This window comes from Schistocerca piceifrons, chromosome 2 (genome assembly GCF_021461385.2).
Source record: "Schistocerca piceifrons isolate TAMUIC-IGC-003096 chromosome 2, iqSchPice1.1, whole genome shotgun sequence".
NCBI lineage: Eukaryota > Metazoa > Arthropoda > Insecta > Orthoptera > Acrididae > Schistocerca > Schistocerca piceifrons.
In genome coordinates this window covers 363,599,852-363,671,940 of record NC_060139.1, presented here as the reverse complement: position 1 = coordinate 363,671,940, position 72,089 = coordinate 363,599,852, and the positions used below count along the sequence as shown (strand labels likewise).

The window sequence follows — 72,089 nt, the reverse complement described above, 5'->3', positions numbered from 1 at the left end:
GATTTTACGCGTAGCACGTGGGTTGCAGTGTGCATATTCAGTTCTGCAGACTGCTGTTTGTGTCTGATACGTTCATTTCCGCGGGGCAGAATCAAGTGGGCGAGAAGTAAACACTGAAACTTGTCCTGTGATGGAAAGCTGTATTACATAAATGAATGCAGTTATGCCCTTATTGTGACGCAAGTATTCCGATTTCACGTCACTATGGGGAATTGTGTGTTGATTTGATGAATTTCAGTCACGCGTTTGACTAATGGCATCGTAAGGCAGAATAGACCCAGATATGGACATACATACAGGGTATAACGGGCGGAAGTGCAGGTGTTTTCATATGTTGTACCTTAACACGCGGAGGTACATATTTCAGTGTGTTGGTTGGCTTTTTCTCTGCTCGAACAGTCTTCCCACAAACACGTCACATAATATGCTACCAGAACCTTAATGCATGGCCACAACTGTACCACTAAGTGGACTACGGCTGTCGGTATAGACTTACCGTTTTGTATCCACATGTCCATTCTTTAACACCTAACCTGCTGCCCGGGAAAATGAGCATTAATGGCTTGCTCTTGCCATACGTACTTGCAGGTACTAACTAACCTAAGACATACAACTCATAATAGCTACAGTTATTAGTCTACGAATTACATAAATACTAACGTAATGTCGTTCAGTACTCCGTTCTCAGTCTCCAATAGAAATATCTGCACTTACGCCCGTTACACCCTGTATTGTCTAATTACTACGCCGACCGTTATAATTCGCTTTAGTGTCTTTTGCGGTCCTTTGACGGTGTTTCTATTTCGCGTTCTGAGAAGGCTCAAAACACTGCTACTTTGCTCTTTGTTGTGACCTATCAGCTGGTATGCAAGGAAAGACAGAACAAGCTTACATGTCAGAGGCCAAAAAACTGGAATAGTTTAATGCACAGTAATCTTCGTGCTCTATTTAGTGCAGTGAGGTATTCGGTATTAACGACTGCATTAAATTTTTGCTCATAGTCAGGGAACACAGGACTACATTTTTAATAAAAGCATTTAATTAAATTGGTACCTTCTCGTCAGTGACCAGCGATGTCAACCACTCGACCAAGGAGGCGACTGCCAAAGCAGCGCCATTCTTTCGCCTCCCTCTTCGTCTGTACTAGTTTCGTCTTGTGTAATCCTTTCTCTGCAGCTCTCTGAATTTATGTTGCTACAATTCAACTGCGCGATTAGCAATATTTCTGTGCAAGTAGTAAGCTGGCCCAGACGGAAGATGCAATCAAACAAACCATCACCAAAACAGCAGCTTGCCTACGAACTTAGCATTGTCAAAAGGTATAGCATGCTTTATGAAATTCTTTTCTACGTATCTGCTATTGTGTGGCAACGTTGCTTTGGTAGCGTGAAGCAGGGCTTAACATTTGCGAATATCCTGTATGGTCTGCAGACGACTGCTCATCCATCAGAACGATGCAGGTACCCTTTGTATCAACAAGTAATGTTGCTAGTTGACAGAGTGCAGCATTTCCGAATTATGGAAACTTCCTTTTCAACTGTGGGGATAGTCTGTCGTACACATTAGACGACCGGTACGACTGTTGTCGGCACGTGGACCTAGTGTAGAGCTGACACCTGACTAAATGCAGGGGTGTGCGCTTTGGTAAATCGGAAAGTAGCACTAAATGAATCGGCGAAGGGAGTCACTAATTAGTCTTTGTCATGAAAGTGACAGCTTAGGGAATGGGTTCGACGGCTCCTCTTGGAAATAGTCTGTTACCCTAGTGCCATGGAGCCGGAATGGGGCCCTAAGACCGGTGGGCCACACACATGACCGTCAGTTGGTTGTCGGTCCTAGGGCACGACTGGTCAGGGGAGAAAATCACTGCACATGGGAGCACTGAGTCGCGGAGTGAATCAGCGAACGTAAAAGAGCTATTATTTAACAGAATACTCATCGCCACAGCGTGTCACGAGCGGACCATCTCTTGGAGACACCAGCCGCTATTGAACTATCTGTATCGGTATACATATAGCTATTATACCCTATAGAATCACTTAAACAACAATCCTCGATTCACTATCGCTATGGTAACTCTGGCAATAATCAGACAGTGTCGTCACCGATCATCGCCACTGTGGAGTCAGTGAGGACAACTCTGAACCTCTTCCATTACAGGAAGACCATCAAGTCTAACTTTCCAAGCTCGTAAGGCCTAGAAATCTACCTCATCCAAGTGTCGACTTGACCATACTGAAACTCGGGGAGATACTTTCCGATATTCGTGATATGAGTAAGTATCGATACTTACGGTGGTATCGTTTTCGATAACTAATGTTCGGTAGTTACATATTATCATAAGAAATATGATTCCTTAATTTTTCCCGACTCTAAGAGTATTTAATCATGCTTCGTGACTGCAGCGGGATGACGTTGATTTCTTGCCATGATATTTCGGCTGACAACCATTGAGCCATCTTCAGCTGACTGTTTTGCACTGGAGATTGCTACTTCACGTCACTAACTTCATACCAAGAATTAGTGCGGAGGCGCATGTGCAAAGGCAGCCCCTACATGAGCTACCTCTGTGTCGTTAGATGCCCGCTTCAGGTGGATAAGGCGCCGGACCCGGTGACATCTTTAATATCAACAGATAGAAACATTTTATTGATAGTGATACAGCTAGCGACAGTTACTCTTATTAAACTGACATTTGCATTCTATCGTCTCAGGCCCGCAATCGGCCAGCAAGCGACTATGTAGTATCATCATTACGCTTGCTCCTGAGCACTAGAGATGGAGGAATATTCGAAGAGGGCGCGGAATTTGACAAAGGCCGCTCATGTAGCGGCGGCCTTTGCTTATGCTTCTGCCAGCCAACTTTTGATATAAAGGCGGCGATATGAACTAGCGATCTCCAATGCAAAACACTCACCTGAAGATAGTTGATTGGCTGTCAGCCGAAATATCATGGCATGAAGTCAACGTCATTCGACTGCAATCCCGAAACTTCATGAAATATTGTAAGAAATATTATAGTGTAGGTATAGCTAGTATCGGATGGTGCTGTGGAAAATAATAACTTTTATGACTAGTTTAATGAGATCGAAAATGTATGCAACATGTATCAAGTGCACAGGGTGTAGTATTGCAGTAGTATAAAGTACATACGATGAGCAGTCTACAATAAATGTATCAGTTTTCATCAATATATACCACTAATAAGAAGTACCATACCACTGCCTCGGAAAACTGGTGATACTATTGATTTTGTATTCGAGTCAGTTCGTGCTAACGTGTAATAATTCCCATATTTTTCGTGTACTAAGAATAAGTGCTTTTGCCTGAAAAAGTTTATTGTAAATGAGACAAGAGTAGCTTATAGTGATGCACAGTAATAATGGCCCGTTTGGGTAGCGTAGACTTTATGTCAAGGTCGGCATTTTGTTTGCCACTGGAATATTTGTCCTTTCTCACTCACATTTGTATTTGTTGTTAATCAACACATAGGCAATTAAAGACTGAAAAAGAAAAAAAAATGGTTCAAATGGAGCCGGCCGAAGTGGCCGTGCGGTTAAAGGCGCTGCAGTCTGGAACCGCAAGACCGCTACGGTCGCAGGTTCGAATCCTGCCTCGGGCATGGATGTTTGTGATGTCCTTAGGTTAGTTGGGTTTAACTAGTTCTAAGTTCTAGGGGACTAATGACCTCAGCAGTTGAGTCCCATAGTGCTCAGAGCCATTTGAACCATTTTTGGTTCAAATGGCTCTGAGCACTATGGGACTTAACTTCGGTGGTCATCAGTCCCCTAGAACTTAGAACTACTTAAACCTGACTAACCTAGGGACATCACACACATCCATGCCCGAGGCAGGATTCGAACCTGCGACCGCAGCGGTCACGCGGTTCCAGACTGCAGCGCCTAGAACCGCTCGGCCACTCCGGCCGGCAAAGAAATAAAATTCGTTTTTATTTTGCTAATATAAACAGAAAAACGCAATTTGTTTGTTGTTAAATATTAGACTGTTCTAGCAAGAAGTGAGGAAAAGAGTCAATAAATATGAAAATATAACTTTATTTCCATATTTTACGTTTTATTTTAAATAATTCAATGTTTGTAAAGTGAAAACCTAAAAATACATGACCAATTAATACCTTGCTGCCGACCGGAGTGGCCGAGCGGTTCTAGGCGCTACAGTCTGGATCCGCGAGACCGCTACGGTCGTAGGTTCGAATCCTGCCTCGGGCATGGATGTGTGTAATGTCCTTAGGTTGGTTAGGTTTAAGTCGTTCTAAGTTCTAGGGGACTGATGACCTCAGATGTTAAGTCCCTTAGTGCTCAGAGCCATTTGAACCAATACCTTGCTATACTATCGGTATTGATACTTTTGCTCAATGCTCAATTTTACCGAGGTACCGACTCAATTTTAGGCATTACCAGCAATACCTAATATGGTATCGAACGTGATACTGGAACGTTCCTAACTCCGTGACGTCCACGTAATGGTGAATAGTGACTTTCATGTTGCCACATTACCGCTACGGACAGTATTCGTATACCGTATGAGTTAGTAACTCAACGTTTCGACAAAACAGATTTTCAGTGGAGTGCAAGGGTAGTTTACAACACTCGTCGGTGTTTGTTGCAGACCACAAGAACCATTTTAATGTAATGCACTAAGTCGACGGAACGTCCGTCTGCTTAGCTGAGTAGTAACGTGTTTGCCTACTATGCAGCTGTCCCGGGTTCGATTCTCGGTCAGTTCGGAGATTTTCTCTGTTCGTGAACTGACTGTTCGTTTCATCATCACCGACGCGCAAGTCGCCCAATGTGGTATCACCTGAAATAAGACTTGCAATGCGGCGGCCGAACTTCCCCTGATGAGGCCTCCCGACTATCTATGCCACACGATCATTTCATTTTTTTGGACAGCAGTGTCCCATGTCCGCACGCCACGAGAAACTGCAAAGAGGTTTAACCTAGAGTATTCGCACAGAAGCTGGTTATCGATGACTGTCCGCCATCGAATGTTTCCTCTGCTCCACTCTTCCCAATGACCAACATCTCTTCCGTAATCAGGATTGGAAACAGCTACCATCAGCCGACGCGCCACAGCGGAGCCGTCCGCTCGTGACCTCGCTTTCAGAGATAAGTGAGCTACATATGAGTGACAAACTGATAGCTCCTCTAAAAGAGCACTTCCCTTTATTGTGAACAGTGTACGACCTCCCTAAACAAACAGCGATCGTCGTCAGCAGGACGTGCTAGCACGAGTGCTGAACATACAAGAGAGAGAATGTATCTGGAAGGCCTGGTAAAGAGCCTTCGAGTGTTCTAAATTTGTCACTGGCAGGAGCCATCGGAAGCAGTCGCGCCACTGCCCTTTTATAGCGACTCTCCCAATTGGAGAAGAGGTGGCTCTTGAGGGACAGCGCTACTTGTGCCGCGGGCAGTGACAGAGGACGGCTGACTGCCGACCGGCGCTTAAGTGGGCCGCGGTGACACGTAGCAGATCCTGAGGGCGGCAGGCGCCCGCGTGTCCGGCGCCGGCCACGCCACGTGACGAGACGTCACGGGCGCACGCGACTCTGGTCGACGCAGCGCTTATTTGGCTCTCTTCCAGTATGAGAGGAACTCAAAATCACTGCCAGATGAATTAGTCTTACTGGGGAGCAGTAGGACAAGGTGTCAGTGAAAGGTTGAGACGTGTCCATTGCCTCGCCCATTATCTCTTCCCAAAATGTTACATACAATGTTGGTCTGATAGAACTGGTAAAAATTCCATAAAAATGTTTGTTTCGTTAGCAAGTTATCATACTTCTCGACATGGTCTCCTTAGAGTACATTTGGTCCAACGATCCTCCAGTTTTTTCATCCCATCGGAAAAATAGATTTTGTCAGACTTTGAAAAATACGCGTGGACTGAAGATATCACCTCCTCATTTGATGAAAATTTCCCAAGAAACCTAAAATTTGAAGTTAGGGAACAGGAAGAACCCTCTTGGGGCTAAATTTGGTGAACAGGGTGGATGAGGGACAAATTCAAAGCCCATTTCATGAACTTTCACTAAGTAATGTAGGAGGGTTGTATCTTGGGAATAATAATAATAATAATAATAAAATGGAGAGTAACACAGAACTAAAAGCACTCAATACACTTACACGATCACAATGCCACAAATATAGAATACATCACATACATTCTGCAACAGAAAGATTCACATTAAGCAGAAATGAAGGAGGAAGGGGATTTATCGACATAAAAAAACCTACATTATAGACAGGTAGACAATTTAAGAAAATTCTTTATAGAACGAACAGAAAATAGCAAAATACACAAAGCAATCACTCATATGAATACATAGGCTACACCATTGCAATTTCATAACCACTTCTACAACCCTTTAGATCACATAACGTGAACAGATACGAAGAAAGTAAATTGGAAAAAGAAAACACTACATGGCAAGCACCCGTATCATCTAACACAGCCACACATCGATCAAGACGCATCCAACACATGGCTAAGAAAAGGCAATATATACAGTGAGACGGAAGGATTCATGATTGAAATACAGGCTCAAACAATAAACACCAGATATTACAGCAAGACTGTTATTAGAGACCCCAATACCACAACAGATAAATGCAGACTTTGCAAACAACAAATAGAAACAGTAGATCACATCACAAGCGGATGTACAATACTAACAAATACAGAATACCCCAGAAGACATGACAATGTAGCAAAAATAATACATCAACAACTTGCCATACAACATAAACTAATAAAACAACACGTTCCCACATACAAGTATGCACCACAAAATGTACTGGAGAATGATGAATACAAATTATACTGGAACAGAACCATTATAACAGATAAAACAACAACACATAACAAACCTGACATCGTACTCACCAATAAAAAGAAGAAATTAACACAACTAATCAAAATATTCATACCCAATACAACAAATATACAGAAGAAAAAAGTAGAGAAAATTGAGAAATACATCGATCCGGCTAAGGAAGTCAAGGACATGTGGCTGAGGAAGTCAAGCACATGTGGCATCAGGATAAAGTTGACATTATACCAATTATACTATCAACTACAGGAGTCATACCACAAAATATCCATCAGTACATCAACGCAATACAGCTACATCCAAATGTATATATACAACTACAGAAATCTGTAATTATTGATACATGTTCAATTAGCAGAAAGTTCCTAAATGCAATGTAACATATACCGTACAGTTAAAAGGAAGTCACGCTTGATCAAGGTCCGCGTCACTTTCCATTTTTAACCAGACATAATGTCTGAGAAGGAAAGAAATAATAATAATAAAAAGACCAGTGGCAATCACGTTACCAGCTGACCAAATGGCCTTTGCCTTTTTCAATGCACTTTCACCAGAATCTGTCCTTTGTTTTGATTACCGTTTTGAATCTGGTGTGTAATGATGAATCCAGGTTTCATCAACAGTCACAAATCGGCGCAAAAAATCTTGCAGATTGCGAGTAAACATAGTCAGAGATTGTGTTGAAATGTTGTGCCGATGAATAAAAACAGTCGAAAGACTCTCTTACCGTCCAGCCCAAATTCTCAGCTTATCGCACACCATACGCGTAGCGCCCACTGCCCATTATCGACACTGCTCGTAGCTTCACCTCAAGTGTTCTAATGTAGTGGGCATCCGTCCTGAAGGTATCATTATTCGCGGTCAGACGTAGGTATGTAAATATTTGTGTGTGTGTGCCTTCTTTCAGACATGTCCAAAAAAGCAGACACCCCACATACGTCAGAAGAGATTTACGGTGGGACGAAAATACCGTAGACACCAGCTAATTTGTTTACACCTCACACACAATTCCCGATCAACGAAACATTCCCACAACATATCGCGCAATTTTCCATTCATTACCTGTTAATCTATAGTATCTTACTATTATTTATTTTGTGTGTGTCCATTTTGGAAATACCATTATATTAATTTACTGACCTACTTTGCATCCTCACATATTATTACAGCAACACTTGTATTTATGAAGGCCACTGATGTCATGAAAACATAGTTTCTCGACTCACCTGAAACAAAAAGGAAACGACTGTTAATTAAATGAGTGAGTAGTCCAAGATAATTTTTTTTGTTGGACTGAAAATGTAGTTTTCTTATTGCACTTACGGTAAACAACTGGAGAGATATATAAACAACAGCAAGTACGAGGCGACTTCAAGACGTAAGTATGTCACCCCAAGTAACTTTTATTGAATGTTACGCTACGCTTCAAGGTGACAAAGATACATAACCTATTTTTCAACAATTACCAAGTCACTGTAAACAACGGTCGGAACGTTCTATCAATCGACGATACAAGTCCCGTCCTTGGTCAGGGAGCCATTCGAAAACCGCAGTGTGAATGTCCCCATCGTTGTAAAATCTCTTTCCCTCCAGATGTTTTATAGTCTTATCGAAAAGATGAAAATTGCATGGTGCAAGATGTGGAATTCCCCACCAGAATCCCTCACGTCTGGAAGGCCTTGGTCAAACTGTTGGCACTATTTCATTATGGCTAGACGCGAAATTGCATTTGGTCCATATGTCGCCAGAATTACACGATGAATCGATGATAAATTTAGACATTTCTGTAGAAGAATCGTACTGTTGCGCGTACTTCAATTTAGAGTACGTTCCCAGTATCCGCGTCATTTCACTCCCACACTATGATGCACGTGTTATGCTCGCTGCAGCAGAACTGCGTCTGTAGGACACCTGGAACATGTACTCTCTTCTGATATTGCGCCGTTCTTGTTGCACGTTGGTCTTATCGTGGTACGACATGTGTGAGCAACTTTCTGGAGTCCCTACATGTTTGTGTTTTTATTACTGTGGACTGCTTCACATATAAAGCTCTTGTGAACAAGTGCCTGTCTTACAACATATATATTTGGCTGAGGGAAGGAATATCTTACCTAAAGCTACCAAAAACAACAGGAAAGTCACATAGCAGAGGACGAAGTTCAGATGAAATTTTATAAGCAGCTTAAATCATTAAATAAAGGCAAGGCCTCCGGTTTATACTGTATAGCAGTCAGGTTCCTTTCAGAGAAAGCAGATGCTCCATGCTTAGCAGTCATATACAACCTGTTATGTCCTAGCCAGTAATGCCACCCGAGCCCGCTGCCAAAAGGTTGGCAGCATCAAAGTCGGGACGCCGTCCGCATAAGCAGCGCCAGCGAGACAGCAAATCGCCGCAAGTCTGCGCGCGCCACCGCTGGCTTCTTGCTTCTTAAGCGCTGGAGTCGCGAGCGCTAGGACAGTTCTGTACTCGCCGCTCAGTTGTATACTCGCCTCCGAATTGTGTACTTGGTAGTCAGTTGTGTGTTCATCGCAGCAGAGTTGTTGTTTGTCGTCAGCCGACGCTAACCTAGCCGCTCCGACTCGAACTAGACAGATCTCTGTAGACACCGAGTTCACTACTGTGTTACTGTATCTTCATTAATAAAAGATAAGTACCGACTTTTATTTAAAATGAGTGTTTGGGCATTCACCTTTCTGTTCACTGTTCCAGCGGACCGGTCGGCCGCTGTTAAAAGTGTGGCGGTGACTTCGTAAGCCATTTCTACAGCCAAGTGTTTGTCGCTACGAACACCGCCACAAAACAACCGATCGTTAGTCGGAAGATCCGTACCTAAAGACTAGAAATTTACACAAATCACACCAATACCCAAGAAAGGAAATAGGAGTAATCCGCTGAATTACAGACCCACATCATTAGCGTCGATCTGCAACAGGATTTTGGAACATATGTTGTGTTCGAACGTAATGAATTACCTCAAAGAAAACTATTTATTGACAAATAGCACGAATTCAGAAACTATCGCTCTTTTGGAACACAATTCGCTCGTTAGTCTCGTGAAGTAATGAGTGCTATCGACAGGGGATGTTAGCTGATCACATACTTTTCGATTTACAGAACACTTTTCATACCGTTCCTTGAAAGACACTTCGTATCGCCTCATTGGTGCGACTGGATTCTTGAGTTTCTGTCAGAAAGGTCATTAAGTAAAAGTAAAATCTGCATTACCAGGGAAGTGTTGTAGGCCCTCTGCTGTTCCTGTTCTACATAAACGACATCTGAGACAATCTCAGCAATCTTCTTAGACTGCATGAGATGATTCTGTCATCTGCCGTCTTGCAAAGTCATTAGACGATCAAAACCAATTGTAAAATTATTTATACAAGATATCTGTATGGTGCGAAACGTGACATATGAGTGTAAATAGTGATAAGTGTGAAGTCATCCACTTAAGTACTAAAAGGAACCTGTAAAATATCGTTCACAGGATAAAACATACAAATTTGAAGGCTGTAAACTGAACAAGATACTTACGGATTACAATGACGAAAAACCTAAATCGGAACGATCACATATATAATGTTGTGGGGAAAGCAAACCAAAGACTGCAGTTTATTGGCGGAACACATCGAAACTGCAGCATATCTACGAAAGAGACGGCCTACACTACACCTGCCCGTTCTCTTCTGAAGTACTGCTGTGCGGTTTGGAATCTGCATCAGATGGGACTGACGGAGGACATGGTTCAAAGGCGGACAGCTAGTTTTGTAGTATTGCGAAATAGGGAAGAGTGTGCCACGGACATGATACGTGAACTTGGGTCACAATCATTAAAATATAGGTGTTTCTCTTTAGTTTTCAATGCGATAGGGTCTGCAGCTGCGATGAATTTTTTGAATGATTTCGTGACGCCTTCAGCTGCCATTCTTTTTATGTCAAGCACGACTGTACAACTGAAGAGCTTTGTAGTAACAGCTTGAGAGTAACGTGCTCCTAAAACAACAAATAACCTTAATTTATTTTATTACCATTACAAGTAAACATAGGAGCAAAAACGTACATGGCGTAATGTACTACTAAAGAATCATTTGAAAATGACCTAAGGCCGAAACTGTGTAATTGTGCAAGAAGCAGACAGAAGGGCAGCTGAAGACATCACGAAATCATTCAAAAAAAGGCGTTTTCCGTCACGGCAGGGTCTTCTCGGAAAATTTCAGTCACCAACTTTCTCATCCGATTGCGAAAGTATTCTTTTGACTTCCACCTTCATAGGGAGAAATGATCGTGATGATAAAATAAGAGAAATCAGAGCTGGTACAGGAAGATATAAGTACTCTTTTCTCTCGCGCACCGTTCGAGAGTGGGAAGGTAGAGAAATAGCTTGAAGATGGTTCGATGATCCCTCTACCAGGCACTTAATTGCGAATTGCAGAGTAATCATGTAGACGGACAGAGGATATGCAAAATAATGTTAACACCTGTACTTACTTGGGAATGATTTATTAATAAGGGGTTGGACCCCCTTTTTCCATTTACATAGCTGCGATTCTTCTTGGAATACTGGAATGTAATGATTGTATAGTCTCCAGTGGAATGCTATGCCACTCTTTGATCAGAACCTCTTCTAACTCCTGTAGTGACGAGGGAGGCGGAAATCTGCTCCGGAGTCTGCGCTCCAATACCGCTCACAAGGGTTCGATAATGTTCAAGTCTGGAGACTGTGCCGACCAGGCAAGACGCTACAGTTCAGTTGCATGCTCCTCATACCACGATTGTACTGCCTGGGTGTGTGAATGTGTGCATTATTGTCCTGAAATATGACTTCATTGTTGGGGAACAACATTTGAATCATGTGATGCACCTGATCATCTAATATGTTCACGTAATCGTTGTCTTTAACACGGCCTTTGACAGTAATGATGGGACCAGCAGAATACCATGACATGGTTGCCCACTGACGTGTTTCCACTGATCAGTCGTCCAGGATTTCTGCTCCTGACACCATATTTTATGCTTCTTTTTGCTGGTTGTCGTCACTAATGGTTTCGGTATAGCAGCTCGTCCAAGAACATTCGCTATATAGAGTTCTCCACGGATATGGGATCTCGAAGATGGCTATTGAGCGCTGCAGAGACTTTAGCCGCCGTAGTTTTGTTTATTTATTTATTTATTTATTGTTCCATGGGACCAAATTAAGGAGAAATCTCCATGGTCATGGAACGAGTCAATACATGAAATTATAACACGATAGTAGAAACAGATAAAATGAAATATAAAAAACATATCCAGGCGACAAGTCGTAAATTTAAATAAAGAAAATCAACAATGTAACACTGGAATTTGCTTAATTTTTTAGCTCTTCCAGGAGCTCCTCGACAGAATAGAAGGAGTGAGCCATGAGTAAACTCTTCAGTTTAGACTTAAAAGACTTTGGGCTACTGCTAAGATTTTTGAGTTCTTGTGGTAGCTTATTGAAAATGGATGCAGCAGAATACTGCACTCCTTTCTGCACAAGAGTCAAGGAAGTGCATTCCACATGCAGATTTGATTTCTGCCTAGTATTAACTGAGTGAAAGCTGCTAACTCTTGGGAATAAGCTAATATTGCTAACAACAAACGACATTAAAGAAAATACATACTGTGAGGGCAATGTCAAAATTCCCAGACTATTGAAAAGGGGTCGACAAGAGGTTTTCGAACTTACACCATACATAGCTCGAACAGCCCGTTTTTGAGCCAAAAATACCCTTTTTGAATCAGAAGAATTACCCCAAAAAATAATACCATATGACATAAGTGTATGAAAATTTGCGAAGTAGACTACTTTTCGTGTTGAAGTGTCACTTATTTCAGATACTGTTCTAATGGTAAATAAAGCGGCATTTAGTTTCTGAACAAGATCCTGAACATGGGCTTTCCACAACAGCTTACTATCTATCCGTACGCCTAGGAACTTGAACTGTTCCGTCTCGCTTATAACATGCCCATCCTGTCTGATTAAAATGTCAGTTCTTGTTGAATTGTGCGTTAGAAACTGTAAAAACTGAGTCTTACTGTGATTTAGCATCAAATTATTTTCCAAAAGCCACGAACTTATATCATGAACTACATTATTTGATAATGTTTCCATATTACACACAAGATCCTTCACTACCAAGGTGGTGTCATCAGCAAACAGAAATATTTTTGAATCACCTGTAATACTAGAAGGCACATCATTTACATAAATAAGGAACAGCAGTGGCCCCAGCACCGACCCTTGGGGAACGCCCCATTTAACAGTGCCCCATTGGGACTGAACATCATTACCACTCTCAATATTGCGGAGGATTACCTTCTGCTTTCTGTTCTTAAAGTAGGAGGCGAACCAATTGTAAGCTACTCCCCTTACTCCATAATGTTCCAACTTCTGCAGTAATATTTTGTGGTCAACACAGTCAAAAGCCTTCGTTAAATCAAAGAAAACACCTAACGTTCGCAACCTTTTATTTAATCCGTCCAAAACCTCACAGAGAAAAGAGACTATAGCATTTTCAGTTGTTAAGCCATTTCTAAAACCAAACTGTACATTTGACAGCAAATTATGCGAATTTAAATGCTCCAGTAACCTTGTATATACAACCTTCTCGATAACTTTAGCAAACACCGACGGCATGGAAATAGGTCTAAAGTTGCCAACATTATCCCTGTCTCCCTTTTTATAGAGTGGCTTCACTACAGAGTACTTTAATAGGTCAGGAAACCGACCACTCCTAAAGGAAAAGTTACAGATATGGCTACGTACTGGGCTAACATACACAGAACAATACTTCAGTATTCTGCTAGATACCCCGTCATATCCATGAGAGTTCTTGGTCTTTAGTGATTTAATAATTAAGTCAATCTCCCTCTTGTCAGTATCATGGAGGAACATTTCAGGTAACAGTCTCGGAACACTTTTTTCTAAGAGCGCTATATGACTCCCTGTTGGGACTAAGTTTCTATTTAGTTCACCTGCTATATTCAGAAAGTGATTATTAAATACTGTGCATATATGCGACTTATCGGTAACACGAACATTCCCACTACGCACTGATTCTATATCCTCGACCTGTCTCTGCAGACCATCCACTTCCTTTACGACTGACCATATGGTTTTAATTTTATCCTGAGACTTAGCTATTCTATCTGAATACCACATACTTTTTACCTTCCTAATAACTTTTTTAAGCACCTTACAATACTGTTTGTAATGGGCTGCTGCATTTAGATTTTGACTGTTTCTAACGTTTTGATGTAATTGCCACTTTGTTCTGCAAGATATTCTTATCCCTCTAGTGAGCCACCCAGGCTGCCTGTTTGTGCTAGCACCCTGTTTTGAACGTTCTAACGGAAAGCAACTTTCAAAGAGCACGAGAAAAGTCTTGAGAAAAGCATTATATTTATCGTCTACTGTATCAACGCTATTAACATCTTGCCACTCTTGTTCCTTGATAAGGTTTACAAAGGTCTCTACAGCAACTGGATCAGCTTTCCTACACAATTGATAACTATATTTAACATGTGTTGCAGTACAAAAATCTTTTAGAGTTAAAATTTGTGCATCATGATGTGAAAGGCCATTCACCTTTTTGCTAACAGAATGCCCTTCTAGTAATGAGGAATGAACAAAAATGTTGTCTATGGTTGTTCTACTGTTCCCTTGCACTCTCGTTGGAAAGAATACGGTTTGCATAAGATTATATGAATTAAGGAGGTCTACCAGCATCCTTTTCCTTGCACAATCACTTATAACTAACTTCTTGTATTTCCTATAAAGTGAACCAAGAACCTCCTCTAGTTTTAGCAAAAATGTTGTGAAATCGGCGTCTGGGGATCTATAAATAACAGTTAGAAGTTTAGCTCCATTAAATTTAACCACACCTGCACAACATTCAAACACCTTTTCAGTGCAGTACTTTGAAACATCAATTGACTGAAATGGGATGCCGTTTTTCACATACATGGCTACTCACCCACTCCGCAAAGAGCCCCTAGAAAAGCTGCCAGCCAACTTGTATCCTGGTAAAGGAAGCCTCTGAATTGTCTCCTTATTTAAGAAGTGTTCAGATATACCAATAATTTCAGTGTCAACATCTATAAGCAGTTCACTAACTTTATCTCTAATACCTTGTATATTTTGACGAAATATTAACAGAATCTTCCCTCGGTTCTTGGTAGAACAACATTATAATAAATGAGTAGCACAACAATGTCTGAAGATGGCCTTGTAAGCCGAAAACCGGTTAGCAATAAAATATTGTAGAACAAAAGCAAACTGGTGCTTTTCATTTATTGATGAAATATACTGATTCCCTCATTACTCGGATACCTAAGCTTTGTCAAAAGTGGTTCCTTTGTTAGAGAGACTTCCCTTAAGCAGGAATACCTATCAGCTGACTTCAATCTAAAAAAGGCGCAGCTCTAACACCCACTACTGCAGGAATTTTCCCGTGAGTGATCCCACCACCCCCACCTACGCGGTCACCTATAAAATTTGCTAACCTACCCTTCGTATAACCTGTTGAGATGCAGGCCATGTCTAGTGAAACCCGTCCTGCTGATAGACTTCACCGACACCACTGAAATGTGACCCATGCTTTCTGTCATCAGCGCATCCCCCAGTCTCATGTTATTACGACTGACGGCTGTATTAAGAGGAGGCCGATCGTGACGCTGAAACAGTTCCACGAAATGCACATTCGTGTTGCCAGTCTGACTGGCTATCTTTTCCAGGTCACCATCTATGTTATACTCCCCATCCCTATCAATACTATTACCAGCCCCACCCACAATCACTACCTGATCCTCTTTAGTAAAATCCCTACATAACCCCCCTATGTTAACAGTCACCTGAGCCAACCCTGCATTAGGCTTCACAATGCTGGTGACCTGGTACTCACTCCCCAGCACTTCCTGCAACTGCTGGCCTACACCTCTGCCGTGAGAACTACCTAACAGCAGAACCTTCTTCTTCCTCTTCGACTTTGCATCGGTCCAAGCCACCGTAACTGCTGAGGTCTGCTGCATACTTCCTACATCTACAGCTACTAGAGATTCCTCTCCACTAGACTGACAGTTGGTCATATCTATTGCAAATACCAATAGTAAAACTATCTGAAAATCTTCTTCTCCTAGCAGATCTCTTGCCAACAGCCAGTTCCCATTCCCCTACCCCCTTCTCCCTCCTCATCCTATCTATCTCCTCCTGTGCGTTTTTCAACTGCACCTGAAGGGCACAGATCTTACGCTCCTGCTCCTCTATCAGCTTACTCTTGCTGCATAACCTGCAGTTCCAGGAGAGGTTCTCACCAGAATGCCCACTGGCTTCCCCACTGCATTCCCCCCAGAGAAAATACTTCGAACAAGTCTCACACCGCTATCCACTACTCACGAACCTACGGCAAAGCCCACACTTCTCACTCACGGTAAAATTTTACACTTATTGAAACAAGAAATCTACTTTATCTAAGTTCCGCTACTACAGTAAGAAGATGTTAAAAAACTGACTACAATAATCACAAACTTACTCTACAAGGGAAGTAACTACTATTATTAACAGTATTAATCAACAACAAATGAGAATATAACAGAAGACTAGTACAGAAAGAGAATCAAACGTCTAATGACACAGTAACTTAACTGAAAACAATTCCCAAAAGGTTCTTCTGAAATTATTTCACCAGAAAACACCAAGAACACTGGTTGAAAACTACTAAAGTTCCTAAATAAACCGCTATACACAAACAATTAATTAGTACTTAGCTTTCGATGCTCCGCTACAGCTGCGACTGGTCAGCGCGGAATGTAAACACAGGTAAGAGGTAAAGTTGCTCGATACACTGGGATGTCGATCGGAGACCTTCTGGATGTTGGGAATCGTGGACACTCTGGAACGGGTTTGCTGATTCCAAGGAATTATTGGTTTCTCTAATAAAAGATACAGTGATGCACCGTGACCCATGTAGTATTTCTTTATGTATGGAAATCTGAAAGAACAGGCCAGTGCATTTATCGTGCGCTGTTGTCGAGTGGTCAGTGATTCTCCAACGTAGGGGGTCGTACGTGGTAGGTAGACGCCTGTATCAAATCGTGGTCTCATCAGCTGGATAGAGGCGGTGTTTGATAAAAGTGACGAGCATGGCTAGGTTTAATCGAATACAATGAACTCCATTTGTTTACGTGGAAACTTGAAGTGTGGTGTTTCTGCTTATCTTTTTGCCAGTTGACTTTGAACGTTATCCACGTTTTCGTGTTTTTCTTTTTGAGATTATCGACTTAAGGCCATGAACAGTTAGTGATGTACATTTTCCAGTCCACTGGCCAGATCTCGCACTCATCCTGGGAGTAGTTAGATCGTTACATAGTTTTAATTATTGACTTCCTAGCGATGAGAAGTTTAAGCCAGAGACGCAGGTCAAACTCAGATTGATGACCCTTGTTAAGACTGATTTCAGTGATGTAGCTCTGCAGACAGCTCATGCTGATCAGCCAGTCAACGTTTCCGAAAACATCAGCGTAGCACTGCGTCGCATGATTCGTCTCGCACGCTGTCCATCGCTATAAGAATGTGGGCGGTGTCAAAGGTCGCGAGCGGGACTTCGTGCAACACTACGGAAGCTCTGAGAATGAGGCGGAAGGGGGCACTCAATCTGTGTCTCGACAGACTTTGTACATGATGGAATAGGTATGTCAGTCATTTGCTGGAAATCCGGAAGTCGTGACCCAATTTAGATGGTGTTCACAGGAGGTTCTGAAACATTCGCTAAGACCAATTCACATTTTCTCAACGAAGTGTTTCAGATGATTGTCTGCTACGTACAAATGAGTATGATAAACGTTGGTGTAATGCCACAATGTGTGTGTCGTTGTGGCGTTCTTGATGTTTACAAGTACGAAGAAGAGGAAGCCGAGAGAAGCTCGTTGCCAGAACACTGACAGTCCGAAAAGGGCAACTGAGGTCTGACAGACACATCACCACTTCAGCGTCACATACTGTAGATGAGACGTGTGTGATTTGCGCTCTTATATCTGGATCAACACTAGTAAGTTCCAGTCCTGCTCTTTGTACTTTGAGTTCCACTAAACTAACGAGTCTTACCGACCTCCGCTACCACCGCAGTAACAGAAAAGTAGCTACAACTATTTCAGACTGGCCGCGACAATGTTGCCTCTACACAAGATCAAATTAGATGACGAATATATATGACGGTTAGGCTACATCGGTGGTACTCACAGAGTAGGATATTATTAATTACGTAAAAAATTGCATGAATAACATAACAGATACTTGATGTAAATCTTCTGTGATCTTTTTCCGCCTTTCGGCTTGTGCCTTTGAGCCGAACCTCTCATTCATATCTGTTTTTCTCCATGCTATTCGTATCTCTTCATTTCTCATCATTTTGCTACCTTCACCTGCGTAACTAGTTACGTATCACTTCCTATCCGCTAGTTAACTCTTGCTGTGAGTATAGGGAAGAAAATGCCTTACAAATTACGTCAGAGATCCTACTTGCGGAAAGAGGCGCTCTTCCACTCATATATGATGGTGTGCTGAAAAGTGAAGCTTCGAATTCTTTAAGTGAAAACTATTAAAGGCTTTTAAATAAAACAAGCGTTATTAACATTTTACATCTTTATTCTTTGTATGTGTATGTTTGCAGCTCTCTACCGCTAGAGGGCTCTGACTTGTAATGCTTAACATGGCGGTGTGCAATGTAACTGTGTCGGTGCGTGAGAAAGAGCGTGCTGTAATCGAGTTTCGAATTCGACGAGTTCGTCGAGTTCGTCCACGTATGGACCGTGACAATGCCAGACCACACACGTGCGCTGCGACATTTGAAACAATGCGACACCTTGGGTTCACTGTCAGTGATCATCCGCTGTTCAGTCCCGACTTCCCCCCATCCGATTTTTATCTTTTTCCAAAACTTAAAGAACGCCTTGGAGAACTTCACTTTGATACTGATGAATCGGTGCAAGTAGAGGTGAGGTTGCGGGTCCGTCAACAAAGTCAAGCATTCTACTGTGACGCTATCAACAAAGTGGTCTCTCGCTGGCAGGAATGTGTCTGTTGCCAGGGTGATTACGTTGAGAAATAAATATGTAGTTACGAAGAATAAAGATGCAAAATGTTAATAACGTTTGTTTTACTTAAAAAGCTTTAAAAGTTTTCACATTAAAAATTCGGAAGCATGTGGTCACATGAAGGTAGCCTTAGGGTGCAGGCGGAAGTCAAAATAAGAGAATAAAAGAGCATTAGGATTTAGTGGTGCATTCTAAAACTCATTAGTACCTTCCTTTAACCAGGGGCATAAGTAGACAAATATGGGACGTCTAGACCACTCAATTCACATACATCATAAGCGGCGACATGACATCTCACTCGGGGTTATGCTGGAGGGTGAGATCAGAGTCTCGTCGGCAACGAAGTCATTAGAGACGAAGCATAAGCTTCGATGAGGGAATGATTGGGAAGGAAATTGGACCTGCCCTTTCAAAGGAACCATCTCGGCATTTGCCTTAAGCGATTTAGGGAAATCACTGAAAACCCAAATCGTGATAGCCGGACGCGGGTTTGAACCGTCGTCCTCTCGAATCCGAGTGCAGCGTCGGGATTATGCTCTTGAGGTTGCATTTCATATAGACAGTGGTACAGGAAGAAGAGGTCGGGAGGTAATACTGTCGGCTGATTCTGTTTCTTACAGTACTCCTTGGAATCCATTCTCGAAACAGAAAACGTTTTTTTTTTTCAGTTATGTTTTCTGGAGTGGTATGGGATTCGGAACAGAGACCTGCCTGGTGGTTCATCCTTTTCATCACGGAAGAAAATTTACGATAGTGCTCAGATTTGTAGTATGAAATGTATCGTTTACGACGTGTGGCACGAAATTAACGAGACTGACGCTGCAAATTAGTGTACTTACAAAGTATATTATATTATCAAAATAACATCTACTTGAGTTCAAACACGTTCGCATTCGATCCTTGTGAACATGTAAAGGTTTCTATGCAGGAGGTCTGTCGTTCTCGGCTTCTATGGTAAACTGGGCATTCAAAATCACCAAGCTGATCATCCTGATAAAATTTTTGACAGTAAATGGAAATAGTCGAAGTTCGTAAGACATAAGTACATAAAGGGTCGTTTTGGTGATACTTCTGGCTCATCGAATTAATAACTTGATCTGCAGTTACCTGCAGATTAATAGCCAAGAAGTGCGGTCTTTGATTTTCAGACAATCTAGTCACAAAGCTTTATGGATTCTAAATTTATTTTAAGATCTTCATTGGATTACATTTGTGTGCAACAGATTTTCGTTTTCAATCAATTTCAACCGCACCTGGAGACTTCGTATTCCTATTTGTGACGTTCTTTTACGCATGCAAGGAACATCAACACACAATTTCTCAAACGCAATAATCAACGGGAAATCTTTCCACAGATCGTAACGAAGATGGTCAAACGATGATATATGGCCAGTGCAACAGTTAATAAATGGGTGCAAGTAATCGCTAGGTACACCCCTATCCAAACAGCAGAGCCACTTGACTCTCAAAACAGCGGGCAGATGTAGCCCCATCATTAATTGCACGCAAGTGCCGGGTTCGGTAAGGCACTGAATAAATCAAATGGAATTCGTGACTGGAGTGGGAATGCATTCGAGTGCGTGCGAAGCCCGTGTACGAGTTTGCTTGATGGCGTTGTTAGTACTAATTCCTTTTACAGTCTTTCACTATCTACGGTTCAACAAGTGCCGCAAGTAATTATAACAAGGCTTCCTCCCACCGTTAGCCGATGTGAGACGATCTTACACAGGTGCCAGGGAGAAATCTTAGACTAATCCTATGGTTCTTTGAAGCCTCATCTTCTGTTTGGTTTGGCTACAATTTTTCTTCTAGATACAACGGAGTATTCTTTTGTCTTTTACATAATCTTTCATTGGCATGATTTATGTTCGACGATTCGAGAACACAGTGTATTGAAGTGTATCGGTCATCCGCGTTTGGAATCTTAAGTGTGACGGCACTGAGAGGTGCTCAACGAGTTTTCACTTCAGTTTGCCGAGCATCTCTGTAACACTTTTTGTTGTTGACTAAGTGAACCCTCGACGGAACAAGTAAACTACTCGCCATTATAATTGCTACACCACCAAGATGACGTACTACTAACGCGAAATTTAACTGACAGGAAGAAGATGCTGTGATATGCAAATTATTAGCTTTTCAGAGTATTCACACAAGGTTGGCGCCGGTGGTGACACCTACAACGTGCTGACATGAGGAAAATTTCCAACCGTTGCCTGGTGAAACGTTGTTGTGATGCCTCGTGTAAGGAGGCGAAATGCGTACCATCGCGTTTCCGATTGTAGCCTATCGCTATTGCGGTTTATCGTATCGCGACATTGCTGATCGCGTTGGTCGAGATCCAATGACTGTTAGCAGAATATGGAATCGGTGGGTCCATGTATAACGCCGTGCTGGATCCCAACGGCCTCGTACCACTAGCAGTCGAGATGACAGGCATCTTATCCGCATGGCTGTAACGGATCGTGCAGCCACGTCTCGATCCCTTAATCAACATATGAGGATGTTTGCAAGACAACAACCATGTGCACGAGCAGTTCGACGACGTTTGCAGCAGCATGGACTATCAGCTCGGAGACTATGGCGGCGGTTACCCTTGACGCTGCACCACAGACAGGAGCGCCTGCGATGGTGTACTCAACGACGAACCTGGGTGCACGAGTGGAAAAACGTTATTTTTTCGGATGAATCCAGGTTCTGTTTACAGCATCATGATGGTCGCATCCTTGTTTGGCAACATCGCGGTGAACGCACATTGGAAGCGTGTATTCATCATCGCCATACTGGCATATCACCTCTTGCTCGCATTGACGGCACTTTGAACAGTGGACGTTACATTTCAGATGTGTTACGACCCGTGGCTCTACCCTTCATTCGATTCCCGCGAAACCCTACATTTCAGCAGGATAATGCATGATCGCATGGTGCACGTCCTGTACGGGCCTTTCTGGATACCGAAAATGATCGACTGCTGCCCTGGCCAGCACATTCTCCAGATCTCTCACCAACTGAAAAGTCTGGTCAATGGTGGCCGAACAACTGGCTCGTCACAATACGGCAGTCACTACTCTTGATGAACTGCAGTATCGTGTTGAAGCTGCATGGGGAGCTGTACCTGTACACGCTATCCAAGCTCTGTTTGACTCAATGCCCAGGTGTATCAAGGCCGTTATTACGGCCAGAGGTGGTTGTTATGGGTACTGATTTCTGAGTATCTATGCACCCAAGTTGAATGAAAATGTAAAATGTAATCACATATCAGTTCTAATATAATATATTTGTCCAATGAATACCCGTTTATCATCTGCATTTCTTCTTGGTGTAGCAATTTTAATGGTCAGTAGTGTAGCTTTCCTCAGAACCTATCTTTTACTCAAGCTCGGTAATCATTCCTAGCTGAGGGAACAGTAGTTTAGAATTATCGAATGAACTGTGTATGGGATCTCCTCCTTAATAGAACTATACTTCCTTAGGATACATGATCTGAATCCGTCAAATGCTCTCAAAATTTTATTGAATTCATACTAGTTTCGATCTTTCACTATCTTTTCGAAAGCATCCGGACGCCCCTGTGTAATGCGGGATTGGCCACTACATGTCATGACAGGCGCACCTGGCACTATATAACGAAAGAGGAGTATTGTGTTGTTATTAAATGTAAATGTCGTGTGACTAGGGCCTCCCGTCGGGTAGACCGTTCGCCGGGTGCAAGTCTTTCGATTTGACGCCACTTTGGCGACTTGCGCGTCGTTGGGGATGAAATGATGACGATTAGGACAACGCAACACCCAGTCCCTCAGCGGAGAAAAAGCTCCGACCCAGCCGGGAATGAAACCCAGGCTCTTAGGATTCACATTCTCTCGCGCTGACCACTCAGCTACCGGGGGCGGACGTGTTGTCAGTAGAGCAGAGGTTACAGCAGAATGGGTCGATCAGGAGAGTTCAGTGACTTCGAAAATGGACTAGTCACTCGATATCACCTGAGGAACAAATTCATCACGTTCACTGCAACCATCCTAAAGCCGCCCAAGTCGACTTTCGTTGATTTGATTGTGGAGTTGAAACGCGACGTAACGACTATACCTAAGCTGAGATCAGGCAGACTTCATATACTGACAGATAGGGACAGTAGAGCACAGGGCAGGCCGACTGTGAAAGTTCGCATGACATCAGCGAAAGGAATTATTCGTGAGTTTCAAAGTGCTAACAGCAGCCGGGTTAGAACAATGAGTGTCCGTAGGGGGTTAAAAAGAATGGGGTAGAATGGTTGAGTAGCAACTTATGAGCCACACACGCTTGAGGTGGAGGAAAGAGCAACGCCACTGGACGGTAGGTGACTGGAAACGAGTGATTTGGAGTCGTGAATCACGCTACATCCTGTGGCAGTCCGATCGACGGGTTTGGGTCTGGCTGATGCCTGGAGAATGGGCTGTCAAACCTCCACAGTCATTCAGGTATCATCGGAACTGTACCCAGGAGAGCTCAAGCCCCCATAAAGGCGAAGGGTGGATACTGTCCAGCTGATGTCCGCTAGCAGGTGCCTCGATACTTTTGACTGGATAGTGTATACATGCACCATCTTCTAGCACATATCAAAATATTCGTTACGGCATTTTGGCTTCTGATGCATTAAAAACTGTTGTCTTAATATTACGTTACACAGACAGGCATCAATGCTGTTATTACTTGTCACTAATACACTTTTGTTCTCTCTCTTGTCGTCCGCTGTGGTCTAGCGGTTCTAGGAGCTTCAGTCCGGAACCACGCGGCTGCTGCGGTCGCAGGTTCGAATCCTGCCTCGGGCATGGATGTGTGCGATATCCTTAGGTTATTTAAGTTGAAGTAGTTTTAAGTCTAGGGGACTGATGACCTCAGATGTTAAGTCCCATAGTGCTTAGAGGCATTTGAATCATATTTTTTCTCTTTCTTGCCTACTTACTTTTATTGTAATGCGAATACTGTAAAGGATTTTTGACACATTTAGAAGTTGTCCGCTACGAGGCTGGTACCGATGCGCCCCACGCATGTTTATTGCCACCTGCTGCGCCTTGTTGCTTGTCGCATCGCTCCTGTGGGAAAACGAGCGTCGCACCCTTAACCGTCGCGTCGCGCGACCCTTATTGCAACGTGTCGTATTGCATATCATCATATCATATCACCTCAGTGAGAACTGCGCCTTTTTTTTTTGTACATGGCTGCACGTTCAGAGACCGTGAATAGTTATAATTGAAAGAAAACAGCCCTCGGTCACTATTTTTAACGAATTAACCGGGTTTCGACACTGCTAGGAGTGCCTTCCTCAGAATTTAAATCAAAGAATGGTCTATAACATGGTCATAGAATTATGACTAAAAACGTATGATACAGAATCATCAATCTTTCACTATGATTCTGTATTTATACTCTGTATCATACGTTTTTAGTCATAATTCTGTGACCATGTCATATGCCATTCTTTGATTTAAATTCTGAGGAAGACACTCCTGCCGGCCGGTGTGGCCGTGCAGTTCTAGGCGCTTCAGTCTGGAACAGCGTGACCGCTACGGTCGCAGGTTCGAATCCTGCCTCGTGCATGGATGTGTGTGGTGTCCTTAGGTTAGTGAGATTTAAGTAGTTCTAAGTTCTAGGGGACTCATGGCTACAGATATTAAGTCCCATAGTACTCAGAGCCATTTGAACCATGACACTCCCAGCAGAGTCGAAACCCGGTTAATTCGTTAAAAATAGAGACCAAGGGCTGTTTTCTTTCAATTAGAACTGCGCCTAATACGAATGACATTATCGCCGTACGTCGTGCAGAGAGGTAGGAAGAAACTGTGACGAAAGGAGAAGGGAAAAATATTTCAAAGAAATTAACAACATCTGTCATATCAGATTACAGTGTGAATCTACGGTCACGTTTGGGAGAGAATATTTAGAAAGGGCACGTGGTTGCAGTATACAGACGGACGCGTTTTCTACAAAATTACGTGGCTGCCAGTCAGGAGCCTTAAGTATTCCGCGAGTTATTAAGCGTCAGTTTCGTTACGCCGCTCCTATTACATTTTCGAGGCGCATTAAGGCAGATGTCGGACGGTCTTCGCGCGGAAAGCGGCCCAAGTGAGGGTCGCGGGATTAGCACGCGCGTGCGCGCCTCTCGTTATGCAACGCGCGGCCGGCACCTTCGCCGGTGGGAACCTGCCGTGTTATTTCGTCGGTGGATGGGCGTAACTGGCTGCCCCGCGACCGCTGTTCCCTCGGCGTGGGCGTTACACCGGCGGGCAGAGCTGGCGAGGATGCTGTCGGGGGAATAATAACTCGGCCCGCCACAAATAGACGCGCCGCGTGCGTGGTCGGCTGGCGCCAGTCACGGCTGCGGCCGGCGCTTTTTGTTCCGCATAATTCTGTTCTGACTCGCAATCAGCTCCCAAACAGCGCTCGGTCGCGGAAGAGGAATGTTACGTGTACAGCCGCCGTGAGCATGCGTGTCTGACTGCCAGAGACAGGAAGAATGCGGCGTCGGCGCTCGAATGGGTGAGGAATAGAGGAAACGTGTCAGGGGTAATTCGCCTCGTAAAGTCCAGTTCCGCGGGCCTCCAGACAAAGTTAAATACTTACCGGCATCCATTCTTGGGAAGTAATTTGTTCCGCTTCGGTTCCGGCGCCGCTGGGAGCTACTGCCGCCCAGGTAAAGGTTGTGTAGAATAACTCGGCGAGACAATAAATTACATAACCAAGTCCACTGTAATTTCCTCTCTTCGAGCCTGTTACAGCACGTTTTCTCCGAGCGCTCATTGCATTCTCATAACTGTGTACGAAAGTACGAGGCAGATGCGGTCTGCAGGGAATGCGAACACTCTGAGTGCTCCTCAGAATCTGTGCCCAGATGGAGATAACATACTAAATTCTACATATTTTCTTTATTACAGAGACCTTTCCCTAGGTCTTATCCATCTTCCCTCGATCTACTGTAACAGAAGTCTTGGGCAGAGGGTGGCGGGGGAGGGAGGAGGGGAGCTGTCGTAGGGTCATGAACCCCCGAACAATATTTTACTAAAACCGTTTAATACCGTTTAATTTCGCAACTTTCAGCTAAGTTTCGGAAAATACAGTATTGTGAGAATTAGGTGTCTCTGCATCTACGTCTACGCTCCGTAAGCTACCTTATGATGTGTGGCGGAGGGTACTTCATGTATCATCGTCAGTTTCCCCTTCCCTGTTCGAGTTGCGAAAAATGCGCGAGAAAAATGACTGATAATAAGCCACCGTGTGACCCCGAATCTCTCCTATCTTATCTTCACGGTCCTTTCGCGAGCTGTACAGTTAACGAACCAACGTATTTGGTGACTCCTCTAAAAACCCGGCTCGCTCTGTTCGTCCACGAGACACAGGGAGCAATAGATAAAGCTGCCCGGGTAGATCCCGTGTTCCTTGACTTCCGAAAGTCATTCGATACAGTTCCGCGCGGGCGCCTAACGAAAAAAATACGTGTGTGTGAATTATCACACAACAGTGTGACTGGATTGAAGAGTTTCTACCAAACAGAATACACAGCATGTGATTCTCAATGGAGAGAAATCTTCAGAAGTTAAAGTAACTTCAGGCATGCCCCAATGGAGTGTTACAAGACCGTTACTTTCCACAATATATTCAAATGACGCAGTAGATGATTTCAGAAGTTCCATGAGGCTTTTCGCGGATGATGCTGTTGAACACGAGACGTCGTGACGCTAGAAAACTGTAGCGAAATGCAGAAAGACCTGCAGAGAGTGACAGTCAACATAAACAAATCTAACGTATTGCGATTAAATAGGCAGAAAGACTCATTACTGGATGATTAAGCAATTACAGCACAATCACTGCAAGCATTTTGTTCCATAAACTGTCTAGGATTATGCGTACGGAGCAATTTGAAATGGAATTACGACATAAAATCAGTCGCGGGGGAAGTAGATAGCACAATGAGATTAACTGGAAGAATTCTGACGGAATTTAGTCCATCATCAAAGGAAATAGCTTACAAAACACTCGTTCGACTAATACTTGATTACTGCTCTACAGTCGGAGATCCGTTCTAGATAGGACTGATAGAAGAAATAGAGAAGATCCAAAGAAAAGCAGCACGCTTCGTTACAGGGTTCATATAGCAAGCGCGAAAGCGTCACGGAGATGCTCATTCAACTCTAGTGGCAGACAGTGCAAGAGAGGCGTTCTACATCACGTTATGGTCTAATGTTGAAGTTTCGAGAGCTTTAATTCGTAGAAGAGTCAACCAGTACATTGCTTCCTTCCACGTCTAATCACGAAAAGACCACGAAGATAAAATGAGAGAGAATCGAGCTCACACGGAGACTCATCAGCAATTGTTCTTCTTCTTGGTGCAGGGAGTGGCGATTGACCATCAACATAAACAAATCTAAGCTGTAAGAGGAGAAGGGGAAAGTGGCAGTGACACATGAAGTACCCTCTGCCACACACTCTAGGACGGATTGTTGAGTATAGCTGTAGATGTAGACGTAGAAAAGTACGCTCTCGGCATTTTAATGGTGAACCACACAGCGAAGCAGAGCGCCCCTCTTGTAGCGTCTGCCAGTTAAGTTGGTTGAGCATGCTAAATGGACCTGTAACGAAACGTGCTGCTCTTCCTTGGATCTTTCCTATTTCCTCTGTACGTCCTGATCGATAAGGATCCCATATTGAGGACCAATGTTCAAGTACATGCCAAACGAGAAGTTTGTAAGCTGTCTGTTTTTTTTGGGTGCAGTACACTTCCTGTGGAGTCCTCCAGCGTATCTGTGATTACTTTTACGTCTCGAAGATGGAAGGGGTTTCTAAAAACAAAAAAAAACAAAAAAAAAAAAAAAGTCGGAAACGCCTTTTAACACAGAATACTTTCCAGTTTCGTTCCTGAGGGTCAGTTCACCGGGATTGCTTTGCGGCCGCACTGGCAAAAGAAAGCAGTCCAACCAGGAGAAAGACCCCCAGTCACTGACCAACCATGTCTTCTGCCAAAAAAACAAATGTGATAAGGTTCGTGAGTGGAAACTGCAAAATACAGGGAGGGAAGACAGGACAGGAGGGAAAAGGTACTCCACTAAGAAAAAACTACGTTAAGACTGACTTTGCTAAACGTAGATGGGAATGAAAGGAAGATACTGTGTTCATTCTCTTAGAGCTAAGTGAAATACTTAAACAGTCAGTGCACACTTCAATTTTTTACCGTATGAATTGTGAAGTTGTCAAAGTTTGTTGTTATTACAGTTCTGAATAAAAATAGTCAGTGCCACAGAAACTTCTCAAATTTTAGGACAAATTCTTCTCATATTACACTTTTATCTGACTGGACGTACGATGATGCGACATATTAAGCACTGAAATTAATCAGGGCCGGGGTGGCCGAGCGGTTCTAGGCGCTTCAGTCTGGAACCAGGCTGTTGCTACGGTCGCAGGTTCGAATCCTGCCTCGGGCATGGCTGTGTGTGATGTCCTTAGGTTGGTTAGGTTATGTAGTTGTAAGTCTAGGGGACTGATGACCTCAGATGTGAAGTCCCATAGTGCTTAGAGCCATTTGAAATTAATCAAGATGTTATAATAATAATAATAATAATAATAATAATAAATAAAAAATAAATAAATAATAAAAACCTACATTATGGACAGGTAGATAATTTACGAAAATACTTCATAGAACGAGCAGAAACTAGCAAAATACACAAAGCAATCACTCATATAAATACATCGGCTACACCATTGCAATTTCATAACCACTTCTACAACCCTTTAGATCACATAACATTAACAGATACGAAGAAAGTAAATTGGAAAAAGAAAACACTACATGGCAAGCACCCGTATCATCTAACACAGCCACACATCGATCAAGACGCATCCAACACATGGCTAAGAAAAGGCAATATATAACATGATTGAAATACAGGATCAAACAATAAACACCAGATATTACAGCAAGCATATTATTAAAGATCCCAATACCACAACAGATAAATGCAGACTTTGCAAACAACAAATAGAAACAGTAGATCACATCACAAGCGGATGTACAATACTAGCAAATACAGAATACCCCAGAAGACATGACAATGTAGCAAAAATAATACATCAACAACTTGCCATACAACACAAACTAATACAACAACACGTTCCCACATACAAGTATGCACCACAAAATGTACTGGAGAGTGATGAATACAAATTATACTGGAACAGAGCCATTATAATAGATGAAACAACACAACATAACAAACCTGACATCATACTCACCAATAAAAAGAAGAAATTAACACAACTAATCGAAATATCCATACCCAATACAACAGATATACAAAAGATAACAGGAGAAAATAATTGAAAAATACCTCCAACTGGCTGAGGAAGTCAAGGGCATGTGGCATCAGGTTAAAGTTGACATTATACCAATTATACTATCAACTACAGGAGTCATACCACACAATATCCACCAGTACATCAACGCAATACAGCTACATCCAAACGTATATATACAACTACAGAAATCTGTAATTATTGATACATGTTCAATTACCCGAAAGTTCCTAAATGCAATGTAACATACACCGTACAGTTAAAAGGAAGTCACGCTTGATCAAGGTTCGCGTCACTTTCCATTTTGAACCAGACATAACGTCTGAGAAAGGAAAGAAATAATAATAACAAATTGTTATTACTATTGGAAAGGATATCACTTCCTAATGTTCTGCAAAATTATATGTATTTGCTCACGAACCAGCCGTCTTGAGGTGGCACCTGATTGTCGCGAACACAGATTAAACATGAGGTGCGACTTACACAGGTATTATTTGTACATAAGATACAAAAATAACAACGTGTTTGCATAGGCCTGAGAATTCTAAAGCCTGTTCGTGATCAAATAAATATAACGCTGCAGAACAGTAGCAAGTATTATCCTTTTCAATATTATTATCACGTTCTGGCAAGCACTGACGGAAAACTGAGTTAAAAAATCGTTATTTTTAAAACTTTGGTATATGCGGTACGTTAAAAGTGAGGCTGACGGCAAGTTACATCCAATGAGAGGTTCAGAGCCCAGAACTGAGCCCTAGATCCACGCTTGAAGAGCTTAAAGGCATTGTTTCTTCGTGAAGAACAGCGCTCCGTTACTGTACCGAAGGGTCTCTAATATTCGTGCTCTCTAAGCAATGCGATATATCGACAGTTGATGGAACCGACTACGTTATGTACTCCCCACCCGGCTAGTGGAACATTAACTCTCATTGTGCAGCCAGTAACCGGTCAGCGGCGTGCTTGGGAGGGGGGAGGGCGGAGACAGTGGTAGGAAAAAAGGGTAAAAACAAGTCAGCTCTGGAAATGATGCTCTTGCAGGTTAGGAAGGCAGTACTGCCGTGATGTGGCTGCTGCAGCACTGAGGCAGTGGCACGGTAACGGCAGGTGGCAGGCGATATCAGAGACTGCGGTGGCGAGCGGCGCTGCGCCCCACCTCGGCCGGAGCCCGCGGCCGCTTCCCAGAAGGCGGCGCCGGCACGTGCGGCCGGAGCCTGCCCTGCCGGCGTCCATTATCTGCAGACTCAGCCCAGAGCCCACTCGCTGCCTGCCACCTCGAGTGGCTGCACGCCCCCTGGCTGCCAGATAACATTTGGCGGCTCGTGCGAGCAACGCAGTGAAGCGTGCAGACAGGATTCAACCATCTCGCTGCTCGTGACCTCTCAGGTTTTCTCGGCGTAACTCCTCCTATTGTGGGGTGCTTCTCGGTGATAGCCAAAGTTACTGTTTCCATTTAATGCGCAGTATTTACACGACCCACTGTGGCGTGCGTTTAGGATGCAGTAAGACTTGTGTCGCGGAACCCGGCTGTTCACTACAAGGTGTCAAAACAAACACCTTTCAGCCGTCTAATTTCCAAACTTATTTTATTTGGCTACCAGTTTCCGAAGGTGGCAGGGGTAAAATACAGGGAGCGAAAGGCTATTCACAAATTGTACAGAAACCAGGTGGCAGTTATATGAGTCGAGGAACATGAAAGGGAAGCAGTGGTTGGGAGGGGAGTGAGACAGGGTTGTAGCCTCTCCCCGATGTTATCCAATCTGTATATTGAGCAAGAAGTAAAGGAAACAAAAGAAAAGTTCGGAGTAGGTATTAAAATCCATGGAGAAGAAATAAAAACTTTGAGGTTCGCCGATGACATTGTAATTCTGTCAGAGACAGCAAAGGACCTGGAGGAGCACCTGAACGGAATGGATAGTGTCTTGAAAGGAGGATATAAGATGAACATCAACAAAAGCAAAACGAGGATAATGGAATGTAGTCGAATTAAGTCGGGTGATACTGAGGGAACTAGATTAGGAAATGAGACACTTAAAGTAGTAAGGCAGTTTTGCTATTTGGGGAGCAAAGTAACTGATGATGGTCGAAGTAGAGAGGATATAAAATGTAGACTGGTAATGGCAAGGAAAGCGTTTCTGAAGAAGAGAAATTTGTTAACATCGAGTATAGATTTAAATGTCAGGAAGTCGTTTCTGAAAGTATTTGTATGGAGTGTAGCCATGTATGGAACTGAAACGTGGACGATAAATAGTTTAGACAAGAAGAGAATAGAAGCTTTCGAAATGTGGTGCTACAGAATAATGCTGAAGATTAGATGGATTGATCACACAACTAATGAGGAGGTATTGAATAGAATTGGGGAGAAGAAGAGCTTGTGGCACAACCTGACTAGAAGAAGCGATCGGTTGGTAGGACATGTTCTGAGGCATGAAGGGATCACCAATGTAGTACTGGAGGGCAGCGTGGAAGGTAAAAATCGGAGAGGCAGACCAAGAGATTAATATATTATGCAGATACAGAAGGATGTAGGTTGCAGTAGGTACTGGGAGATGAAGAAGCTTGCACAGGATATAGCAGCTTGGAGAATTGCATCAAACCAGTCTAAGGACTGAAGACCACAACAGCAGTTTCGGCGATTCACTACGCCATCTCCAGGTCCCTGACCGACGTGTAGGAAGATTCCACCTCGGTTCTGGTCCGAACAGGGGCCAGCATTAAAATACCGGTATCGGTAGATTTGGAACGTGTATCTGGCAGTCGGCAGACGATGTTGAATTGATCGCTATAGGAATGAGAAGCACAAGTATATGCTACGCAAAACTTCTTTTTTTCCAATTTTGTCTGTTGTCTTAACAAGCACTGTAAGTAGGCTGTTTAGGTTTTTATGTTGGTAACGCCACATAGCGCTCTGTATGAAAATCACTGACTGTGCTGTGTGCAATCTGTGGCTGATTGGCATTGTTGGAATATTCGCTATTGTAGTGTTGGGCAGTTGGATGTGAACAGCGCGTAGCGTTGGGCACTTGGATATATGATATGAACATTATTAAGGTAAATACATTGTTTGTTCTCTATCAAAATCTTTCATTTGCAAACTATGCCTATCAGTAGTTAGTGCCTTCAGTAGTTAGAATCTTTAATTTAGCTGGCAGTATTGGCGCTTGCTGTATTGCAGTAGTTAGAGTAACGAAGATTTATACGAGGTAAGTGATTCATGAAAGGTATAGGTTATTGTTAGCCAGGGCCATTCTTTTGTAGGGATTATTGAAAGTCAGATTGCGTTGCGCTAAAGAAAATTGTGTGTCAGTTGAGTGATGATCAGAATAAGTAAAGAGAGAACTGTCTGAGTACGTTCAGTTTTACTCAGCTGTCTCTGTATCAAATAACGTAGGTTTACCAGCGCATTCATTCATAATTTTCCTAAGGGGACGTTTCATAGTTAAAAATCCTGAAATTTGCTCTCTATAATTTCATTCTCTGTAGTTTGTAGTTTTCCCTTGTTTCGGTTGTTTCCATCGTACATGACAACACGCGCGAAACTAAACTTTACACGAACCTCCTACTGTAGACGGCTCGCTTTGAACTGGAGGCGCAGTGCCTTGCGCAACGGAAGTGGCAGCACAGTGGGGAGCCGACAGTGCCAAGCCCCTCCTCTTTGTGTACTGACGGCGGGAGCACTCCAGCCAGTTAGCTGTCAAATGCCATCTAATTACAGTCATACTGCAGTAAGAGTGACGCCCAATATGCCTTCCAATTAGAAGTTAAATCACATTCTTTCACCGATCGAGGTGGCGCAGTGTTTAGCACACTGGTCTCGCATTCGGTAGGACGACGGTTCAAACCCGACTCGGGTTATCCTGGTTTAGGTTTTCCATGATTTTCCTAAATCACTTCAGGCAAATGCCATGATGGTTCTTTTGAAAGGACACCGTGGAATTCCTTCCCTCATCCGATGGGACCAATGCCCTCGCTTTTTGGTCCCCTCCTCTGAATCAACCAACCAACCACAATTTTTTCCAGGTCTACCTTTCTTCCACGAATCCTACAACTGACACTATTTTGCTACGACATACTTGTAATCTTAATGTAATATTATTCAAAGAGTTCCTCATAAGAACGCAGCAGCATAAAAAAAATGAGCTCACTTTGCACAAGCGTTACAAAAAAGAATAAGTAATTTTAAGGAAAAGTTAGTACACCACTACTACTGTCGAGGTCCGGGGCTCGATTTCCAGTCGATCGACAGAGTTTTTCTCATCTCAGTTAAAGCTTCTTTCATCTCTGATACTGATTTGGTAACGTAAGAAGATCCAAGCTGCACTCTGATGCACACTAACCTAGAAGTACTCCTGTCATTGGCTGCGTATACCAGTTCACTGCTCAGAGGAAGGTAACGGGATACCACCTCCAACAGCGCCGTGCTTGGTGAAGCAGTGTTACGATCAGACGAAGTTCACAAGAGTTTTCCTCACAGCAAAAAAATGGTTCAAATGGCTCTGAGCACTATGCGACTTAACTTCTGAGGTTATAAGTCGCCTAGAACTTAGAAGTAATTAAACCTAACTAACCTAAGGACATCACACACATCCATGCCCGAGGCAGGATTCGAACCTGAAACCGTAGCGGTCGCTCGGTTCCAGACTGCAGCGCCTAGAACCGCACGGCCACTTCGGCCGGCTCCTCACAGCATGAAACTTCCTGAGCCACTGTACCAGAGCACTACAGGAACACAAATCTTTGTCTTTGTTCAAACTGGATCTTACGATCCGCCAGTAGCATCAGTCTGCCAAGGACATCTCTCCTCAAGAAACGTCTTCAGAATCTTTCATATATCAGGCGTCAACGATCTGGGTGCCACCAAGCCACTTTCCCATCTCGCGCTAGATGTTCACGCCGACAGTCAGTGCAAGGCCCGACGACATCCCAGTCACCTCACATGGCCAACTATTACACTCGCATGGCGACAACAGCGATCTGTCTCACTCTCTCTCATACAGCCATTACCTCCTCCAATTACTACTGAGTTTGTACTTTAAGCGAATGACATTTGTGAATCGACTGAGGATTTCTTCATAGGGAGGAGGCAGCACGGTATCTTAATGGAAAGTCAACGACACGTCTATGAAGTACTTCAGCTTTACACCCAGGTGAGAAGTGTCGTGGGACCCTTCCTGTTAATGTTGTGTGTTAATGACCTTGCAGACTTTTCGCAGATGCTGCAATAGTACATAGAACCAGCAATAAATAAACCAACAGAAGTATTTTCATCTCTCATCTATTCCAGAGGCAACCAGTTTCGGCATTCCATTACGCCATTATCAGGCCCCCTATGATAACATGGTGGCTTAGCTCATATTGCCAGACAAAATATGACGCAAAAGAGAACCAGTATCTGTACTAGCGGATGTAACACGGCTATAAACTCGTAAACAATCTGAGCGCAGCTCAAACTGTGTTACCACAGATGTCCTGATGACGGCATAATGGAATACCGAAACCGATTGTCTCTGGAATAGATCAGAGATGAAAATAGAGCTGTTGGTTTATTTATTGCTGGTTATATATGAATCAGCTGTCGTCGTATCGTCCCTCCCAGGAAGGATGGATGAAGAAAAATAAGGAAGTACTTTCTAAAAAATGCTGCAAAAACATTTAGTCGGATCTTGATATTATTTAGAAGTTGTGCAGAAACTGGCAGTTCGCTTTAAATGCTCAGAAATGTAAAATTATGCATATAACAGAAAAACGTAGTCTCCTCTGTCTATATCATCAACGAATCACAACTGGAGTCTGTCAGATCATACAAATACCTCAGTTTAACAAGTAGTGTAGATATGAAATATAACGACGACACAGGCTCAGTCGTAGTTAACGTAGGTGGCAGGTTCATTGATACACTACTACGGAAATGCAGTCTGTCTACGTAGGAGATGGCTTACAGAATACGCGTGCAATCCGTATTAGAATATTACTCAAGTTAGTGGGATCCATACGAAATAAGCTCACTGGATGAAAAAAAAAAAATCAATCCCCTAGGGAAATTGTTACAAGCGTCATTCGGTAATGTGTAATTCTGACGCTGGACTTGATAAACGCCGCAACGAGTCCGCAAGGCTATGCGGGTACGTCGCATCCAGGTTAAGTCATTCAGTGAGGATTTCACAGCGCAATTCCACCAAATTGCGGGAATGCTGATGTCGGTATTTTATCCGCTGTATCAACATGTACCTCAGATTTTGTGTGGAGTTCAAGTCAGGTGGTTTTGCAGGCGAATCGAGATGTGATATGGTGGAGGATTGTTCAGAAAACCTTCTTCCAGCCCGATGAACTTTGCTATTGTTTTGAAACAGAGATATCAAAAGCATGCTTATCACACAGGCGTTGACTGAAAGGCAACACCTGATAATACAGAACGTTTAATTGAACTCGCTAGTTCATTTTAGTGGTCACCTCAGTGAATGCGCCAAATTCATGATGAGAAAATCACCCCCAAAGTATCACGGACCCACCTCCAGCGTGGGTCTGACCTTGCACACAGCGATGATGCGCTTCATTTGGCCTTCGATGCACTCAACAACGTGTGTCATTTGAACATAGGCAAAAACATGATTAGCCAGACCACACTACATTCCGCCTGTCACATACTGTCCACGTTCGATGTTGTTTAGCCCATTCAAGACATGCAGCTTTATGTGCCTTTGTGATCAATGGCATCTTGCGATGTGACCGACTCCAAATGTTCATTGCATGCACTTCCCGTCGCTATAGTTTCTGACTAACACGTTGGGTTGTATCTCCATCACTGCCTACCGCAATTACTGTCGGAGTTTGAAAGACACTTTTATTCGCAACCCTGAAACGGCTCTTCTGTCCCTCTCAGTCGGGATCTTTTTCCGACCACAATTATGACGTCGTGTTTCGTGGCCAAGTGTGCTACACCACTGCATAAGACACGTGGAACAATTCGCGTTGAAACACCAACAATTCCATCAACTTCAAACTCCATATGGCCATAGGCACGTCCGGACACGATTGCCCCTTTTTGCCACTCTGTCACGTCCTTTCATTTACTCATGTTTACGTATGATGTTCGCTTACAACATAAATGACTCACTGATCGCTAGTGCCTTATGCTCGCATACAGTCATTGCGCGGTTGAACATGGGGCTCGATAGAGCGCCATCTGTAAAGGCTTCCTCATTCATCTGTGCGTCCGCACTGGGGTGACTAATTTTTTGTATGTAGGGTTATACGAAGTAAGGGATTCTGGGCACATACAAAGAAGGGCAGCATGTATGGACACAGGTTTGTTTGACCCATTAGAGGGTGTCATGAAGATACCAAATGGTTCAAATGGCTCTGAGCACTATGGGACTTAACATCTGTGGTCAGCAGTTCCCTAGAACTTAGAACTAATTAAACCTAACTAACCTAAGGACTTCACACACACCCATGCCCTAGGCAGGATTCGAACCTGCGACCGTAGCAGCAGCGCGGTTCCGGACTGGAGCCCCTAGAACCGCACGGCCACCGCGGTCGGCGGACATGAAGATACCAAAACACCAAACTGCTAGACGCATGAAGAAAGGCACAGAACTCTCACAACCAAGCCGACTTACCCAGTTTCAAGAACCAGCTTTAACTTATGAATGTACGAATATACTACAGTCCTCTACGTATCGCTCACGTAGGGATCGTGAGGACAATAGAAGACTAGGGATGAGATTTTCGCTCTTCAGTGGAGTGTGCGCTGATACGAAACTTCCTGGCAGATTAAAAATGTGTGCCAGACCGAGACTCGAACTCGGGACCTTTGCCTTTCACGAGCAAGTGCTAATTCTGCAAGGTTGGCAGGAGAGCTTCTGTGAAGTCTGGAAGGTAGGAGACGAGATACTGGCACGAGTACAGCTGTGAGGACGGGGCGTGAGTCGTGCTTGGGTAGCTCAGTTGGTAGAGCACTTGCCCGCCAAAGGCAAAGGTCCCGAGTTCGAGTCTCGGTCTGGGACACAGTTTTAATCTGCCGGAAGTTTAATATTGGACTAATTACAGTGCGCACAGTGGCCTTTAAACAACCATTCTTTCCGCATTCATACGTGAATGAAAATGGAAGAAGCCCTAATAATTGGCGCAGTCGGAAGTACCCCCTTCTGTTAATGTCATACTGGTTTGAAGAATATGTATTTACACTGTCCACTCACAGTAAAGTGATCAACTATCAAAAGCCTCAAGAACAATATTTTGAAACGCGGAAGACAATAATTGAGCTTCTGGAAGGTACTGACAGCGATATGGAGCCATGCCAACTCCAGTGCTGTGGAAAGCTGCTCTCTATTTCTCGACTAAGATGTATGGCGTGAACAGCCCGCTCGAAGTGGTCCATCAGATTCTCGTTTGGGTTTGAACCCAGGAAGTTTGGGGGCCTGGGGAGTACGGTAAATTCATCATGGTGCTCTCCGATCCGTGAACGTATATAGAGCTGTGTGGCACGTTGCATTGTCTTGCTGTAGATGTTATAGTCCCGAGCCAAAACAAATAGCTTGTAGGCCGGCCGAAGTGGCCGTGCGGTTAAAGGCGCTGCAGTCTGGAACCGCAAGACCGCTACGGTCGCAGGTTCGAATCCTGCCTCGGGCATGGATGTTTGTGATGTCCTTAGGTTAGTTAGGTTTAACTAGTTCTAAGTTCTAGGGGACTAATGACCTCAGCAGTTGAGTCCCATAGTGCTCAGAACCATTTTTGAAATAGCTTGTAAGGGCCGACATGCTCCCGAAGGGCAGATGCGTACTTGTGTTGATCCACTGTGCCTTTCGGAATGATGAGATCACCCATGGAGTCCCACGAAAACACTCTTCATAACATGACCCTTCCGACGATTTTTGCAAGGTGTTTTACGTACTTTCTACATCTGCATCGATACTCTGCAAATCACATTTAAGTTCCTGGCAGGGGGTTCATCGAACCACCTTCACTATTCTCTATTATTCCAATCTCGTAAAGCGCGCGGAAAGAATGAACACCTATATCTTTCCGTACGAGCTCTGATTTCCCTTATTTTATCGTGGTGATCCTTCCGCCCTATGTAGGTCGGTGTCAACAAAATATTTTCGCATTCGGAGGAGAAAGTTGGTGATTGGAATTTCGTGAGAAGACTCCGTCGCAACGAAAAACGTCTTTCTTTTAATGATTTCCAGCCCAAATCCTGTATCATTTCCGTGACACTCTCCCATATTTCGCGATAATACAAAACTTTCTGCCTTTCTTTGAACTTTTTCGATGTACTCCGTCAGTCCTACCTGGTAAGGATCCCACACCGCGCAGCAGTATTCTAAAAGAGGACGTAGTGTAGGCAGACTCCTTAGTAGGTCTGTTACATTTTCTAAGTGTCCCGCCAATAAAACGCACTCTTTGGTTAGTCTTCCCTACAACATTTTCTACGTGTTCTTTCCAATTTAAGTTGTTCGTAATTGTAATACCTAGGTATTTAGTTGAATTTACGGCCTTTAGATTTGACTGATTTATCGTGTTACCGAAGTTTAACGAGTTCCTTTTCGCACTCATGTGGATGACCTCACACTTTTCGTTATTTAGGGTCAACTGCCACTTTTCGCACCATTCAGATATTTTTTCTAAATCGCTTTGCAGTTTGTTTTGATCTTCTGATGACTTTATTAGTCGATAAACGACCGCGTCATCTGCAAACAACCTAAGACGGCTGCCCAGATTGTCTCCCAAATCGGTTATATAGCTAAGGAACAGCAAAGGGCCTATAACACTACCTTGGGGAACGCCTGAAATCACTTCTGACGTCACACACGGCAACAGCCGTCTGTCTGATGGAGCATAAAACATGATTCATCTGGAAAGGCCGCTTGTCGCCGTCCAGTTGCGGTACTGCCGTACAGCCATCGTCACTAATGAACGGCAGTCAGTACAGTTGTGTGAACCAGGCGCCTTGCGGAGACAAACATACAGCAACGATCGCTGAACGATCGTTGAGGAGACATTGTGGTAGCCCCTTGGTTCATATGGGCTGTCAGTTGCTCACCAGCCGCACGTCTATTCGCCTGTGTACCACCTCGGCGCCGGTTTTAGATAGCGCCATTTCGTCATCCACGGTATACTTTACATCGCGATACGAACAGTTTACAAACGCAGCCATTTCGCGAATGCTTTCACCTTGGCCCGAAAGCCAATGATCATAGCCTTATGACTAGACATAAAGCTCTCCAATTCGTAGTACGACAAGGACTTCACTGTTTTCCGCGTTCCCCCGGCATGCTTTATATATTAAAGCGGCAAAGAAACTGGTGTAGTGCTAATCTCATTGTCGTCCACTGCGTGATGAGATGGTTGATTAGTGCCCACACACACACATTCTTTGTCACTTTCGATAGAGTGGTGCTTTTGTCAAAGATTATAGCTGGTTATCAAGTTATCGCAATCAGACCGCATATTTCGAGCCTGATGCGCTGCTGCCAGTGCCGTCATTACAACCACACGTGAGAGTCCTGTTGACAGCCATCCAAGTGTGTATCCTGCGGTAGGGTTGCTCATGAAGGTGATTGTCCTTCTTCTCCCCGCTGCATCAACTGCAATGGCGACAATGCCACCTCCTCCTGTGATTCTCTCGTGTACCTTGATGAGCATGCTGTCCAGGAAATAATGGTGAAGGAAAAAGTGCCTTAACCAGTCGCTCACAAATTGTTGGCTAGACAGAAACCCTGCATTTTACCAGTACTGTTCTTGCTACATGTCACTCCAGGAAGACATGGCCATCAGACGTCAGATTCAGCACTGCTTTTGCGAAATTGCCCAGTGTCATGGTAGCATCCCCATCTCGTTCGACAACTGTGCATGCACCTTTAAATACAAAGATATCTCAACAGGCAGAATACGGCGCTGCGGACGGCAACGCCTATAAGTTAAGGAGTGTCTGGCGGAGTTGTTAGATCGGTTACTGCTGCTACAGTGACAGGTTATCGAGATTTATGTGAGTTTGAAAGTGGTGCTATAGTCGGCCTACGAGCGATAGGAGACAACAACTCTGAGTTAGTGATGAAGTCGGTATTTTGAAACGTCCCCTTTGAACAATTTATACAAGACTGTGCTTATACTGACACACAATGTTTTTAGCGCAACGCAATCTGACTTTCAAAATTCCCTACTAAAGAATGGCCCTGACTAACATTAAACTATACCTTTCACAAATCACTTACCTCACAAAAATCTTCGCTGCTCAAGCTACTGCAATACAGCGAGCGCCACTACTGCCAGCTAAATAAAAGATTCAAACTATGGAAGGCACTAACTACTGATAGGGATAGTTAGCAAATGAAAGATATTAGTAGAGAACAAACAATGTATTTACCTTGATATCATCATATATAAATATAGCAGTTCATGACAAATTACAAATCTCCGCCATCTCTCTCCCCACATCCACCACTGCTGGCGGCTCACCTCCAACTGCGCAACGCTACGCGCTGTTCACAGCCAGCTGCCTAACACTACAATGGCGAGTATTACAACAATGCAAAGCAGCCACAGACTGCACACAGCACAGCCAGTGATTTTCATACAGAGGTGGCGTTACCAATAAAAAAACCTAAACAGCCTACTTACAATTTTCCTGTGCGACCATTTCACGAGTGTGCAGTAAAGATCAAGAATCTGAGAAAACATCAAATCTCCCATATCGTTGTAGCCGGAAAAAGGTCCTGCAAGAAAGAGACCGACGACGACTGAAGAGAATCGTCCAATGTGACACAAGTGCAACCCTTCCGCAAATTGCTGCAGATTTTAATGCTGGTCCATCAACAATGTCAGCGTGCAAACCATTCAACGAAGCGTCATCGACTCTGACTGTTGACATGCGCATCATATCTGATCACCTACATCCATTCATGTCCATTGTGGATTCCAACGCATTTGGGCAATTCCAGCAGGACAATGCAACACCCCACACGTCCAGAATGGCTCCAGGAACACTCTTTCGAGTTTAAACACTTCCGCTGGCCACCAAACTCCCCAGACATGAACATTATTGAGCCTTGTAACGTGCTGTTCAGAAGAGATCTCCACCCCTTCGTATTATTACGACTTATGGACAGCTCTGCAGGATTTATGGTGTCAGTTCCTTCTAGCACTACTTCAGACATTATTCAAGTCCACGCCACGACGTGCTGCTGTACTTTTGCGTGTTCACGGGGGCCCTACATGATACTAGGCAGGTGTACCAGTTTCTTTGGCTCTTGAGTGTATACTTACCACTGCTAGCGTTGCCACCTGCCGTCTGTGAGTGATTATGGCACTTTGACGTTGAACACAGCCATTGGTCACATTAAAGTGACTGGATCGTGCAGAGTTAGATGAGACTTCGACAAGGTGGCCGGGCAAAGTGCTGAACCCTGCTCTTGTAGACTAGGATTCCGCTGCGCTAGCCACTGCTGCAGCCCGCTCGCTCGCCAGAAAAAGCAGAAATGTGTGTGCGGCATCCAGCTAGTGAGTGTAGGAGCCAAGAGGCACCACACCGGTAGGCGAGCCCGCTCTGACTAGGAGGTACTCGTGCCGCCAATTGAAAGTTGCGTTGCGGCCGTTTAAACGAGCGCCCTAATGCGCGGTCAGATTAGAGGACAGGCCGGTCGATCCTCGAGCCGCCTGCCTGCAATTTGCGCGCATCGGCTGCTGCCGCGCCGCGCCGCGCCGTGACCGAGGCGCCGACGCTGCACTTCATTCCCACCGGCGTGAAGTCGCGCATTACGCGCGCCTACGTGACTCTCGACGCCCGACGACTTGTTGCCTTCAGTTCTCTTCCCGTTTCGACGTGCACGGACGCCGCACAGAACAACGCGCTCTTATCTTTCAAGTGTTTTCGCCCAGTACGAAACTAATCGATTACGCTTTCCAGCGTTAGTTAATTCTCTGACTGCTTCATAACTTACCTCTGCGATGAAAGACTTCTCGCATTTAGACTGTTGCGTTTTTCCAGCAAACAGTCCATTCCATTTATTCATTTCATTTATTGCTTACTCTATCTAATCACACTCTTCATACACCACAGTAAGTCGCCAATACAAAATACTGATAATAGGAACCGAACTTGCACTCAGATTGAAATAAAAATAATTGAAATTACTACAGGAAGAAAACGAATTGAGAAACCATGAAATAAATACCAGCAACTATATAGGCAAAGTTTAAGTATCTTGATTGTTATGAATAAATTATTTGTTTTGAGCACTACCAGTCACATTATTTATTCTGTTTTAATTTATGACACTTCAACACTGTTCGACCACGTTTTTCTCATCATCATGTATCCTTTTCTGCAAACATGTTAAAACAAGTCAACAGCTGCATGAGGGTGAAAGTAAGCGTTCTATGAAGATTCCAGGAACAGAGGACGTAAAGTTTCTGAAACAGGTAGTAGAAACACCGCCGAATGAACTACCATTCTTCGTCAGAAAAGTTCAAGAGTATATGAAACAAGCATCGGAATTTGTATCTTTTCAAGGAACAATCAATAAACAGTTTTAACTTTCTAAATCCAGGGAGTCGCTAAAGTCGGCAATCATAAAAATGAATATATTTCCTCTTCGTCGCTACAATTTTCAATTCAAAGCTTTCAAAATATTTCACTTTGAATTAGAAGCTATATGTCCGATCCCTTCCTAATAGACGACCATGCAGTATGACATGATCTTCGCTATCACTGACGCGTTTGGTGGAATTTCAGCTGGACGTTGAGGATCCTGTCGGACTCGGGCGCTCTCTTTCACTGCAGGGGCGAAACTGATGGGTTAGACTTCTCTAATCCACGTAGAATGGATTGTAGGCATTAAAAAAATGTACTAAACGTCGTGCTGGAAATTTACCAGGCTCTCTTAAGAGTTAATCTTTCCAGTGTCGCCAGGTATTATTCCAGTAACAGGAAGTAGTTAACAATACCGAGAAAATTTCTGTTGAATGGCAACGCTTATCAGAAAAGCCCTTATTTGCGGGGCAAATGGGATTAGCAGTCAGAATGCACGCATTAGCGTCAAAAGCCAACCATTTTACCCCTCCAGGTTTGTAAAATCTGCGACTCGGTCTGCAGATATCACAAGTGTGCAATATGAATGGCAAACTGGTTCGCAATCAACGAGCCAGAATACAAGAAACACAAATAGTTAAAATTCGACATTACATAGAACAAACTATCCGTTGTGAAGCCACAGTATGGCTGTACCACAACGTCAGCACAAGTAAGACGTATCAGCAGTTTACATGTTTGATAAACGTATTTAACGTAACATGTTCCAGGACAAAATATCCCATTATCAAGATCTATAAAACAGGAAAAAAACCAAATAATCGCTTCACATGATCACACGTAGTAACATAGCTGTAACTGAAATCCAGAAATTATGCCACTCCATAAACATAAAACTGCATTCTTTGAAAATGCAAAGCATGGGATTCATACCACCCCGTTAAACAGTAATAACGAAAATAGAATGAGGAATTCCACCTTATGAAAGACACCTTTTTTCTTGTTTTGTTTCACCCATATATGCTTCAGAACTTTAGTGCTATTATCAGTGGGTTTAAATTTTATTTTTAACTGTAAAACTGTTGTTACATATTAACAACTGTGTTGTTTATAACATTATGATAAAGTTCCATTTAGAGCTTAATTTACAAAAAGTATATGCATGCGTTAGTTAACATACCTTACATGATGCTAGTGCCCATTTATTTTGGTAGCTATTCTGCTACACAATATACAACTTGTCATATGCATACAGCAAAACGTAATTTATTTTTCTGTTTGTTATGCATATACGAACGGAAGTGAGTCTGTGTCACGTTTTTGCATCTACATCTACATTTATACTCCGCAAGCCATCCAACGGTGTGTGGCGGAGGGCACTTTACGTGTCACTGTCATTACCTCCCTTTTCTGTTCCAGTCGCGTATGGTTCGCGGGAAGAACGACTGTCTGAAAGCCTCCGTGCGTGCTGGAATCTCTCTAATTTTACATTCGTCATCTCCTCGGGAGGTATAAGTAGAGGCAAGCGATATATTCGATACCTCATCCAGAAACGTACCCTCTCGAAACCTTGACAGCAAACTACTCCGCGATGCAGAGCGCCTCTCTTGCAGTCTGCCACTTGAGTTTATTAAACATCTCCGTAACGCTATCACGGTTACCAAATAACCCTGTGACGAAACGCGCCGCTCTTCTCTATCACCTCTGTCAACCCGATCTGGTACGGATCCCACACTGATGAGCAATACTCAAGTATAGGTCGAACAAGTGTTTTGTAAGCCACCTCCTTTGTTGATGGACTACATTTTCTAAGGACTCTCTCAATGAATCTCAACCTGGTACCCGCCTTACCAACAATTAATTTTATATGATCATTCCACTTCAAATCGTTCCGCACGCATACTCCCAGATATTTTACAGAAGTAACTGCTACCAGTGTCTGTTCCGCTATCATATAATCATACAATAAAGGATCCTTCTTTCTATGTATTCGCAATACATTACATTTGTCTATGTTAAGGGTCAGTTGCCACTCCCTGTACCAAGTGTCTATCCGCTGCAGATCTCCCTGCATTTCGCTACAATTTTCTAATGCTGCAACTTCTCTGTATACTACAGCATCATCCGCGAAAAGCCGCATGGAACTTCCGACACTATCTACTAGGTCATTTATATATAGGTTACTTTAACTTCTGTAGACGTCTCTCCATTGATAACAACATGCTGTGTTCTGTTTGCTAAAAACTCTTCAATCCAGCCACACAGCTGGTTTGATATTCCGTAGGCTCTTACTTTGTTTATCAGGCGACAGTGCGGAACTGTATCGAACGCCTTCCGGAAGTCAAGGAAAATACCATCTACCTGGGAGCCTGTATCTAATATTTTCTGGGTCTCATGAACAAATAAACCGAGTTGGGTCTCACACGATCGCTGTTTCCGGAATCCATGTTGATTCCTACAGAATAGAACCTGGGTTTCCAAAAACGACACGATACTCGAGCAAAAAACATGTTCTAGAATTCTACAACAGATCGACGTCAGAGATATAGGTCTATAGTTTTGCGCATCTGCTCGACGACCCTACTTGAAGACTGGGACTACCTGTGCTCTTTTCCAATCATTTGGAACCTTCCGTTCCTCTAGAGGCTTGCGGTACACGGCTGTTAGAAGGAGGGCAAGTTCTTTCGCGTACTCTGTGTAGAATCGAATTGGTATCCCGTCAGGTCCAGTAGACTTTCCTCTGTCGAGTGATTCCAGTTGCTTTTCTATCCCTGGACACTTATTTCGATGTCAGCCATTTTTTCGTTTGTGCGAGGATTTAGAGAAGGAACTGCAGTGCGGTCTTCCTCTGTGAAACAGCTTTGGAAAAAGGTGTTTAGTATTTCAGCTTTACGCGTGTCATCCTCTGTTTCAATGCCATCATCATCCCGGAGTGTCTGGATATGCTGTTTCGAGCCACTTACTGATTTAACGTAAGACCAGAACTTCCTAGGATTTTCTGTCAAGTCGGTACATAGAAATTTACTTTCCAATTCACTGAACGCTTCACGCATAGCCCTCCTTACGCTAACTTTGACATCGTTTAGCTTCTGTTTGTCTGAGAGGTTTTGGCTGCGTTTAAACTTGTAGTGAAGCTCTCTTCGCTTTTGCAGTAGTTTCCTAACTTTGCTGTTGAACCACGGTGGGTTTTTCCCGTCCCTCACAGTTTTGCTCGGCACGTACCTGTCTAAAACGCATTTTACAATTGCCTTGAACTTTTTCCATAAACACTCAACATTGTCAGTGTCGGAAAAGAAATTTTCGTTTTGATCTGTTAGGTAGTCTGAAATCTGCCTACTATTACTCTTGCTAAATAGATAAAACTTCCTCCCTTTTTTATATTCCTATTTACTTCCATATTCAGGGTTGCTGCAACGGCCTTATGATCACCGATTCCCTGTTCTGCACCTACAGAGTCGAAATATTCGGGTCTGTTTGTTATCAGTAGGTCCAAGATGTTCTCCCCACTAGTCGGTTCTCTGTTTAATTGCTCGAGGTAATTTTCGGATAGTACACTCAGTATAATGTCACTCGATGCTCTGTCCCTACCACCCGTCCTAAACATCTGAGTGTCCCAGTCTATATCTGGTAAATTGAAATCTCCACGTAAGACTATAACATGCTGAGAAAATTTATGTGAAATGCATTCCAAATTTTCTCTCAGTTGTTCTGCCACTAATGCTGCAGAGCCGGAAGGTCGGTAAAAGGAGCAAATTATTAACCTAGCTCGGTTGTTTAGTATAACCTCCACCCATAATAATTCACAGGAACTATCCACTTCTACTTCACTACGGGATAAACTACTACTAACAGCGACAAACACGCGACCACCGATTGCATGCAATCCATCCTTTCTAAACACCGTCTGTGCCTTTGTAAAAATTTCGGCAGAATTTATCTCTGGCTTCAGCCAGCTTTCTGCACCTATAACGATTTCAGCTTCGGTGCTTTCTATTAGCGCTTGAAGTTCCGGTACTTTACCAATGCAGCTTCGACAGTTTACAATTACAATACCGATTGCTGCTTGGTCCCCGCATGTCCTGACTTTGCCCCGCACCCTTTGAGGCTGTTGCCCTTTCTGTACTTGCCTGAGGCCATCTAACCTAAAAAACCGCCCAGTCCACGCCACACAGCCCCTGCTACCCGTATAGCGGCTTGCTGCGTGTAGTGGACTCCTGACCTATCCAGCGGAACCCGAAACCCCACCACCCTATGGCGCAAGTCGAGGAATCTGCAGCCCACACGGTCGCAGAACCGTCTCAGCCTCTGATTCAGACCCTCCACTCGGCTCTGTACCAAAGGTCCGCAGTCAGTCCTGTCGACGATGCTGCAGATGGTGAGCTCTGCTTTCATCCCGCTAGCGAGACTGGCAGTCTTCACCAAATCAGATAGCCGTCGGAAGCCAGAGACGATTTCCTCCGATCCATAGCGACACGCATCATTGGTGCCGACATGAGCGACCACCTGCAGATGGGTGCACCCTGTACCCTTCATGGCATCCGGAAGGACCCTTTCCACATCTGGAATGACTCCCCCCGGTATGCACACGGAGTGCACATTGGTTTTCTTCCCCTCTCTTGCTGCCATATCCCTAAGGGGCCCCATTATGCGCCTGACGTTGGAGCTCCCAACTACCAGTAAGCCCACCCTCTGCGACCGCCCGGATCTTGCAGACTGAGGGGCAACCTCTGGAACAGGACAAGCAGCCATGTCCGGCCGAAGATCAGTATCAGCTTGAGACAGAGCCTGAAACCGGTTCGTCAGACAAACTGGAGAGGCCTTCCGTTCAGCCCTCCGGAATATCTTTCGCCCCCTGCCACACCTCGAGACGATCTCCCACTCTACCGCAGGTGAGGTATCAGCCTCAATGTGGGCAGTATCCCGGGCAGCCACAGTCTTAGTCCGATCGGGGGATGCATGGGACGAGCTGGCCGTTCCCGACAAACCCCCATCCGGACCCCCACAGTGATGCCCATTGGCAACAGCCTCAAGCTGTGTGACCGAAGCCAACATTGCCTGAAGCTGGGAGCGAAGGGGTGCCAACTCATCCTGCATCCGAACACAGCAGTCACAGTCCCAAATTACAGTTCTGAACTCGTTGTGCGTTTTTCTGTGTTGCTGGCTAAGTAAATAGGCTTACTTCGTGACCTATGGTCGCTTGGCACTGCACTTTTTGGATTTCTCAAAACATAGGCAGAGTTTTCGCCGCCGTTACGTGTTGTTGTGGCTGTGTGGTATTCATTTGTTTCTTAGCATGTTTGGATAAGTGAGACGCGCGACTTTGAATTGCATTTCGCGTCAGTGGAGTGTGTGTGTGTGTGTGTGTGTGTGTGTGTGTGTGTGTGTGTGTGTGTGTGTGTGTGTGTGTGTGTTGAGGATTGGGGCAGAGAGAGAGAGAGAGAGAGAGAGAGAGAGAGAGAGAGAGAGAGAGAGAGAGAGACTTTTTCCCATGCGTAGTTTTGGTGTGGGTGTTACACATCTCGTTCATCATAATCTCAACAACACCCTCTGACGTGAAACATTTAATGAGATGAGGAACACAACGTACTTTTCATCTGCTTTACAGCTATATCTACTTCGCAGTCGGAAGCCTCAGATTTCGAAAATTTGGAGCCCATCACATTCGCTGCACAGACGTTGGATGGTATGAGATGGACTGCGCCGTCCCTTCTTCCCGGTTGTCGAGACGTGCGAACTGCCTCTCCCGTCATTTAGACGCCTCTCACGTGCACCTGAACGGCGTACGCACACTCGTAAACGAACCGTATAGCTCCCTCGATGTTCGGCCGCGTGCACGCTATTTTGGCAGCAATATATTGCGCATTCCGTCACGTAGCAGCAAATGGACACTCAGCCGTTTTATGGTACAGAGATTGCACTTCAGTGGGGAGTCTAATGGCAGCCCACGTGAAATATGTTTATTAACACTCAATTTTAATCAGTGGTAGGGGAGATTTAATGCAATTTCACATGTACTTTCTTTACCAAAAAACAAAAAAAAAAAAGAAATGTACGTCGAATTCGGTTGTAAATGCGCGAAGGGGAGAGACGCCAAGTGGTAACCGGTAATCGTACATACAAAGAGCGTCAGAAATAAATGTGGTAACATATTTTTATCAGGCTCATTTCACTGTGTCAAAATAAATGCTATCGCAAATAAAAACTCTAACTTTCAACGCGAACGTTTTTGATTAGAAAGAGGCACGGTTTCCCTCCCAGCTTTAAAAACAATTTTGATATATTAGCTACATTTATTACGCGGTAATATGTGCCGTAAAGTACATCGAACGTAAATTGACCAGCGACTACATTTTTCACTGCAAACTTTTCCAAATATCCGAGGTGCTGTAGTTTACTTTGGAGTACGTAGGACGTTCAAAATGTTTTGCACAGTCGTCTCTATTTTTTTTTTTTTTTTTTGCACGAGGAGAATGAATTTTTTGGGTAACATACTTGGAACGTTTAGCTATACATTGAGCCTACTGAATGTAGCCTCCATCAGCTGTGACGCATCTGGCCCAACGTTTTTTCCATGACGTAAATGCACTCTGGTAAAATTCTGGTGATTGACTTTTACACCATCGCTTGACACAGGAAATAAGGTCTTTCTCACTATCAAATGTTTTACCTCGCAGGTGGGCCTTCAGACGACCAAAGATTTAAGAATCAAGCGGAGCCAAGTCCGGACTGTACGGAGGATGAGGAACAATTTTCCAACCCATTTTTCTGATTTTCTTCTGCGTCATAAGGGCTGTATGGGGTTTGGCATTGTCATGGTGTAGTCTGATGAGCTGACCCTGAAGCTGTGGTCTGTGGGTCATGATGGCATGTCGCAGGTTGTCCAATGACAAACAGTAACGGTCCCGGTTAATTGTGGAGCCAGGTTCCAAAATGTCAACGAAAGTGACACCACACTGATCCCAGAAGAAGGAGACCATCACCTTTCGTCCTGTTGTTCGTGAAAGTCTTGGTCTCTTCTTCCGAAGCGAACCCAGATGACGCCACTCCATGGGTTGGGTTTTGCTCTCAGGTTCTGGCATAAACAACAATGTTTCATCCTGGGTAATGACAGAAACACTGTTTCCACTCTTCAGTAAAGGTCTTCATGAGACCCTCGCACATATCCTTCCTCACTGTTTTCATTTCTCTTGTCAATAATTTAGGCACCCAGATTTTTCTGTACCCTATTGACTGTACGAGTGATACCACACTACCCAATGACAAACGAGTCATTTCAGCAAGCTGTCGTGTCGTGACACATCTGTCATTTTGGATGATTTGATTAATGGTCTCACATCACTCACTGCCGTCGATGGTGTACAGCATCGTGGATTGTTCAGTAGAGAGAAACCACCTCCTTTAAACCTCTGCAACCACCGTTGGATACTGCTGCGATCCACTGTGTCCTCCCCATAAACAGGGAGCAACTTCCTGTGAATCGATGTGGCAGAGTCATCGCCGGTCTTGATGAGAAACTCCATCACCGACCGTTGTCGCAACCTGGCGTCTACTTCACGCTCCATTATGGCTGACCTGTAAAACGCACGAATCCCAAGATAGTGTGTTTCTCTCTCTCTCTCTTTTTTTTAAAGCGAAAACAAAAAGTTTTACGGAGAAAACAGACGGATGTAGCTATGCTTCATCTACATAAAACATTTTTTTAGACTAATCGGATTACTTGATGGTGTGGTACGTTCCTATGGGACCAAACTGCTGAGGTCATCGGTCCCTAGGCTTAAGTTAAACTAACTTACGCTAAGAACAACACACACCCACGTTCGAGGGAGGACTCTTAACATCCGACGGGGGTTAGCCGCGCGAACGGGGACAAGGCGCGACAACCGCGCGGCTATTCCGCGCGGCCGTATTACGTGAAATTTCACACCCCACGTATCGTACGATATTAGTTCCGTGGACCGACCAGCACTTCGAGTTGCGCCGAGCGATATGCTAGAGATACGTATCGCTGTCGTCCCAGTGTGAACCAGGTAAGTCGCTTCGATTACGTTTCTCTGCGCTCCCTCGAGAAGTGTTGCTTCTGCATCGTATCACGCATCGTATCGCATACCGTTCAGCCTCAGTGTGAACCGCGCCTTACTGATATCGAATGATAGCAGTTCAATAGAAACCCTAACTTTTCCACAATTAAGCTGATAACATCTGACGCAATGTTGACTGTGGCGAACTATCTAATCAGGTTTCAACTGCACTTTAATAACTACATTACCTAAGTGTGCCCACAGTAGTCAGTTCCAAAGTTTCAGTTTACGAAGTAATTCGTGGCAGGGAATTTTCTCTGTCTTCTTGCCGCACCATATTCAGAAAATCTGAAACTTTCGACTCCCTTAGTGAGCACCAAGAAACTGATTGTACGACATGCATCTAGATTCTCCTTCTATGCCCAGTTAACCCACAGTTGGCCAGGTGTCATGGAAATGGCGGAAATTTACCTGTTATGGTTAAGTGAATGTGCGCGGTAGAGAAACACGCTGAACAGTTAATATTTTGATGGGAGATATAATGTCACAAGGGACAGCGTGAATGTCGCAGCTGGCCGGTGTGGCCGGGGGGCTCTAGGCGCTTCAGTCTGGAACTGCGCGACCGCTACTGTCGCAGGTTCGAATCCTGCCTCGGGCATGGATGTGTGTGATGTCCTTAGTTTGGTTAGGTTTAAGTAGTTTTAAGTTCTAGGGGACCGATGACCTCAGCGTCATTCGAACCATTTGAATGCCGCAGCCACCGTAAGCTTTTTCTGTCGATCCATTGTGGATGTGGGACAGCGGCTGGTCAAATATTTAACAAAGAAATTCGCTAAACAATTGTGCAAGTTGAGGAGTTGTTTTATTTTATTTTCGCTACCAGTTTCAGCAAATCAATATGCGCACCACAAGCACCTCTCAAAAATTATCAGTATTGGCACATTGGGTTCAAATGGCTCTGAGCACTATGGGACTTAATACCTGAGGTCATCAGTCCCCTAGACTCAGAACTACTTAAACCTAACTAACCGAAGGACATGACACACATCCATGCCCGAGGCAGGATTCGAACCTGCGACCATCAGCAGCAGCGCTGTTCCGGACCGAAGCGTCTAGAGCCGCTCGGCCACAGCGGCCGGCGGCATATTGGGGTCATCTGTTTCTGGATGTCGTGTATTCTTCCTTCGAAGGCTTGACTGTAACTTCAGTTGGAGTCACGTATTCGAAGGCAGCACCAGAGAATTCACGACATCGAGAAACAGATGGCCCCAGTATTCCAATATCGATAATTTTTGAAAGGTGCCTATGGTGCCTGAAGATAGCATATTGAATTTACCGCAACTGGTTGCCGAAACAAAATAAAATAAATTCTCAATTTGCACAGCTGTTTGGCGAATTTCTTTGTTAAAAACCATAATATTTAGTCGTGGGAGCGGGTACCACACCATATTTGTCACTAGATCAAAGAGCATCACTAGATCAAATACAAATTCTCGCCATCCCCGTGACTTAACGGTGGTGTTTCTCGGCAAATAACAGACTGATTACTGGATATAAAAGAAGATGTGCAGATGAGTTCGTGACGAAATCATGGGAGGGGAGGATAGGAGTCTCGTCAGGAACTTTTACCTAAACTTGCTTTGCAAGAGAACCAAGAACGTTTTACCCGTAGTATATCTCACCTCAGCAGTAGGCCTGTATGCAGGAATTTCACTTAACTCCTGCGTACCGTGTTCCATGGCGTCGTCTCCACTATTGCCATCAAGCCAATGTTCATCATACGCAACATATCCGATCGAGTACAAAATTACTCAAAGGGCCGTCTGTGAGGAACGTAGCGTAGTTTTCTTTGTAAAAGAAGTGTCGACAGAATCTGAGTGTATGGTCTAGATATGCACTGTACGCTCAGCCGATAAGCATTAGACCACTGAAATAAGACCTTACGTCTTGCAATTTCTTACAGGCTAATTTCGGTGCTGATGGAAGAATAACTTGTCTCTGTCAGTCAAGATATCTGCTGAACGGGCCTACGTTAACCTGTATTGGTTTTGGAGAAATACGAACTTTCCTACTAAAGAAGTTACGCTTTTGCATGTGGCAGCTCTCAGCAATTAATACCTTGATTTGAAGGAAGTTAGGCAAACACCTCTGACTTCAAGGCTGAGAGTATTATTCCTGTTTAGGATTATTAGAAAGCGACAGCACAGCAATGCAAAGTCACGAACGATATTCCCGTGTACTCTGTCATCAGAACGAAATATACTAGAGTATAATTTCATCGGGTATGAGTACTAATAATGAATTCTTGAGCTCTCTCAATCGATAGTAAGTTAGCTTGCGTCTTTTTTTATGACTACGAACTGTTGACGACCGCTCTTGTAGCTATAATACGACATTTGTTGTGTTGATGTGGTCTGGTGTTAAAGCAAATGCCATCGGTATTACAGTACCGCTATGTTGCACGCTTCAACTTTGTTCTCGCATTAACAGTGCGAACATAACAGCACTGTCGAGCTGCAGGCTCAGACAGACATTCCCGTTCGACTAAGAGTTGTAGCTGCATGTTTTGCTCTTATTCTGCTACCTCACGTACCTCGCGCTGTTACTGTTAGCTGCCAATGTCGTGCAGCAAGCTACTGCGTGAGCAACGCAAGCGGCAGACCGCTTGTTGAATACTGGAGAACAGCCTTTCGTAAAAAACGAAAAAAGAAGGTGATGGAATACTTCATTGCGTACAGTTCACAGCAGACTGGACCTTTTGTTGTCGAAAGTGATCCATTCAACCAGCTTGCTATACATAAAGATCGACAACAGAACATCATGCAAATAAAATGGCATCGAAACTAAATGTTAACCTTGGTGCCAGTTGTAGGTTCATGTCGTCACCGGTTCGGCTCACCCTCGTACCTCTCGCTCGCTCCTTTATCCCTAATGTACGTTAAAGAGAGATGACGATAACTCAGGAACTAAAGGTGTTTTACGTTCCCCATTACAACTGTCCTGCAAGAGTACGCCTACAGCGGAAGGGGCGTACAAATCGGATACTGCACCACTGCCGCCACGGTACGTGCCTTTCTTTTTCAGGGCGGCGGAAGATGGGTTGTGAGTACTATGTGCTTCCTCTCCTTCAAACAACTTTGTGTGAACAGTAATTCCAGCAACCTCGCAAAAGTAACGGACGAGTTCGCCTATCGTATGGATGTTTGTCGTGTGTTCCGTGATGAATCTTTTTGAAATACTTGGCACCATTAAAAGATTTAAGATATGTTGGTATAAGGCAGTTGAAAATTAATATAACGATTATACACGGTTATAAATATTTAATTTGAAAATTTCGATAGTTGTGCAAGCGTATTGAATTGGACGTTGGGTAATACATAAGTGGGAAGTTCCCTATCGAAAGTGTAAATTTTTTTAAATTTTATTTACTTTATTTCCTGTATTTTAAAAATGACCTGCCACCCAGTCACTAAGACAGGCCCTCTTTCCACAATATTAAATTGTACATATGCAGAATATGAAACTGATTTGGTTCCTTATTATTTTAACAAAGCTCAACACTGTTGGAGCTTTAGACTGACGTAGAGAAAGGCAACACCAAAAATTAATTGTAGCATGATGAAATTTCGGGAATACATTTGTCTAAGTAAAACATTTAAGTGACTAACACTGCAAACGCACACATTAATGTGAGCACGAGATAAGTCATTGCAAATGTGAAGTGCTGGTAAATTAATAACAGTTGTAACCGCCAGAATATTGAATGCAACCACATCACACACATGCATTGTCCTGCACAGGCGCCGGATGTCAGTTACGTGGAGTTCCGTGCCTGTTGGCGCTTGTTCGGTCAATATAGAGACGGTTAATGCTGGTCGTAAATGACGCTGGAGTTGTCGTCCGATAACGTCCCATATGTGTTCGACTGGAGGCAGATCTGGTGATGCAGCAACTTTTCGACGCTCTGTAGAGCACGTTGTGTTACAACAGCGGTATGTGGGTGAGCGTTATCCTGTTGGAAAACCTCTCCCCGGCAGCACAATAGATCGAATAACCAGATTTACGTACAAATTTGCAGTCAGCGTACGTGGGATAACCACGGAAGTTGTTCTGCTGTCATACGGAATCGCAACCCAAACCATTACGCCAGGTATAGGTTCTGCGTGTCTAGCGCGCAGACAGGTTGGCTGCAGGTCCTCATGTGGCCTCCTCCTGAAAACACACGGCCGTCACAGGCTCCGAGGCAGAACCAGCTTTCTTGAGACAACACAACAGACCTCCACCTTACTCTCCATTGATATCTCGCTTGATACTACTGAAGTCTAAAATGGTGGTGCTTTGGGGTCGGTGGAATGCACGCTACCGGGCGTCTGGCTCGGAGCTGTTGCTGAAGTAAGCGATTTGCAACAGTCCATTGTGTCACTGTGGTGCCAACGGCTGCTCAAATTGGTGCCGCAGATGCAGTTCGATGCGCCGGATCAATAGGCCGAACACGATGGTCTTCCCCCTCGGTAGTGTCATTTGGCCGTCCGAAGACCGGAGGTGGGTCTTACACCGCACATTCTTGTGACCTTCGGTGCCAGCAACCATGACAGTGTGGCTACATTTCTGCCAAGTCTTCCTGCAATATCGCAGAAAGAACATCCAGCTTAGCTTCTTGTATCCCTACTACACGACCTCGTTCAAACTCAATGTAATGTTGATAATGGTGTCTTTGTCGACTTTATGGCATTCGTGACTATCAACCCAGCACGTCCAATTTCAAAGGTAACAAACGCTCACGACCATCATGGCGTGTACTGAAAGCAACCCTGGCTTGCATTCTCATACTGTCGCTACTAGGGCCACTCTTAAGCGACTGGCGCGAAACTTGAACAGACATAATCTTTCAGATGTAGAAACACACATACCAAAATTCATTTATGTCGCATAAGTCCTTCTTGTTGTTGCGTCCCACCGACGCACCAGATTGAAGATGCCCGTTTGATAGAACACACTGTCCTGCTGAGTGACGAAGTCCGTAACTGCCGGCCGCACATCCTCGTCCGACAGGTACCGCAGAGCCTTCAAAGTCTTTTTTAAGCGACCGAAGGCGTAATAATCAGAGATCAGGACTATAGGAGGGTGCTGGAGTGTCTCCCACTTGTTGTCGTCGTCCGTAATGGACCGATGCCTAGAGTCGAATCGGGACCACCAACTTGGCTCATCATTCCACAATGGTGGTCCTAGAAGGACGTGCTTCCCCATATATATTCATCATTCTCCGATGGATGTCTACCGGTGTTTGCCCTTTGGCACCCAAGAAGCGAATAACAGCACGTTGGTCTTGCTTGGACGCATTTGGTAATAACGTCGCCACACACACGTCGGAAAGACAACGAATGCTGCACTAATCCCTTGCCTGTGTATCTCTTCGCGTGTATACCCGCATATGAGTCGCGCTACGTTACATATGCGCGGTACAAACACCCTCAAACGGAAACTTTTTGATTGCCTCTTTTAGTTCACTCGCGTTGGCGACTTACGTAGTTTATAATGTATGGTGTGAAGTGGATTATCGCTTACATACTGTCCAAATGGTGAAGGGTAGTCAATGGAACACATATAAACTACGTAAAAAAATCGGACTTCCCTTTATACTCTAAGTAATTTTTTTTGTTGTATCGCTTTGTGTTAAGTAGATACAGCCGTTTGTAATCCCTATACCAGACGTAATCAAAAAGAAACAGGAATTTAATTTCGCGTGCTTCATACATCTGAATTTCAATTTTTTTCCTTCTTGTTGGTAGACATGTTCCTGATGAATGTTTGCGTCTTCAGATGTTTTGAATATTTAGCTTGTACGTGCTGTCCAATGCTAGGCGAGTTTTTACTTTTGTATAACATAGAGCAAAGAATTTGCATTAAATTCAGTTTGAAAACTGGAACAAAGTGCAGCACCACATTCGTAATGTTCACTGTAGCTGCTGGGGAATTTACGACGAATAATACAAGAGTTTAAGAGTAGTATAAACGCTTCAAAGAGGGTCGAGAAGACGTTGAAGACTATGACCGCCTTGAACTCACTATCAGAACGTGGAAGAAGTGAGGAAAATGTTACCGGTGAATCACCAAATCACTATTAGAGAGATTGATGATGATTTCAGCATATTCGTTGGCTCATGCCACGCAATATTTTCGGATGTTTCGGCCGTGAAACGTGTGGCAACAAAGTTTGTTTCGAAATTGTTGAATTTCGAGCCAAGACGACTCTGGTAAATATCTCTCAGGAATTGCTGAATAGAGTCGACAACGATCCAGAACTCAAGAGAGATTATTATAACAGATGATGATACATTGGTACACGGGTTTGACGTCGAAACCAAGGCCCAATCGTCCCAATGGAAAATTCCTGACGAGCCAAGACCGAAAAAATTCGACAAGTTCGATCACAAAAAAATGGTTCAAATGGCTCTGAGCACTATGGGACTTAACAGCTGTGGTCATCAGTCCCCTAGAACTTAGAACTACGTAAACCTAACTAACCTAAGGACATCACACACATCCATGCCCGAGGCAGGATTCGAACCTGCGACCGTAGCAGTCGCACGGTTCCAGACTGCGCGCCTAGAACCGCGAGACCACCGCAGCCGGCAGTTCGATCACATGTGAAGGTTCTTCTCACTGTTTTCTGCGATTACAGTGGGATAATGCATCATGTGTTTCTGCTTTATGGTCGTACGGTCGGTAAGGATTACTACCTTGAAGCTATGCGCCGTTTGAGCGAAGCAATCTTAAGGAAGCGACCAGAATTGTGGCAAACCCACTCGTGGAAATTTCATCACGATCATTTTCCCGCTCACAGCTCGATGCTTCGTCGTGATTTTTTGAAGGAAAAAAAAAAAAAAAAAAAGAACCGTTGTGTTGCCTCAGCCACCGTAGTCGCTGGAAATGGCTCCTTGCGACTCCTTTCTGTTCCCAAGGCTGAAGAGACTCATGAAAGGACGTCGTTTTCCCATCACTGATGAGATAAGAACAGAATTGCTGAAGGAGCTGAACACCATAACGAAAATTAAGTTCCAGAAGTGCCTCCAAGATTGGAAAAAGGCGCTGCCGCAAGTGTATTACATCTAAGGGAGATTACTTTGAATAGGACGAAGTTGAGATATTGATGAACAAATAAAGATACTTTAAGAAAAACAAAAATTCCTGTTCCTTTTTGATCGCATCTCGTATTCATTTTGAATAGCCCTGTACATCAGCAGACCATTAAGTGCTAATGAGATCATGCCACACGTGTCTAATTATTGTCCACAGACTGGACAAAGAGGGCTTTGACTGATTCACAATAAAGTGACCCAAAAATTCCGACGTACCTTAAATGGCAAGATATCGAACAAAGTACCTTACTGTCGGTGAAAACCCACTTTTCTGGACAAAGCTTGAGATTTCTCCATTTACCAGTTATCTTTCTTCCCGTTCCCACCCCTCATCCCACCTTTCCACAGAAGGTATAGTAAGTCACAAGACACGGGACGGAAGGCATCCACAGTTTCTCTACGTGTCAGCTGTTTCTACGTGTTTCAGGTCTGCACCGTAGTTACGTCTAAGTAGAACCGGATTCTCGTCCAGGTGCTCTGAGGCTTCCTTGTGGCACGCATTCTGTAAAGAGCGTTACGGTTGTGAAGTAGTTTACCGCTTTCTAATGCTGTTGGTCTCTGCTACGTCGCAAAAGACGTACTTTTCTCTGTCTATATTCGACATCGAAAATTTTTTTTCATCTTCTGTTACATTTTGTATTTTATTTGCATCAGTTAGCTCGTACGTGCGTTGCAGCTTCTATTTTTCGCTTTGGCTCTCATCCATTACGGATTCTTTCACAAGTTACCGAATAGGAGTTATACGAAGAAGTCTCCATTGAAACTCGTCCAAGTATCCGAACAGAGAGTCTATAAAACAATAGAGTTTGTAGCTTTGCATGGTTGAGTCCGCTTTCAGTCTAGACGCAGAAGTGTTCAACAAATGGCTCTGAGCACTATGGGACGCAACAACTAAGGACATTAGTCCCCTAGAACTTAGAACTACTTAAACCTAACTAACCTAAGGACATCACACATACATCCATGCCTGAGGCAGGATTCGAACCTGCGACGCAGTGGTCGCGTGGTTCCAGGCTGAAGCGCCTAGAACCGCTCGGCCACAACGGGAGGCAAGTCTTGATCATTTAAGGGTATTTTCGCGTCTAGGAAGCATGAGGCGGCTATTTTTCCTCTTAATGATCCAAACATGACAGTCATGTCGGAGTATTCTAACTGAAGTCGCGCTAAGTTCTATTTATTCGTAACAGGTGTTGCTTAAATTGGAAAGGATGCGATGATAATGGAGCAGGAGAGGCGACTGTAAATTTCATCAGACAAAATAGACACAGTCAGAAAAGAAACAACAGCAGTCATCCCATGAATTTAACTTATAACTGAAAACGTAAGTTTAGAAACTAGCACAATATTAAATGTTTTACTTCATTCCCAAGCACCTCTACGTTGAACACAAGCTAAAGCAGCTTTCAGAAACGGTCAGTATTCTGTCTTTTTACTCATAGACTGCTAGCATGCATCGAATATGACCTATATGAGCAGGGAATAAACACACTGACTTGCTTTTTTCTAGGATTCTAAATAGGGCGGTGTCATTGGAAATACGAGTAGGCCTACATTACACACAAACGAATCTGGCCAAGAGACTACAGTTGTTGTTGTTGTTGTCTTCAGTTCTGAGACTGGTTTGATGCAGCTCTCCATGCTACTCTATCCTGTGCAAGCTTATTCATCTCCCAGTACCTACTGCAGCCTACATCCTTCTGAATCTGCTTAGTGTATTCATCTCTTGGTCTCCCTCTACGATTTTTACCCTCCACACTGCCCTCCAATACTAAATTGGTGATCCCTCGATGTCTCAGAACATGTCCTACCAACCGATCCCTTCTTCTAGTCAAGTTGTGCCACAAGCTCCTCTTCTCCCCAATTCTATTCAATACCTCCTCATTAGTTATGTGATCTACCCATCTAATCTTCAGCATTCTTCTGTAGCACCACATTTCGAAACCTTCTATTCTCTTCTTGTCTAAACTATTTATCGTCCATGTTTCAGTTCCATACATGGCTACACTCCATACAAATACTTTCAGAAACGAATTCCTGACATTTAAATCTATACTCGATGTTAACAAATTTCTCTTCTTCAGAAACGCTTTCCTTGCCATTGCCAGTCTACATTTTATATCCTCTCTACTTCGACCATTGTCAGTTATTTTTCTCCCCAAATAGCAAAACTCCTTTACTACTTTAAGTGTCTCATTTCCTAATCTAATTCCCTCAGCATCACCCGACTTAATCCGAATACATTCCATTATCCTCGTTTTGCTTTTGTTGATGTGCATCTTATATCCTCCTTTCAAGACACTGTCCATTCCGTTCAACTGCTCTTCCAAGTCCTTTGCTGTCTCTGACAGGATTACAATGTCATCGGCGAACCTCAAAGTTTTCATTTCTTCTCCATGGATTTTAATACCTACTCCGAACTTTCCTTTTGTTTCCTTTATTGCTTGCTCAATATACAGGTTGAATAACATCGGGGATAGGCTACAACCCTGTCTCACTCGTTTCCCAACCACTGCTTCCCTTTCATACCCCTCGACTCTTATAACTGCCATCTGCTTTCTGTACAAATTGTAAATAGCCTTCCGCTCCCTGTATTTTACCCCTGCCACCTTCAGAATTTGAGAGTATTCCAATCAACATTGTCAAAAGCTTTCTCTAAGTCTACAAATGCTAGAAACGTAGGTTTGGCTTTCCTTAATCCTTCTTCTACGGAATCCAAGCTTATCTTCCCCGAGGTCGGCTTCTATCAGTTTTTCCATTCGTCTGTAAAGAATTCGCGTTAGTATTTTGCAGCTGTGACTTATTAAACTGATAGTTCGGCAATTTTCACATCTGTCAACACCTGCTTTTTTTGGGATAGGAATTATTATATTCTTCTTGAAGTCTGAGGGTATTTCGCCTGTCTCATACATCTTGCTCACCAGATGGTAGAGTTTTGTCAGGACTGGCTCTCCCAAGGCCGTCAGTAGTTCCAATGGAATGTTGTCTACTCCGGGGGCCTTGTTTCGACTCAGGTCTTTCAGGTCTCTGTCAGACTCTTCACGCAGTATCGTATTTCCCATTTCATCTTCATCTACATCCTCTTCCATTTCCATAATATTGTCCTCAAGTACATCGCCCTTGTATAGACCCTCTATATACTCCTTCCACCTTTCTGCTTTCCCTTCTTTGCTTAGAACTGGGTTTCCATCTGAGCTCTTGATATTCATACAAGTGGTTCTCCTTTCTCCAAAGGTGCCTTTAATTTTCCTGTAAGCAGTATCTACGTTACCCCTAGTGAGATAAGCCTCTACATCCTTACATTTGTCCTCTAGCCATCCCTGCTTAGCCATTTTGCACTTCCTGTCGATCTCATTTTTGAGACGTTTGTATTCTTTTTTGCCTGCTTCATTTATTGCATTTTTATATTTTCTCCTTTCATCAATTAAATATTTCTTCTGTTATCCAAGGGTTTCTACTAGCCCTCGTCTTTTTGCCTATTTGATCCTCTGCTGCCTTCACTATTTCATCCCTCAAAGCTACCCATTCTTCTTCTGCTGTATTTCTTTCCCCCATTACTGTCAATTGTTCCCTTATGCTCTCCCTGAAACTCTGTACAACCTCTGGTTTAGTCAGTTTATCCAGGTCCCATCTCCTTAAATTCCCACCTTTTTGCAATTTATTCAGTTTTAATCTACAGGTGATAACCAATAGATTGTGGTCAGAGTCCACATCTGCCCCTGGAAATGTCTTACAATTTAAAACGTGGTTCCTAAATCTCTGTCTTACCATTATATAATCTATCTGAAACCTTTTAGTATCTCCAGGGTTCTTCCATGTATACAACCTTGTTTTATGATTCTTGAACCAAGTGTTAGCTATGATATGTACTACAGTACGTCGTATTAATGGAGGAGACTGCAGAAATTCCCAGAATATACATCCTTCCAGCAGACCAATTCTACGTGCCTTACGTATCTGAACAGATCATTACAGTAATTGGATTTTCCTAGAGAGAGGGTGCTGAAATTAGATGAGGAAGACTCAATACGCTTCTTATACTCTAGAAATTAGCTGCCTGAGTAAGTGATCTGTTTGCTAAAAACTAGCTGCGATGAAATTTTTATCTGTTTCTCGTTTACTTCACTAATGAATGGTTAACAGGGAAATATACAAAAACTGATGCTCGTGTAAAACAAGAACGAAGCTGTTAAAAAGAAGGAACGGATGACGCTTCATTATGTTTTTACAGGAGAGTTTAAAATAATTGACAAGTTATTTATATAACTTCAACAGAGGAACAAACATTTAAACCCAGGAGTAGCTATCAATTAAACCGGCTTATGAATCTGTGTCAGCTTAATTGGGTCTGTGGGCCACCGCAGTCTCGCTGTCGAAATGATAAATGATCTCTCGTATTTTTTTCTGAAGAAGCCGTCGATTCGTCCCTCTCATAACGTATACTCCCTGAAAGGGCATGGCGGCGGTGTGAGCCTGGTGCAATGTGAATCCTCTCCGTCGTGCGTGTTTCACACCTCTGACTTACTTGTCCACGGAATGTGAGTAATGGTAGGTCTGCAAATTCTAACCGCTCTTCGACGACAAGAAAAATGTGAACTGGATGCCGCTTGTTGCCTACGGAATCGACTAACGTTCCTGACGAGCTTAAGCACGTTTCTTTGTGCTTATCCCTGCATCCTTACTATACTAGAAATTGGTATGATCAGCTTATCAGATCTATCAAAAACTTCCCTTTCGTAGCAGAGGATAAAGTAAACACAATCAAGGAAAGAGACAGTAGAGTTAGGGTTGCCATACGTCGCGGATTTCGCGGACAGTCCGCGGTTTTGTGCTCGAAGGCGGGTGTCCTGGACGAAGACGAAAATGTCCGCGAAAAAAGTGGCTAGTAAGTAAAAAAATTTTTTACTCAAGTTTTGCCACTGCCCACCGATCAAGTGTTTCATAACTCCTGCAAACTTGACGATAGCCGTTGAAACCTGTGCCGATGTTCCGTGTCACTTCAGAATCGCTTGGTTATCTTCAGAACAGAGGAAGACTTTATCCGAACTTGAACGTTTTGACTGGATACTGTTGAAGGCTTTACCTGATTGGGAGAAAGTTGAATGTACACTGAAGTGGATGCAAGAAAACACAACTTGCAAAGTGGATGAGAGTTTGCTATTTGACCAGATAGTGAAACTGAAATGTTTTCTTGCACAGGAAGATAACCAGAATTTGGAGATGATGCCTCATAAAAAGTGGGTTAAAAAACTGCTTGCTATTGTGCAGTACTATTTCTCCATTCCAGGACATAATGCCAATGTGGAGAGAGTATTTTCCCTAGTGAATGCACAATGGACAGAAGAAAGAAACAGGCTAGCTTTAACATCAGTTAGTGCAATGCTCCAAATCCAATAGAACATGAAAAACACAAATTGCGCAGATTTTCATAGACTGATTCAGAATCGGAGCGAATTTCTTTCTTCTGTCCAGGGCTCAGAGAAATATGACTGGTTTAAAGCATAAAGTGATAGATATATATCAATTGTAGCAGCATGATAGTGTACATGTTAATAATTTGTGTTCAATGCTTTAATTAAAAGTTATTTAATGTCAATTGCAATTAATTTTCTTCAACATTGACCACTCCTTTATAGACGCCATTAATGACTGGATTAATTTTCCTTGTTAATTACAACTTCTTTGCTGACAGAATTACTGTTTGAATTATGGTAATTATGAAGATTTAGGTGACATGCAGATAGGTGAAAGGACATTGTGTGATTCCAGGTTTCAACCACATTTTAATAATTACCACTGTAAAGTAATGATGAAGATTCAACTGAAATGCAAACCAATGGTCACTTGCACAACATACCGGTCCGTGTTTCAACCACATCTTTATAATCACCGAAATTTGTCCTTGATTTTCGTCCTTGGATTATGGCAATCCTAAGTATAGTGAACATTTCACTGTATTTTCGGGACTTTCAACTTTTTATTCTAGCAAGACACTTTTTCCTCTCTCTCTCTCTCTCTCTCTCTCTCTCTCTCTCTCTCTCTCTGCATATTTCATATAACCTATACTCTTACGATTCTGATGCAGGTCGTAGATTTACAATTATTATCTGCAATCTTTAACCGTATAATTTTTATATGCTTTTAATGAAAGAGTTCGTAAATACTCACTGACAGCCAAAACATTATGACCATCTGCTTAACAGCTTGTTTGTCCTTCTTTGAAACGAAGTACATCACTGATGCTGCGTATCAGGGATCCGACAGCTTGTTGGTAGGTTTGAGGAGCATATGCCATTAGATGTCTACGCACGGGTCATGTCATTCGCATAAATAACGAGACGCTGATTCTCGTACGCGTTGATGGCGCCCGATAGCGACCCAGATGGTTGATTGCAACAGGCGAGTTTAGTCGCCAAGACATCAACGTGAGTTCTCTGTAAGGCTACTCGAACCGCTGTACCACGATTCCCGGCGGGGTCAGGGATTTTCTCTGCTTCGTGATGACTGGGTGTTGTGTGATGTCCTTATGTTAGTTAGGTTTAAGTAGTTCTAAGTTCTAGGGGACTGATGACCATAGATGTTAAGTCCCATAGTGCTCAGAGCCATTCGAACCATTCGCTGTACCACGGTTCTGACTCCGACAACTGCTGAAAGTTGATATCGGTTTCGGGAAAGACATCAAGCATGAAGGATTCAGGCGGTTCGCAGTTGTCAGCCTGTCTTCAACGACTACCACAGGTTCCATGTAAGCGCAGGAGAATGTCTACCATAGCATAATATTGCTCCCATCAGCCTGCGTCCGTGGTGCACTGCATGTTTCGAGCGGCCGTTCACCTCGGTGACGGCGCTTGTGGAGACGACCAGCGATATAGTAAAATGTGATTCACCGGATGAACCGACACGTTTCCAGTGGTCGATGGTCTAATCCCTATGGTCCTGTGCCCACTGCAATCGTAATTGACAATGTCATTGAGTCAACATGTGAACACTTAGGCGTGGTCTGCTGAAGAGCTCCATGTTCAAAAATGTGCGATGAAGAGTGTGCTCCGAAACACTTGTGCGTGCACCAGCATTGTGCTCTTTCGGCAGAGATGCCACAGATCACTATCTGTTTTACTTTAGAGAGCAGCCAAGCCTCCGAACCCCACGTTCTATGAAGAGTCGTGGACGTCCAACCATTTAGCGGCTTGTGGTAGTTTCACTCTCCTTCTACCTCTTTCCGTAGATGCTCATGACAGTAGTACGCGAACCTTCGACCAGCTTCGCCGTTTTCGAGATACTCGTTCACAGCCTCTGCGTAATAATAATGTGCCCTTTGTCAAAGTCTCTTATCTCAATGGATTTCCTCATACGCAGCCCGTATCTTTGCTAGGTTGATCCCCCGTCCCTGTCTGCTACGCTTACATACTTTTGTTATCGCTTCACGTGCCCGCAAAGCCACCAAGCGGCATCCAACGGCGCGGTGGGCAGTGCTCATAATGTTTTGGCTTATCAGTGCATATTCTGTGTTTCTCTATTGTATCAATGTACTGACATTAAATAATATTCAAATGCAGATTATGTATATTAAAATTGTAAGGACCTTAAAGAAACACAGACAAAAAATAGTTCAACAATTCCTGTTACTTCTGCTCAAATTATCCCCGTATATTTCATATTCTTTATTATGTACGATGTTATAAGGTTTACAATTATACGCAGGAATGGTATACAAGGCGATTACTTCTTCGCATCCTATAGTCTAATCGCTAATACTCGGTTGACATAAACGCTTAGAGTGGCTAAAAGCGATCAACAGACGTACTCTGACACAAATAAACAGGAGAATAAAAATGGCTCATAGTTCATGAAAAACTCTTCAGTAAAACTATAGGTGCCGGCCGCTGTTACCGAGCGGTTCTAGGCGCTTCAGTCCGGAACCGCGCTGCTGCTACGGTCGCAGGTTCGAATCCTCCCTCGGGCATGGATGTGTGTGATGTCCTTAGGTTAGTTAGGTTTAAGTAGTTCTAAGTTCTAGGCGACTGGTGACCTCAGAAGTAAAGTCCCATAGTGCTCAGAGCCATTTGAAACGATAGGTCGCATTTGAAAGTATACTCTCAACTAGTGTTCAGCCAACAGGGTACACCAAAAGATTCCTAAAGAAGACCCCATGTCGAAACGTCGAATACTAAATAAGTTTGAAGAGAACCTTTTTGTAGTCTAATAGCGTAGAAGTCTTCTTTTACGATCTGGTTCAAAATCGTTCAAATGGCTCTGAGCACTATGGGTCTTAACTTCTGAGGTCATCAGTCCCCTAGAACTTAGAACTACTTAAACCTAACTAACCTAAGGACAGCACACACATCCATGCCCGAGGCAGGATTCGAACCTGCGACCGTAGCGGTCGCGCGGTTCTAGACTGTAGCGCCTAGAACCGCTCGGCCACTCCGGCCGGCTTACGATCTGGAAAGCCTACTATCTTAACGTGTCTAAATCGGGGAGAATCGTAAGTAAAACCAGCTTTAACATTAGTTATGAGGCTTGGAATTTAAACAGAGTTTAAGGAGGGTAGAGAGAGGGATACGAACGATGTTAAATAGGTAAAAAAGAAGACAACAGAAACGGATATCGTTTGGAATATTATGGAATTTAAATGCATGTAGATGGAGTACGTAACTGAACAAAAATAGCGGTTGAATAAAGTGACGAAAATCTTCGCTGGATTCATAGTGATAGGAAGCTACGTTGTAACTGGGTAGACAATATGAGGAAGCAGGCGTAACGTACATGGATGCGTAAAGTTGAAGATCAAATACGTAGATAAATCTATATCAATCAGCATACAACAGTGGATTGCGCTCTTTATAAGCGATAGTGTCTTAAAAAGAGACTGTAAGTTGATTATCAACAAAAGTAAAAGAAGGGTGATGCAATGTAATGAAATTAAAGCAGGTGACGCTGGGGGGGGGGGTGGCCGGAAACTAGATTTCGAAATAAGACACTAAAAGGAGTAGATGCATTTTATTATTTGGGCAGGAAAATTTGTGACGATCGCCAAGATAGGAAGGGGGGGGGGAGATATAAAGATATAAAACACAGACTAACAAAAGCAAGAAAAGAGTTTCTGGAGAAGAAAAGTTTGCTAACACGGAATATATATTTAAATCTTAGGAAGTCTTTTCTGAAGATATTTGTCTCTAATGTAAACTTTTGCGGAAATGAAACGTGATCAAGAAGGGAGCAGAATCATCTGAAAGGTGATGCTAGAGTAGGCTGTTGACGATTAGGTTAGTAGAGCAGGTAACTGAGAAGGTACTGAATCGAATTCAGAGGGAAATAAATTTATGGCATTACTTGACTTAAAGAAGGGATCCGTTGTTAGGATACATTGCGAGGCATCAAGAAATCGTCAGTTTGGAAATGGAGGGGAGTGTGGAAGCAAAAAATTGTAAAAGGAGACTAGAGATTGACTGCAATGAGCAAGTTCACATGGATGTAGGTTGTATTAGACCTCAAGAACAGCAACATAAACACACTGATAAAAAGCCTTGTCAGTTAAACACTTGCCAAATACAAATATCACAAGCGGGGATTCACTCAATGGAGCTTCAATTGTTGCTCGATTGTCTTTCTGTAGCTGTCGCTGACGAACAGCGCGATGTCTGGTATTAGTTTGGCAGTATAAAGGAATATTTGAGTAACATTATCCTCACCGTTAATCCGATGATAATGGTTATCTTGAGGGAGTCAGCACGCTTGTAGTTATGTGGAGGGATGATTCCTCCGATTAAGGAATGAAACCAATCTGAACGTTTCAGAGTTAATGTCCTAATGACTTCGTTTTCGAGGGGAGGCTGAACCCTAATCTTCCTACTGTTCAAAGATGGGAAGTACGTAGAGATGTAAAGTGCTTCAAACGTTTTTATGCTGCCGGTACAGGAACAAAATTTAAGTTTACAGTCAAGGATCATCATGTCTTAGCTTCGTCAGAGTTCGTTGTAGTATAACCTGTATGATTTGACTTTTAAATTCAGTGTCATAATCAGCTTATCTGTAAGACAAACTTTTACAGCACATCCTCTTTTAAACACCAGAAAGACTATTCACGATTTATCAGAGGTCTTGGGTAAAGATTTCCTTGCAACCTCATCTTATCTTGTGCGCGACGACGCCGCGGTGCAGGGGAAGACGTTATCTCATTTCCCAGAACAGTTTATTTCCATGTGGCCTCCGTGAGCGTTGTAGATAGCAGGGAAACGACAGGAGAGTTCCGTCACTTGCTGCCCATGCAACAAATTCTTCACACGTTATCTGGCGGCTGCGCTTCCCCCTAGGCGGGCAGCCTGATCTGCGACTCCAGCCAGATGGCACCAGACTAGAACAACCAGTAGCAGCGGTGGCCAACTCGGCTGCCAGGGAAACCGGTTTGCAAAACAATGGCGGCAGCGGAGACAGTGCTTCCAGAGCATGCCAACTGAGGCTATAAAATAACAAATAAGCTAGTCCCTTTATTATCATTCCACGAAGGCCTTCTCGTCGTCTACAACTGTAATCTGCGAATCACTGGCAGAGGGTTCTTTTTATAGTACCAGGTTTCCTTTTGTTCATTTCGCGGATGGACCGTGAGAAGTTTAATTTCTTGCACGCCTCTGAGTCACCTGTTACTAGTCTGATATTAATTTCACGACTGCTATGCGGCTGATACTCAGTTACCGCTCTGAAAGCCAATTCTTGTAATTTTCTAAGGGTATCTGTCAGAAGCCCTGGAAATCAGTAAACATTTGGCCCACAGTCCTGATTAAATATTAAATGACCAAACACAGTCCAATATTTCCCATCTGACAAACTTCTCTTAATCCTTGTATTTTTCCAATTCTTTCCACAGTTTTTGTTCCATTCCCTCATTGTTCTCTATGCACCCCATATATTCTGTCATTCCATAATACGTACATATTCCCTACAGTAAGGAAAGTCTTCACACTAGTTATATGTAATTTAACTTATGTTTTCTGTTACAAATGTCAATTCCACCTTTCATACCACATCAAGCTATTCTTCAGTATTCTTGTTTTTATTTTATTTGATTGTGACTGTTTAATTTAAATTGTTGCGAAGGCTATTATCTTGTTCTACCAAACGCGCATGCCCTCTTCTTCACCCTTCCCAGGTAGTCCCGCGTGTTAACGCGACCGCTTCCGGGATTGGGAGGTAAGCTGGCCCAGGATCCAGTCCGCCCGACGGATTAGCGACGAGGAGTTAGTGTGCCGGCCAACCTGGATGTGGTTTTTAGGCGGTTTCCAAATCCCCCAAGGTGAATACCGGGTTGGTTCCCATGTTCGGTCTCAAATACACGATACGCAAACATTTACATTACTACCTGATTTGCACACAGAATGTACTGTATACGCAGAAAGATAGGGTACACTGATTCTGTCCTGGGGAGCTGAATAGGAGACTGATAACATTAGCTGTCTGATCTCCTTGAACATCTGCTCAGCAGGGCTACTCTGCTGAGTGTCAAGGTATTCTTTGGTAATGTGTGCTCCCCTTCCTCCCTCCACTTGTAGTGTTGGTTTTTGTTGGGCATGGTTTAATTAATGGAGGTTTAATATTGTTCCCTCGTTACCATTTGGTTGGTCGATCGGGCCTTGAATGGCAGGTTTCGTGTCGTCGTTACGTAGTTTCTTCCGTAAGGAAATGTAATACTTTCGTGTTTATAAATCGTCTATTGTCCATAAAAATATACATCAAATAGATGACAACAAACTTCTGTCAAATGATATCGTCTAGACAGAAATCTATCCTAAGAATGAAAGAATCTAGATGACATTTCGTTCACATTTCATTTGACTGAGGAAACATGGTAACTGTTCGCAGGGTGGTCAGGAACTGTGTGAGAAGCTAGGAAGGATGTTACAGGATAGGTTGTGCTGAGAAGTAATTGTTAAGGAAAAAATTCGATATGTTGCGCCTTTTTCAAGTTAATTAGCATTGAAATTAGCCAGCCAGGCCTTTGAGCGCGCAGATTCAAGCGGCTTGCTAGATATAAAGAGTGTCAGTTGTTCTCACAGCACAGATGATAGTGCACCAGACTGCTCAGCATTTGAATCGGGTTCGATCCGTACTACAGCCTCATGCCTAATTTTTTTATCGCTCTCTCGTTCGGGTTTAAGAAACCTGACGAGGAACACGTTTGGCGACACCTTCTCTGGCACGTCGCTCAAAGTTGCGCACGTAACGGTGTGACTGGCTTGCTTCAATGCTAATTAATTCGGAAACTGCACAACGTATCTAATTTTTTTTTCATAACGGTTATTTCTCAGTACAACCTACCCTGCGGTATCCCAAAATCTTTCCAGACTGTTACTGATCACCCTGTATATTCTTGGAGGACTTGGTGCTTTCCTACACTAGGTCGGCGATACTAGAAGGTTGTATGTTCGCATCCGGGCAGGTTTCCTCTGTTGAAGTTACTGTAGTCGCTGTTTTAACTTGAAGACACGCATCGTCCCTCGGCATAGTTCTCTACATACAATTAAAATAACAAATCCGCGCAATAACTTTTTCGTTCGAGATTATCATTCACCAGTACGAATTACTAGGGATACTTATGACTCTCCTGCAGTGGTACGTAACACCTACTACCCCATCACAGCGGGCGCGAGCACGAACACACACACACACACACACACACACACACACAGCTTAATATTTATTGTTCCATTTTTCTTTATTTGTTGTCTACCACTTTCAATAACGACACATTTACTCCGTGTTTGTGCACCACACTCATTGTGTACCATATTTTTCAATGCCGTTCACAACTATTGTACCATTTTTGACAGCGATAGTCAGTTGAAGATTTATGATGACCTAGTAAACCGAAAACCGATTGACAAGTGAAGTACTGTAGAGCCTCCACAATATTGTGCTTTTCAATGTAAAAAATCTTCCAAAATAGAAGTTTTACTGCCCTGATCGCAGTTGATACATATCCTGATTACTACTTTCAGTAAAGTTATATTGTCATCATCAAATCACCGTGTAAGTGAATTATAAAGCCTCTACATGTAGCACATAGCTAAGTGGCCATTGAAAACACGGAGTTGAACTCACAGAAAAGTTTATAAGAGTTTCCTTTCTGTGAGTTTATGTCCACGTTTCCAATGGGCAGATGAAAAAGTGGTGATATTGGGTTTGTGTGGCGCTCAACTGTGCGGTCATCAGCGCCCATACATTTTTTTTTTACACAGTCCAGTTTTTTCACAGTACAATGGAGCTAGTGTTACGAATGATGATGATGAAATGATGAGGACAACACGAAGACGCAGTACCCGGGCAGAGAAAATCCCCAACGCGGCCGGGAATCGAACCCGGGACCCGTGATTCAGAGACAGCAACGCTAGCCACTTTATCTTGTTTTTCGTAAAAGTTCTATCATATGTGCAGCACGAAGCGTAACAGCTTCCGTGGTGTAGCACGTCTGCCTAACACGCCGAAGGTCCCCGTTTCGACTCCGGGCGGAAACACTTTTTCGTCGCAGGCAGCAAGACACACGCTACACTCTCTACTGTGACCATTTAAATCAACTTGAAACGTCCAGCAGCAGGGTGCACATGGCTCGAATGAAACAAACTGTTTTACAACTGGTTGTCAGGCCGACCGGGGTGGCCGAGCGGTTCTAGGCGCTACAGCCTGGAACCGCGCGACCGCTACGGTCGCAGGTTCAAATCCTGCCTCGGGCATGGGTGTGTGTGATGTCCTTAGGTTAGTTAGGTTTAAGTAGTTCTAAGTTCTAGGGGACTGATGACCTCAGATGTTAAGTCCCATAGTGCTCAGAGCCATTTGAACCATTTTTGAACTGGTTGTCAGATTTTAGCGCTGACTTGGAGGGCTGGAAATGCGCGAAACAGCCGCCGGCATGCGATTGGTTACTACACCTTTGTACAAAGCGCAAGGGCTCGTCCAGATGTTTTATAAACAACACAACAACACCCAGCCATCTCGAGGCAGGAAAAATCCCTGACCCCGCCGGGAATCGAACCCTGGACCCCATGCGGCCACTAGACCACGAACTGCAGACAGATGCAAAGTGCCCGTCGTGGGGGCTTTATAATTCGCGTATCCTATGATCTGAAGTCGGCAATATGACTTTGCT

At 43.6% G+C, this 72,089-nt stretch overlaps 1 non-coding gene across 1 annotated transcript; it reads left to right on the top strand.

The window, feature by feature from the left end:
- Positions 1–37,202: 37,202 nt before the first annotated feature.
- Positions 37,203–37,277, top strand: Trnaw-cca. Its single transcript has one exon. It is a non-coding gene; the product is annotated as a tRNA-Trp (tRNA).
- The last annotated feature ends 34,812 nt before the right edge of the window (positions 37,278–72,089 follow it).